The sequence below is a fragment of the Hyla sarda genome, chromosome 1, assembly GCF_029499605.1.
Source record: "Hyla sarda isolate aHylSar1 chromosome 1, aHylSar1.hap1, whole genome shotgun sequence".
Lineage (NCBI taxonomy): Eukaryota > Metazoa > Chordata > Amphibia > Anura > Hylidae > Hyla > Hyla sarda.
Window position 1 is genome coordinate 569,094,343 of NC_079189.1, and position 72,089 is coordinate 569,166,431.

The 72,089-nt window shown below is 42.6% G+C and overlaps 1 protein-coding gene across 1 annotated transcript; it reads left to right on the top strand.

Annotated features, from left to right (window-relative positions):
- Window positions 1–26,956: 26,956 nt before the first annotated feature.
- SIGLEC15 (sialic acid binding Ig like lectin 15) lies at window positions 26,957–45,265 on the top strand. The gene is made up of 6 exons (XM_056524201.1): window positions 26,957–27,101; window positions 28,177–28,281; window positions 31,362–31,745; window positions 32,880–33,251; window positions 38,590–38,623; window positions 45,076–45,265. Exons 1-6 carry the CDS (start codon window positions 26,957–26,959, stop codon window positions 45,122–45,124), a joined length of 1,089 nt encoding a protein of 362 aa, XP_056380176.1. The 3' UTR covers window positions 45,125–45,265.
- The last annotated feature ends 26,824 nt before the right edge of the window (window positions 45,266–72,089 follow it).

The following is a 72,089-nucleotide window of genomic DNA, read 5'->3' on the forward strand; positions in this document are numbered from 1 at the left end:
ACTATGTCACCTATAGTGTCACCCATATTGTCACCGCTAGTGTCACCCATATTGTGCTGAGGCTCGGGCTGTGTCACTGCTGACCCTGACACCTCCAGGTCCTCTGCCCCCTCCAGCAGGTCCTCATCAGGGAAGTCCTTACATATGTTATACCAGGCGTCAAGACAGTCCCTGTGGGAGTGGCCGGTCTTACCACAGAGGTTGCAGCAGATATTCTGGCAGGTGGCGCTGACATGGCCGATTTCCCCACATAAATTACACTTCACCAGAGTGCACACACTCGCGATATGACCGGTCTTCCCACACTTAAAACATTTTCTGGGCTGACCTGCATAGAAACAAACCCCTTTCTCCCGGCCAATAAAGAAAGAATTGGGCAGATGTTGGGTTATGTTGTTTATTTGCCGTAACTTCACCAAAACCTTCCACCCACCCGTCCATATGCCATCCTCATCCCTGGTCTTAGTCAGGTCTGACATTAGGTCACAGTGCCTTTTTAACCATACGACAATATCCTGGGGGGGGGGGGACAGACTCGTTCCAGAATATAATGGTGAAGTTTGCGGTGACTGGTCTGGAGATGGGGATGAAGCTGAACTTATTCCAGCCATCAGCATCTCTCACCCGGGTGACATGGGCCCAGAAGCGGTCCAGGTCAGACATGAGTTTGAAGCTGACGTCATAGCCCTGCCTGTCAGGAAGGTTTATCACTGCCAGGATGTTAGATGGCAGGAAGCCCATTTGGTGGCACAGAAGTTCACGGACCACAAACCTCCTGTCAGGCAGCTCCTCCTTGGCCCCTCTATGTCTGAACCTGACCACGTTCCTCCTCTTGAAAGCCTGACCTGTATAATTCACATTGGACATAAATGGTGACCCACGGCTCCAGGCGTTACCAGAGGAGACGCCACTACTTCTACCCTCCTGCTGTACTTGGGGGCGCTGTGGTGGCTGCTGACCGCCTGCACTAGGGGGGTCTGACACATGTGACTAAAGGGGGGGAAGTGTTGTGCACCAGACTGTACAGCCCCCTCCCCACCATCAACCTCTATACTCTGGGGGTCACAAGCCTCTGAAGGCTGAACTAATGGTGGACCTGACCCCAGATCCCACACAGACTGTGAAGCGCTCCCCTCTGCAGACACATTATCAATAATATCACATACAGTCATTTCAGTGCAGTCACTGGCAGCATGATCCTGCACTACAGAGCCCAGCAAGCCCTGCAGAGCCATGTCCTGTGAACTCTCTGCTGCACTGCTGCCTTCAGGTAAAAGTCCACAGCCCTGCTGCTCTCTACTGCTCCCCAGGGCTTGTGGTGACTGCACTGCTGTTACAGAGTTACCTTCAGGTATGTGTCCATAGTCCTGCTTCACCGTGCTGACTGCTGGGACTTGTGGTACCTCTGGAGGAGTCTCTGCAGATTTCTGTTGTTGCTGAACGCTTGCTTCTGCTTGTCTGTACAAATCTCCTTTTTCAAAAGGGAAGCTGGCTGGTCTGAGGAGTGGCCTTGCACAGGACTGCTGGATGTCCTCTTGTCTTGTACATGACTGCTGGGTGTCCCCTGGTGAGGCTGAAGACTTGGGTTCAGCAGTAGATGGAGAGGACTTTGGCGCTGGTCTTTCCTTATATCTCTCAAATCTTTGCTGATTCCTGAAGGTTTCAGCGACTGGTCCCATCCGCTCCAATACGTCCTCCATGTCCTGCACAGTGTCAGCGAGCTGCACAGCGAGGGAGCTCAGCTTCTTGTCATGTACAGCCTGGTTATTGGGGTTTGCTGCCTTTAGCTTGTATATACAGTCTATTTGTTTCTGCAGCTGTAACTTAGTCTTTTTTAAAGTCTCAAGTCTCTTTACCAGAGCTGGGATCTGCTCGGCCAAACACAGTTCAGGTGCCCGCTGAGTATTGGGGGGCCGTGCTGGTGGGGTACTCACAGGACTCTTCTTCTGAGGTGGCATCTGACTCGGTGTTGCTGTGGTCACTGCTGCAGGGTCACAATCTCCAGATTGGGGACTGGGCACCTGGTTCTTTCCAGTGACCGCACTTGTGGCCCCCTGAAGCCTTCCTGGTGTATTCCCTCTGGTCCCCTCTGGCGTGCTTGTAACTTTTGCGCTGCTCCCGCTCCCGTATCTTGTGCGGTCAGACCGTATCAGGACAGGCTGCTGCAGATTTTCCTGCATGGTCTGTTTCTCCAGGGATGTTCTCCTCTGTCTGACTGCAGGAGGGGTGGATTGTACCTGCAGCCATTGCCTTACTTGATGATTCCTTCTTAGCTTCCAAGACTTTCTTCTCATCTGTGCTTCTTGCTGCACCAGAACTGACAACATTCTGGACATTTCTTACATCCATAGAAACTTTTGGATTTTCATCCATGGATTGTGGTGTCTGGGGATTAATTCCCAGAATAGGCCGAGAAGCCTGGGCCTTGCTTGGAGAGCTTCCCCACCCAGGGCGGCCCCGCCCTGGGCTTTCTCCAGACATCAGGAGAGCTACACACACACACAACCTCTCAGCTAGGAGGCAGTATTATAGTAGTTATATTCTTGTATATAGGAGGAAGTATTACAGTAGTTATATTCTTGTATATAGGAGGCAGTATTACAGTAGTTACATTCTTGTATATAGGAGCAGTATTATAGTAGTTATATTCTTGTATATAGGAGGAGTATTATAGTAGCTATATGCTTGTATATAGGGGGCGGTATTATAGTAGTTATATTCTTGTACATAGGAGCAGTATTATAGTAGTTATATTCTTGTGTATAGGAGCAGTATTATAGTAGTTATATTCTTGTACATAGGCGCAGTATTATAGTAGTTATATTCTTGTACATAGGTGCAGTATTATAGTAGTTATATTCTTGTACATGCGAGCAGTATTATAGTAGTTATATTCTTGTACATGGGGGCAGAATTATAGTAGTTATATTCTTGTACATGGGGGCAGTATTATAGTAGTTATATTCTTGTATATGGGGGCAGTATTATAGTAGTTATATTCTTGTACATAGGAGCAGTATTATGTTAGTTATATTCTTGTATATAGGAGCAGTATTATAGTAGTTATATTCTTGTATATAGGAGGCAGTATTATAGTAGTTATTATATTCTTGTATATAGGAGGCAGTATTATAGTAGTTATATTCTTGTATATAGGAGGCAGTATTATAGCAGTTATATTCTTGTACATAGGAGCAGTATTATAGTAGTTATATTCTTGTACATAGGAGACAGTATTTTAGTGTTTATATTCTTGTACATGCGAGCAGTATTATAGTAGTTATATTCTTGTACATAGGAGGTAGTATTCTAATAGTAGTTATATTCCTGTGCATGAGGACAGTATTACAGTCGATTTTTAGTTCTTATCCATAGGGGACAGTATAATAATAGGAGCAGTATGTTTTTGCATAACACAATAAAATTAGACCGCCTTCAGACTTGAAATTATTTCAAGGAAAGTATATTAAATTCCCTTAAGGTGATATTGGAAATTCTGCTGAGCTGTAGGAAATGAGAGCTTTCAATCGCTGTTCATGAAACTTACTACAGGTTCCTTCCCCGTTGACATCTAAAAGCTTTTGTGTTGTGCCAAAAAACAAAGGTATAATTTTGCATAGTTTTAGCATTTCATGAAAGTTGCGATGAAATAGTAGCAATAATTGTTATGGGCTTTATTCTTAAAGACATTGAGTCCTGGGTTTGAAGTAATCCCACTTAGTTACTTAAATATAAGTAAATTAATTAATAATACATACAATATTACATATACATATAATACATATTAATTTATTTTGGGACATTTTATGTAAACCCCAATAAAATCCACTGTTGAAGTGGCGACAGTCAATTTAATAATTGTAGAAAAACAACATTTGTGATTTAGAATGGCAAAGGGTCTTTCTGACCTTAACCATATTGAGATGTAGTGGCATGACCTAAAGAGGGTGCTGCACACAAGATTTCATAGAAATAATATCAAACAAACTTATTTGCCAAAAGGGAGGGCTGAAAATTCCTCCTCAATGTTATACGAGTCTTATTTACAGCTTCATAAAAAGTTTGGCCGAGAATATACACACTATTAAATCCAACAGATTACTCTTTTTTTCTCCCTGCACTGTGGATGTTTACTCAGTGTGTTGAATAAAAGACATGAACAGTACAGCTGTCTTAGTGTTCTAGATAACAATCCGACCATATTTTATTAGTCATCAATGCAGAAATCCAGGTTATTTCAAAGGACTCGCAAGCTTTTTTTTGCAACTACATATTGTTGGAATGAAGATCATACAAAACAAAAACATTACATGGGGCTTACATACTGTTTCACTTGAATATGTAAATAGATTCTCTGGCAACCCATGGGTGTATGGGGGGACGACGGGTGTAGCGGTGTGATGGTATTAACCCTGGGGCAAGATGTTGTTAACCCCTAGTATTCATGACGCCAGTGTGCTTTTAGGGTTCCGGAACACCACACGGCCGGTTTCTCCGCTATCCCAGTTGCTAGTAGTGAAATGAGAGTCCACAACCTCTTACGGTCAAACAGAGTCTTTACTGAGTATAAGACAGGTATAATTATCTTCACAGCTAAGGCCAGATTTCCTAATAGGTGGCCAGGACCGAAAAAGGACCTCGCAGCTTGCTGGACCAATATACTTGTAATTAACTTGACTTGAGATTGAACTTGAATTGACTATATGCAGGACTTTACTAGTTTCAGTGACAACAGACATAGACTTGAGACTTACTGGAATGACTGTAGCTTTTGGGGTCTTCCAGATGCTGATCACTTGCACTGAGATCTCTGGTGTTAATTGTTCCTTAGCAAAGAAAAGAGAGTGAATTGTAATGGCCACCCCTTTATATAGTGGGGGGCTGGACTAAAGCCCGTTGGTCAAGCTGCAGGTCATTGGTTAAGTTGGTGCTCTCTCCGAGAACATGTGACAACAAATTGTGGTGGCGGATGAGAGGACGCTGTCTTGGGGTAGTGTAGGGTATTTAGGGTGTTGCTGTTCAGAATAGTTAAGGGCGCTCTTAACCCTTGTCACTCGTGATGCCAGGGTGAGAGTTAAATGCTGTGTTTCGTGGTAGGCCTATTGCTACCCTTCCCAAGAGCAATAGGTGATGCAAAAATAAAAGATTGTCCACAACTGCTGTTAACTGAAAACTTGCAGGAACTTTTACGGAGGAGTTTCTCTGCAGGAAATAATAGTAACAGTTGAGATAACAGAGCCTCTTTACATATAGCTTGGTAGCGATTGACAGTCGGTTGGGATCTGAAAAGCCCAGTTTGGCTTCTAAATGATGGTATTGCAGAGATCCGCTGGATTTAGGGGAGTAATTAGGTCCAGTGATCTTGCGATGAGTAGCAGGGAATTGCTTAAGATATCCGCTATGCTATAGGCTTAGGCCGCAAGGCTTTGGCCTAGTAAATTGTCTTGCAAGCCGCGGAGGTCCTACCTCTTCCAGAGTCAGCAACCCAAGAGAGAGATCAAGATGGCACAGCTCCCTTATATGGGCAGGGGCTGGCCGTTTTGGATTGATCCATAACAACTGTCACTCACGGTTACAGTGCATTGTGGGTGCATACGTCACGGGAACCTCCAAAGGTCCTGTAGCAAAACCATAGAGTTTCAACCAGATCACGTGACCCGAAGGTCCCGCTACGCTCCAAACAGGTAGATAACAAAATATATATACATCTATATTCCTATACCTATATTTTATAGAACTACGATATAGTCATTAACGAGGTATGAGGTGACAAGGGGAAAGCTACAAAAGAGGGACCCCGACATCCTAGGGACTCTGACTATGGGGACCTCTATACAGGTAACGTATAAAATACAGTACCGGGACACCACACAATCATGTGACAACATAACAGAACATGTGACAACAACCTAACATGTGACAATCTCACAGGTCCTTGAGACCTCTCGCAGATCCTGTAGGCTATCTATACATTAAGATACTGTCTAGGCATTAAAGTGATGTACACAACATTCTAGAAACAACAGGAGGAGACCATGTAAGGGAGCCCCCAGATCACTGAGGGTCTCAAGCTGACAGGACCTGAGGGCAGTGCAGGACCATGTCCTCTACTGGGACATTACAATTCCATCCTGTTTTTGTGGATTCAGGCCAATGTGGGCTCTTTATGATCCAGTTTTACACCTCACCTATTCTTCCATGATTCTCACTTGTGTTCTCTTTTGGTGCCATCAACCATTCAGCTGTCATCATACATTATCGTGACTTCTGGATGCACATCCTAATAAGTTGTAGGGTACATAACTTGTATTTGAACCTGAATCAAGTCTTAGATTATGAAAATATCCTTGTCTCATAGAAGTCATATAGTTATACATAGTGCAGAATTTTGGCTTTGTGCTGCCTAGACCAACCGACCCCGATTCCCAGGACTTATCTTATTACTTATTATTACGAATAAGCAAACATTTCAAAATGTGTGATGATCCGGATGAATGGTTAACCCCTTAAGGACCAGGCCCATTTTGGCCTTAAGGACCAGAGCGTTTTTTGCACATCTGACCACTGTCACTTTAAACATTAATAACTCTGGAATGCTTTTAGTTATTCTGATTCCGAGATTGTTTTTTCGTGACATATTCTACTTTAACATAGTGGTAAATTTTTGGGGTAACTTGCATCCTTTCTTGGTGAAAAATCCCAAAATTTGATGAAAAATTCAAAAATTTAGCATTTTTCGAACTTTGAAGCTCTCTGCTTGTAAGGAAAATTTTTATTACAAATAATTTTTTTTTCATTCACATATACAATATGTCTACTTTATGTTTGCATCATAAAATTGACGAGTTTTTACTTTTGGAAGACACCAGAGGGCTTCAAAGTTTAGCAGCAATTTTCAAATTTTTTTACAAAATTTTCAAACTCACTATTTTTCAGGGACCAGTTCAGGTTTGAAGTGGATTTGAAGGGTCTTCATATTAGAAATATCCCACAACTGACCCCATTATAAAAACTTCACCCCCCAAAGTATTCAAAATGACATTCATTCAGCATTTTAACCCTTTAGGTGTTTCACAGGAATAGCAGCAAAGTGTTACACTCGCATGTTCTTGTAGACCCAATTTTTGAATTTTTACAAGGGGTAAAAGGAAAAAAATTATACTTATATTTGTAGCCCAATTTCTCTCGAGTAAGCACATACCTCATATGTCTATGTAAAGTGTTCGGCGGGCGCAGTAGAGGCCTCAGAAGCGAAGGAGCGACAAGGGGATTTTGGAGAGTACGTTTTCTGAAAGGGTTTTTGGGGGTTATGTTGCATTTTGGAAGCCCATATGGTGCCAGAACAGCAAAAAAAAAAAAAAAAAAACACATAGCATACCATTTTGGAAACTAGACCCCTTGTGGAACATAACAAGGAATTAAGTGAGCCTTAATACCCCACAGGTGTTTCCCGACTTTCGCATATGTAAAAAATAAAAATTCACAAAAATGTGTGTTTCCCCCCAAGTTTCACATTTTTGCAAGGGTTAATAGCAGAAAATACCCCCAAAAAAATTGTAACCCCATCTCTTCTGAGTATGGAGGTACCCCATAAGTTGACCTGAAGTGCACTATGGGCGAACTACAATGGTCAGAAGAGAAGGAGTCATATTTGGCTTTTTGAGAGCAAATTTTGCTCGGGGGGCATGTCGCATTTAGGAAGCCCCTATGGTGCCAGGACATCAAAAAAAAAAAAAAACACATAGCATACCATTTTGGAAACTAGACCCCTTGTGGAACATAACAAGGAATTAAGTGAGCCTTAATACCCCACAGGTGTTTCACGACTTTTGCATATGTAAAAAAAAAAAAAAAAAAAAAAAAAAATGTCACTAAAATGTGTGTTTCCCCCCAAAATTTAACATTTTTGCAAGGGTTAATAGAAGAAAATACCCCCCAAAATTTGTAACCCCATCTCTTCTGAGTATGGAGGTATCCCATAAGTTGACCTAAAGTGCACTATGGGCGACCTACAATGCTCAGAAGAGAAGGAGTCATATTTGGCTTTTTGAGAGCACCCAGGACAGCAAAAAAAAAAAAAAAAAAAAAAAAAAAAAAAAAACACATGACATACTATCTTGGAAACTAGACCCCTTGAGGGGGTACAGTGAGCATTTACCCCCCCACTGGTGTCCGACAGATCTTTAGAACAGTGGGCTGTACAAAAGTTTTCATTTTCACGGGCCACTGTTCCAAAGATCTGTCAGACACCTGTGGGAGGTAAATTCTCACTGCACCCATCATTACATTCTGTGAGGGGTTTAGGTTACGAAATGGGGTCACATGTGGGTTTTTTTTTTTTGCGTTTGTCAAAACCGCTGTACAAATCAGCCACCCCTGTGCAAATCACCTCAAATGTACATGGTGCACTCTCCCTTCTGGGCCTTGTTGTGCGCCCCCAGAGCACTTTGTGCCCACATATGGGGCTTTTTTTCCCCCTTTTACCTCTTGTGAAAATGTAAAGTATGGGGCAACATCAGCATGTTAGTGTAAAAAAATTTACATTTTTTACACTAACATTCTGGTGTAGACCCCAACATTTCCTTTTCATGAAGGGTTAAAGGAGAAATTGCCCCCCCAAACCTTGTAACGCAATTTCTTCCGAGTACGGTGATACCACATATGTGGCCCTAAACTGTTGAATTGAAATACGACAGGGCTCCAAAGTGAGAGAGCGCCATGCGCATTTGAGGCCTAAATTAGGGACTTGCATAGGGGTGGACATAGGGGTATTCTACGCCAGTGATTCCCAAACAGGGTGCCTCCAGCTGTTGCAAAACTCCCAGCATGCTTGGACAGTCAATGGCTGTCCGGCAATACTGGGAGTTGCTGTTTTGCAACAGCTGGAGGCTCTGCTTTGGAAACAGTGGCGTACCGGATGTTCTTATGGGGGGGGGGGGGGGTACTTTGTAGGGGTATGTGTATATGTAGTGTTTTTAACTTTTTATTTTATTTTGTGGTAGTGTAGTGTTTTTAGGGTACAGTCACACGGGCGGGGGATTACAGAGAGTTTCCCAGCGCAAAATTTGCTGCATCTCAAACTTGCAGCGAGAAACCCACTGTAAAACCCTCGCCCATGTGAATGTACCCTGTACATTCACAGGGGGGGTGCACCAGCTGTTGCAAAACCACAACTCCCAGCATGCATGGTCTGTTAGTTTTGCAACAGCTGGAGGCACACAGGTTAGGAAACATTGAGTTAGAAACAGACAATGTTTCCCAACCAGTGTGTCTCTAGTTGTTGCAAAACTACAACTCTCAACAAGCACTGACTGTCCAGGCATGCTGGGAGTTGTAGTTCAGCAACATCTGAAGGGCCAGATGTTGCTGAACTAAAACTCCCAGCATGCCTGGACAGTCAGTGCATGCTGGGAGTTGTAGTTTTGCAACAGCTGGAAGAGCACAGATTGGAGACCATTATACAATGGTCTCCAAACTGGGGCCCTCCAGAAGTTGCAAAACTACAACTCCAAGCATGCCCAGACAGCCAAAGGATGTCTGGGCATGCTGGGAGTTGCAGTTTTCAGACTCCTAGAAGCAGCAGTGAAGATCTTCACTGCTGCCTCTGAGGACCATGTACTTACCTGCCGGTCCCGTCGCTGCTCCTCCACGTGGCCGGTCCCGCGCTGCTCCTCGGTCCCGCCGCTGCTCCAGGTAAGGCCGCCGGTCCCCGCGTGTTCCCCCCATATGCCGCAGGTCCCCGCGAGCCCCCGCAGCCATCTTCCCCCGTTCTGCCCGACTTCCAGGGGCGGGCAGTACGGGGGATCTGAACTTTCACCCCAGGTCACTGTGATTGGTCCACAGGGACCAATCACAGTGATCGCTGACCAGGACCATCAATGGATGGTCCTGGGGGGGTGAAGCAGAAGTTGTCTCCTGCTGGAAACAGCGGGACTTCTGCTAGTTCACCCGTGCGATGCTGCGCAGCGCCGGGTTAACTGTATGCCTTTTATAAACGCACTGCACAACCCGCCGTCTATAAACACCAGTCTGCGGGAAGGGGTTAAAAAGGGGTATTCCATGCCCAAAATTTTTTTTTATATATCAACTGGCTCCGGAAAGTTAAACAGATTTGTAAATTACTTCTATTAAAAAATCTTAATCCTTCCAATAGTTATTAGCTTCTGAAGTTGAGTTGTTGTTTTCTGTCTAACTGCTCTCTGATGACTCACGTCCCGGGAGCTGTGCAGTTCCTATGGGGATATTCTCCCATCATGCACAGCTCCTGGAACGTAACATCATCATTGAGCAGTTAGACAGAAAACTTCAGGAGCTAATAACTATTGGAAGGATTAAGATTTTTTAATAAAAGTAATTTACAAATCTGTGAATTCGGGTAGAAGAAACAGGCATGGTCGCACGTCTCCAATCTTGTATAATGATCTGATTGCTTCTCAGCATAATATCAAAAACTAACAGGTTGTTAGTATACATTTTTGATCAAAAATTACAAGCCCACTCGCCACGTCAAGGCCACCTATTTAGAGTCGGTCCCTAACATCCCTAGCATAAAATGGCGTAGCACTGGGCGGCGACCACCACCGCCGCGACACCAGTGCCCACGGGGGGAAACGACCCACCGGCAGAGCGGCCCCAATGCCACTCAAACCAGTCTATGGGTCGCACCTCCCCACAGACACTGCGCCACGGCAGCAACGGACACCGTATAGCACCACACCAGTGTGAACAAGGTGTAATAGCTCACTTACCATGCTCTCCCAGTCAGACTGGGAGGCTGCTAGGAAAGAAATGGCCCTTGTGTAGCAACTACTACTTATATAGGGTTGGGCTGAGGGGGTGGGGAAGAGTGCAATGTATACAATCAATAATGTATACTAACAACCTGTTAGTTTTTGATATTATGCTGAGAAGCAATCAGATCATTATACAAGATTGTAGATGTGCGACCATGTCTGTTTTTCTTCTAACCGAATTCACACTGTGTTTTCTATCCCCTCCTTTTTTATTTTTTTTTAAACATGTGCTGCACTCTTCCCCACCCCCTCAGCCCAACCCTATATAAGTAGTAGTTAGCTACACAAGGGCCATTTCTTTCCTAGCAGCCTCCCAGTCTGACTGGGAGAACATGGTAAGTGAGCTATTACACCTTGTTCACACAGGTGTGGTGCTGTGCGGCGTCCGTTGCTGCCGTGGCGCCGTGTCTGCGGGGAGGTGCGACCCATGGACTGGTTTGAGTGGCATTGGGGCCACTCTGCCAGTGGCTCGTTCCCCCTGTGGGCACTGGTGTCGCGGAGGTGGTGGTCGCCGCCCAGTGCTACGCCATTTTATGCTAGGGACGTTAGGGACCCACTCCAAATAGGTGGCCTTGACGTGGCGAGTGGGCTTGTAATTTTTGATCAAAATGTATACTAACAACCTGTTAGTTTTTCATATTATGCTGAGAAGCAATCAGATCATTATACAAGATTGTAGATGTGCACCATGTCTGTTTTTCTTCTAACCGAATTCATAATTTACAAATCTGTTTAACTTTCCGGAGCCAGTTGATATATATAAAAAAGGTTTTGCCTGGAATACCCCTTTAAGTTTGACATAAATGATCATCCGATGAAGTACTATACGTAGTCGTCCTTCTTTGTCTTGACCTTCTCACCCCAGGATTACAAATTCTTCTAATTGTATGAAAATCATAAAAAGAATGAACGTTTGCTCTTTCAGCTAAATTCTGCGTAGACTGCATTGCCGTCAATGGTCATGGCACGGTCCAAATGCTGATGGGTTTTGATGGCAGAATCTCTGTCCGGAATAGCGCAAGGCTGAGATTCCATAGTGTGAATGGGCCCTTTTTGTGGTTTGTCTGCTACAACTTGACATCATACTGTTGGCCTGTTTGTTGCAGGGTTTGAGATGAGAATTTGTAGTAGACCCAGGTGTTTGGAGAAAGAAGGGGAAATCCAGGATTTTTTTATTTTTTTTTATTGTTTACATAGTGGAGCATAGGCTATTATTAGAGAATAATGTAGAGGTTCTCGTGCTTGTCTTGTGTTTGCCTTTTTTGTTTATGTGGCAGGCATGGTTTAGGCTCCATTTTTTATGTAAATCCATTACTGAAATGGTTCTGTATTGCAGCCTACATTTCCCATGAATCCTCTGGCTGAAGGTCAGGTGTTTGATCACTGCACCTGTTCATCCAATTAGGCGGCTGGTGCTAACATTTACTCAGGTAAACTTGTGGTGACCAGAGGCAGCTTAACCCCTTAAAGAGACCCGTGGCTAATACCGGACATCACCGAAAGCGGTATTAACCCTTTAGACGCAGCGATCAAAGTTGATCGCCGCGTCGAAAGTGAAAGTAAAAGCGTTCCCAGCAGCTTAGTTGGGCTGATTGGGACCACCACGGTGAAACCAAGGTGTCTCGATCAGCTGTACGGACACGAGAAGGGTACCTACCGGCCTCCTCTTTGTCAGATTGCCAAATGACTGCTCTGTGCCTGAGATCAAGACAGGAGCAGTCAGGCGCCGAAAACACTGATAAATGCTATGCTATAGCATTGATCAGTGTCTGCAATCAATGTACTGCATGGGAGCTATAACATTGCAAAAAAAAGTGAAGAAAAAAAAGTTAATAAACATGATTTAACCCCCTCCCTGATAAAAGTTTGGATCATCCCCCAACCCCCTTTTCCCATTTAAAAAAAAACTGTATAAATAAAAGTAAATATAAACATATGTGGTATTGTCATGTGTGTAATTGTCCAAACTCTAAAAATATATCTTTAATTAAATCCAACATTCAATGGCGTACACATAAAAAAATAGTGTATTTTTTGGCCACTTTTTATATCATAAAAAAATAAATAAAAAGCGATCAAAAAAGTCAGATCAAAACAAAAATGGTACAGATAAAAACTTCAGATCACGTCACAAAAAATTTGCCTCATAAGCAGAAATATAAAAAAGTTATAGGGGTCAGAAGATGACATTTTTAAACGTATACATTTTCCTGCATGTAGTTATGATTTTTTACAGAAGTCCGACAAAATCAAACCTATATAAGTAGGGTATCATTTTAATCGTATGGACCTACAGAATAAATATCAGGTATCATTTTGACTGAAAAATGTACTGCGTTGAAACAGAAGTTGAAAACAAAATTGACAAAAGGGCGTGCTTTTTTGTTTCGCCGTAGATTTTTGGGTAAAATGACTGATGTCATTACTAAAAAGCAATCATATGAGTCTGTAGGTGCAAAAATTGAAAGCGTTATGATTTATAAAAGGTGAGGAGGAAAAAACTAAAGGGCAAAAACTTAAAAAAAAAACCGAGTCCTTAGAGGGTTAAGAAAAAGGTCATACCTTAAAACAATAAATGAGGTGTCTTTACCCCCAATGAATGATGTTGCGATGCATTCATATAAACTGTGCCAATATGACATCCCCCTCACCATTTGAACTGTGCCACTATGCCCCCATACAAACTGGGCCACTATGACCCCCTCATATGAATGGTCATGGATCATTAAAGGGGTACTCCACGGGAAAACTATTCTTTTCAAATCAACTGGTGCCAGAAAGTTAAACAGATTTGTAACTTACTTCTATTTAAAAAAATCTTAATCTTTCTCGTACTTATCAGCTGCTGTATACTACAGAGAAAGTTGAGTTGTTCTTTTTCTGTTTGAACACAGTGCTCTCTGCTGACACCTCTGTCTGTGTAAGAAACTGTCCAGAGTAGGACCAAATCCCCATAACAAACCTCTCCTGCTCTGGACAGTTCCTGACATGGAAAGAGGTGTCAGCAGAGAGCACTGTGGTCAGACTGGAAAGAACAACACAACTTCAGGGGAATTCCGGGCAAAAACATTTTGTCCCCTATCCAAAGGATAAGGGATAAGATGTCTGATCGTGGGGGGGGCCCGCTGCTGAGACCCCCCGCAATCTCCCTGCAGCACTCGCTTTCTATGCGGATGCTGAATCTCCAGTTTCGGAAACATACAGGTTTCCGGCACTGGGGACGTGACGTCACGCCATGCCCCCTCTATTCATGTCTATGCCCCTTCCCATAGACACACCCCTCCCATAGACATGAATGGAGGGGGCGTGGAGTGACGTCACGTCCCCAGTCCCGGAAACCCGGAGGTTTCCGAAACTGGAGATTCAGCACCCGCATAGATAGCGGGTCCTGCAGGGAGATCTCGGTGGGTCTCAGCAATGGGCCCCCCGCGATCAGACATCTTATCCCCTATCCTTTGGATAGGGGATACAATGTTTTTGCCTGGAATACCCCTTTAAGATTTTTTAACAGAACTCATTTACAAATCTGTTTTACTTTCTGGCATCAGTTGATATGGAAAAAAAATAGTCTTCCACTGGAGTACCCCTTTAAATCATTGTTTCCCAACCATTGACTCTTTAGATGTTGCAAACTACAACTTCTATCATACACAGACAGGAAAGCATGATGGGAACTCTAGTTTTACAAAGCTAAAGAGCTAAATGTTGGGGGACACTTTAAAATACTCCCCTGTCCTAGATCCCTACGCTGCTCTGGCCTCTTCTAGTCAGGTCTGGCCAGGACAGAATGAGGCAGGCAGTGCGCTATTTGTGCCATCTCCATCATAGGAACAAGCACCGGGCAGGGAGGAGAGTATTTCCTCTCTTCGGCAGCATTGGCTATTAATTTGTCTTTAACCCTTAACGATGCTGGACGTAAATGTACGTCCTGGTGAGCTGGTACTTAACGCACCAGGACGTACATTTACGTCCTATGCATAACCGCGAGCATCAGAGCGATGCTTGGGTCATGTACAGAAGGTTCCGGCTGCTGATAGCAGCCAGGGACCCGCCGGTAATTGCGGACATCTGCGATCGTGCGGATGTCCGCCATTAACCCCTCAGATGCCGTGATCAATACAGATCACGCCATCTTCAGCATCGCGGTCATTAAAATGGATGATCGGATCGCCCGCAGCACTGCCGTGGCGATCCGATCATCCAGCATGACAGCCGGAGGTCCCCTCACCTGCCTCCGCTGCCTTCCCGGCGTCTTCTGCTCTGATCTGAGATCGAGCAGACCAGAGCAGAAGATGACCGATAATACTGAGCAGTGCTATGTCCTATACATAGCACTGAACAGTATTAGCACTTGAATGAAAAATCGAGTAAAAAATAAAAGTAAAAAAAATGTGAAAACCCCCTCCCTCAATAAAAACGTAAATTGTCCCATTTTCCCTATTTCACCCCCAAAAATATAAGAGTTATGATTTTTTGAAGGCGAGGAGGAAAAAATGAAGTCCTTAAGGCCCAAATGGGGGCTTAAGGGGTTAAGACACTGATACAAAAAAAAAAATGCATTGTTTTCATATCAGAAAAAATTTGATTTTTTGTGATATCTGGAAAATAAAAAAATAAAAAAAAATGTGCCTGTCTTTTATTTTTGTTAAACAGAGGAAGCGGAATAATAAAAAATAAATAAATAAATAAATAAAAAAGTGCTTTTGTTGTTTCTCCACAAAAAATAAAAAAATAAAAAAAAACAACTAAACAAAAAACACAGAAAATAACAGTTTTCAGGAGGAATGCAGTTAGTTTAAAGGGGTACTCCCGTGGAAATTATTTCTTTATTTTTTAAAATCAATTGGTGCCAGAAAGTTAAACAAATTTGTTAATTACTTCTATTAAAAAAATCTTAATCCTTCCAGTACTTATAAGCTGCTGAATACTACAGCGGAAATTGTTTTCTTTTTGGAACACAGAGCTCTCTGCTGACATCATGACCACATTGCTCTCTGCTGACATCTCTGTCAATTTAAAGAACTGTCCAGAGTAGGAGAAAATCCCCATAGCAAACATATGCTGCTCTGGACAGTTCCTAAAATGGACAGAGATGTCAGCAGAGAGCACTGTGGTCATGATGTCAGCAGAGAGCTCTGTGTTCCAAAAAGAAAAGAATTTCCTCTGAAGTATACAGACCCTAAAAAGTACTGGAAAGATTAAGATTTTTTTTTATAGAAGTAATTTACAAATCTATTTAACTTTCTGGCACCAGTTGATTTAAAAAAATAAAAAAAGTTTTCCACGGGAGTACCCCTTTAAAGTTTTTTCTTCAGAATTGTTATTTTCCACGATAATACAAATGTTATATAATACAGAGATGTCACGGGAGCCAACAGATCCGCTATAAATCAGGGTCATATGATTGAACTTCTTTATACATAAACTTATCATTTCTGTGACCCTGAGAAAAACAACCAACATGAACAAAATGTTCACATTCTGCCCCGTAATAATTTCGTCAGATGCCTTATCTCCAATTATTTCAGTCTCGCTAATAATTCTATAATTCAATATTATGTCAACAAGAAGCAAAGAGAACATGTTAAAGATTTACAGTCATAGATCAGCAGGGAAGGAAGACAAATATCCAGCTCCGAGAAAAAAATACGCCTTGTTTATGATTCACTGAAAGCAAGCAGACACACTCATGATTCACTGAAAGCAAGCAGACACACTCATGATTCACTGAAAGCAAGCAGACACACTCATGATTCACTGAAAGCCAGCAGACACACTCATGATTCACTGAAAGCCAGCAGACACACTCATGATTCACTGAAAGCAAGCAGACACACTCATGATTCACTGAAAGCAAGCAGACACACATGATTCACTGAAAGCAAGCAGACACACTCATGATTCACTGAAAGCAAGGAGACACACTCATGATTCACTGAAAGCAAGCAGACACACTCATGATTCACTGAAAGCAAGCAGACACACTCATGATTCACTGAAAGCAAGCAGACACACTCATGATTCACTGAAAGCAAGCAGACACACTCATGATTCACTGAAAGCAAGCAGACACACTCATGATTCACTGAAAGCAAGCAGACACACATGATTCACTGAAAGCAAGCAGACACACTCATGATTCACTGAAAGCAAGGAGACACACTCATGATTCACTGAAAGCAAGCAGACACACTCATGATTCACTGAAAGCAAGCAGACACACTCATGATTCACTGAAAGCAAGCAGACACACTCATGATTCACTGAAAGCAAGCAGACACACTCATGATTCACTGAAAGCAAGCAGACACACATGATTCACTGAAAGCAAGCAGACACACTCATGATTCACTGAAAGCAAGCAGACACACTCATGATTCACTGAAAGCAAGCAGACACACTCATGATTCACTGAAAGCAAGCAGACACACTCATGATTCACTGAAAGCAAGCAGACACACTCATGATTCACTGAAAGCAAGCAGACGCACTCAAATGCTTTATGAGTAGGATTGTATGGCCTGTATACCATTGGTTTCCAACCTGCGGACCTCCAGATGTTGCAAAACTTCAACTCCCAGCATGCCCGGACAGCCGTTGGCTGTCCGGGCATGCTGGGAGTTGTAGTTTTGCAACATCTGGAGGACCGCAAGTTGGAGACCACTGCTGTATACAATTGTAACAAACCTTCAATCGTGTGAAATATTAAAGTCAAGGTTTCTGAACTCAAACAAGAACATTTCTTTTCACTGACAGCAAGCGGCAATCCTAAATTGAAAGAAAATTGAAAGCTTCTTTATATATTAAATTTTTAAAAGATAAAAAGACTTACAAATGTCCACGTAAGAATGCAGCGATCGGCACAAAGTGCTCAGTGTATCATTTAGCGAGAGAATGGAGTCACCCCCCTAAATCCACGGTGCTCTGTGTCCACAGAATACAAAGTTTATTGCTCTTCAGCTCCTACGATGGGAGACAATGAGTTAAAGGGGTACTCTGGTGGAAAACTTTATTTATTTATTTATTTTTAAATCAACTGGTGCCGGAAAGTTAAACAGATTTGTAAATTACTTCTATTAAAAATTCTTAATCCTTCCATTACTTATTAGCGGCTGTATACTACAGAGGAAATTCTTTTTTTTTTTTTCTGTCACAACCACAGTGCTCTCTGCTGACACCTCTGTCCATTTTAGGAACTGTCCAGCAGCATATGTTTGCTGTAGGGATTTTCTACTGCTCTGGACAGTTCCTGACATGGACAGAGGTGTCAGCAGAGAGCACTGTGGTCAGACAGAAAAGAAATCCAAAAAGAAAATAATTTATTCTTTAGTATACAGCCACTGATAAGTATTGGAAGGATTTAGATTTTTTTTTTTTATAGAAGTTATTTACAAATCTGTTTAACTTTCTGGCATCAGTTGATTTTAAATAAAAAGGTTTTCCACCGGAGTACCCCTTTAAAAGGGTTACACTGAGTGCATGCCATGTATAGTGGCTGCTAGAGATGAGCGAACTTACAATAAATTCGATTTGTCACGAACTTCTCGGCTCGGCAGTTGATGTCTTTTCCTGCATAAATGAGTTCAGCTTTCAGGTGCTCCGGTGGGCTGGAAAAGGTGGATACAGTCCTAGGAAAGAGTCTCCTAGGACTGTATCCACCTTTTCCAGCCCACCGGAGCACCGGAAAGCTGAACTAATTTATGCAGGAAAATTCAACTGCCGAGTCGAGAAGTTCGTGACGAATCGAATTTACTGTAAGTTCGCTCATCTCTAGTGGCTGCATCACGAACATGCATTTGTATAATAGAAATAATAGTGTATAGATGTAGCATAGGCCTATTGTATGGTGGTGGCCCAATATTACATATAAAGCTGCTGGTGTTCTGAGGCGGGAAGCAATGCAAACAGTGCAGGAGCAGTGACGCATATTGTAGTGTATGCATTGTCACTGACCGTGTACATGTGGTGCCCACGAGTAGGTTGGGAGTAGTAGCGCAATGTCTTTGGTGTTCGCCGTAGCTTTTTGTTTTAAGCTGGACCCTGAATGTTCTCCTGTGGTCCTTGACAACAAGGTTGTAAGGCAAAAAGTTTATCACTTGTATCCAGGGCCATCAGTACCCCAGTAAGGGGCCCGTGCCCTGTGACTAATGCCACTCGATGCCTACCGCCAGACTCGGGAAAACATACCTCCACTTGGGTCACTGCCACTTAAAGAGAGCAGTGGCCGTCGGGAGGTCCTGCACACAGGCACATCTGCTAAAATCATCATCACGCCCTGGGCTTGGTAACTAGCACCCTGTGCTTCACTGCTCCTCCAGTAATAGGTCAGGGCCTACAGCTATGAGCCTTAGTAGTAAGTCCCAACCCCAGACCAGAGGAGCAGTGGAGCTATGGAACACAGAAATGTAAATGGCTGAAGTTCAGGGCAGTAAAGTCTGGGGGTTATGGCCCTACTATAACTATGGGGGGGCCACAAGCACAGAGGGGGCCCTCCAACTCTATAATGGGTAAAGTTAGCACAGAGGGGGCCCGACAACTATATATCATGTACCATCTGTGTTCTCTTATATAGTTGAAGGCCCCCCTCTGTGCCAGTTTGCCCCATACAGTTGTAGGGCCCCCTTTATGCCAGCTTGCCCCATATATACTGTAGTTGTAGGATTCACTCTGTGCCAGCTTGCCCCATAAATAATATATGTGCAAGCTGGCACAGAGGGGGGCCTACAACTTTAAGGGGCACAAAATGAGCCTAAATGTTTGTCTGGCAGGTTCCGGAGACGAGTTGTGGATGGAAGAAATCATCGGGATCTTTCTCCTTGAATAATTGTATTATTGATAAAATTGGTCTCAGTATAAAGGATTTGTATGATGACTAATTTGTATAATAATAATATTCCCTCCTTATTTACCAGTATAATAATTTTGGGGAAGACTTGGCGCAGGCCATGAGGGGGTTCAGGCCTTGAGCTGTGAAAGGGGCCCCACGATTTCAGAAGGCAGTCCTGCTTCTAGCCTAGTAGCACTGACTTTAGCTGGAGTTTAGTAATGGCTGAAAAGCGCTTGTACAGCTTCTATCTTTCTATCTCTCCTGACAATTCTGCATAGTCAAGAAGAGATACCCTCTCAGTACCTACTAAATGCCACACTGTGCCGTGGTTCACCCAGAGCGAGAAGTAAGCCCTACGCTTTCCCTAAGAACCACTCTCCCGGCCTACTTGCTCATCCGCCCTAGACGGCAGATCGACAACTTGGAGCCGGTTCAGTGATTATGTGATCATGTACACTATGATCAGTGCATGTACTGAAAACACTAAGGATCTGTAATCATTAACACATTAGACTCCCCACTCCAAACATGGAGGGCTATCAATACCAAAGCCAAATAGACTCATAGCCAGCAGGATATCTTACCGAGATATCAGAATGCTGGCCTAGAAGAAAACAGAAATACTAAATACAAACAAATGTTGGTACAAACAAGACTAACTCATTCACTCCTAGATAGATGGAATAGCACAAGGCTCAGGAATTCTATCCTAGGAGTAGTAGGAACTAACAAGGTCAAAACAGGACTGACAAAATGCACAGTGTGAACACGGACTAAGATATAACACGGAAAATGCAGAGCGAACATACACAATACTAAAACCTGACAAATGTACTAAAACTAAGCAGGATAAAAACTACATATAAACAGGACTCATAACTATGATTAAAACTCAGAAAAATACTAAAACAGACAAAAGAAAGGTGCAAGATAAACCAGACATGGTCAGAGTAGAACTCAATTACCAGCAGCAAGTTACAGCAGAGCTCGGGTTTAAATAACCTCACCCGAGCTGCCATAGACTAAGAGCATTAACTCATCCCAAGCCAGGGAGAGTAGCACAGAAAACAGTTCAGACACAAACCTAGTGTCTGAACAGCCCCCAAAACTGAAAAATACTAAAACACAGAAATGGATATTACAAATCTTGGGCAGAGCCAGGGCTAGGACCTCCTATGGCCTATTCAGCAGCAGCAAAGCTATGAGACACCTTTTTATTTCTCTGACCTGGGACGGACTGGCTAGTTTAGACTGGTCCCAGAACTTTGGGGAGAGAGGAGTGGACTTGGAGACTCATCCCTCAGAACATTCTAGAGGCTTTTAAAGCTGGCTCCTTCACATACTTCTACCAGTAGTAGCAGTTCAGAAACATTTAAGTGCACAACATTAACCCTTGCTTAACTCCTTAGTGCATGCACATGTGTAGCAGTGTAAAGACAATGGGCCTCATTTACGAAAGCTTTTCCTAGCAGATTTTGTAGAGTTTTTTGGGTCGCATGTGTTGTGCACCAGAATTTCCAACAAAAAATGCAAAAAAACCTTACTAAATCTCCACTTTACTCAGAAAACCCTACAAAGGGGTGTGACCATTAGGAAAAAAGGGCATGTCTCCCAAAAAAAAAAAATCACCAAATAAGAAAAATCACCAAATACTGTACAAGATATAGTAGTAAATACCATGGAAAATACTTGCTACAGCTACACAACAAAATTAAAGGGGTATTCCAGGAAAAAAAAACTTTTTTTTTTTTTTTTGTAATATTTCAAATGGCTCCAGAAAGTCAAACAAATTTGTAAATTACACGACTCAGCGAAGATATGAGACGTGTATTTCTGTTACTTTTGTGAAGCACCACAGACACTCACAGTATACAGCGGGACTGCATGCTGCCTGTTTTGCCAACAGGTGAGCCCTCTAAAAGGATAGAGAATCAGAACAGTGCCAGGTCACTATTTTACATGTTGGACAGATTTGTAAATTACTCCTATTAAAAAAATCTTAACCCTTCCAATAATTATCAGCTGCTAAAGTTGAGTTGTTGTTTTCTGTCTGGCAACAGTGCTCTCTGCTGACATCTCTGCTTACCTTGGAAACTGCACAGAGTAGAAGAGGTTTTCTATGGGGATTTGCTTCTACTCTGGACACTTCCTGAGACAGGTGTCATCAGAGAACACTTAGACAGAAAAGAACAACTCAACTTCAGCAGCTCATAAATACTGAAAGGATTAAGATTTTTTTAATAAAAGTAATTTACAAATCTTTTTATCTTTCTGGAACCAGTTGATATATAAAAGTTTTTTTTTCCTGGAGAACCCCTTTAAAATAAACATCCTGCTCTACCACTAGTGACCACCAGATGTCGCACAAGGATCAAATATTTGATATGTAACCTTTACAAAACGCTGAAAAGCAAAAACAAAAGATAACCTAGAAAAGTACCAGCACCTATGTGTTACAATCCAAATAAGCAGAAGTGTTTAGTGATCACAGCAGACAATATCTTCACGTAAGATAGTCATGAAGAAGAATTTACAGCACTCACTTCTATAAAAAGTTTTTTTTATAGAAAACATCACAGAGAGAAGATGGCCGATTTAGAGAAGGTGTGCCTCACCCCGGCCTTGATTTTATCATATTAACACAGGTTATAAGGGGAGATTTATCAAAACCTGTCCAGAGGAAAAGTTGCTGAGTTGCCCATAGCAACCAATCAGATCGTTTCTTTTATTTTTGAAAAGGCCTCTGAAAAATTAAAGATGCGATCTGATTGGTTGCTATCGGCAACTCAGCAACTTTTCCTCTGGACAGGTTTTGATAAATCTCCCCTAATCACTACTAAATTGGCTATACATATTACAAGAGATGCATAAAAATATGAACGATCTGTCTGTTCTTGAAGTTGATGTTGGAAGCAGGAAGAATGTTTAAAAGTGTAAATATATAAGCAACTTAAAGTTTAACCCCTTAAGGACTCAGCCCATTTGGGGCTTAAGGACTCAGACAATTTTATTTTTATGTTTTCGTTTTTTCCTCCTCGCCTTCTAAATATCATAACTCATTTATATTTTCATCCACAGACTAGTATGAGGGCTTGTTTTTTGCGCGACCAGTTGTCCGTTGTAATGCCATCACTCACTTTACCATAAAATGTATGGCGCAACCAAAAAAATACTATTTGTGTGGGGAAATTAAAAAGAAAACCGCAATTTAGCAAATTTTGGAAAGTTTCGTTTTCACACCGTACAATTTATGGTAAAAATAACATGTGTTCTTTATTCTTTGGGTCAATACGATTAAAATGATACCCATGATAACATACTTTTCTATTACTGTTGCACTTAAAAAAAATCGCAAACTGTTTAACCAAATTAGTACGTTTAAAATCCCCCTATTTTGAAGACCTATAACTTTTAAATTTTTCCGTATATTCAGTGGTATGAGGGCTAATTTTTTGCACCATGATCTGTACTTTTTATTGCTTCCATATTTGCATATATAAAACTTTTAATACTTTTTTTATAAATTTTTTTGGGGAATAAAATGTTCTAAAAAAGCAGCTATTTTGGACTTTATTATATATTTTTTTACGTTCACGCTGTTCACCGTACGCACGTGGCGATACCAAATATGTATATAAAACTATTTTTTTTACACTTTTTGGGGGTGAAATAGAAAAAATGGGACAATTTACATTTTTATTGGGGGAGGGGGGGTTTTCAAATTTTTTTACTTAGATTTATTTTATTTTTTTACTTTTATTTTTACACTTTAATAGTCCCCACAGGGGACTATTTATAGCAATCATTCGATTGCTAATACTGTTCAGTGCTATGCATAGGACATAGCACTGATCAGTATTATCAGTGATCTTCTGCTCTGGTCTGCTTGATCGCAGACCAGAGCAGAAGACCCGTGGAAGGCAGCAGAGGCAGGTGAGGGGACCTCCATCTGCCATGCTGGATGATCGGATCGCCGCGCCAGCGCTGCGGGCGATCCGATCATCCATTCAAAGTACCGCAATGCTGCAGATGCCGTGATCTGTATTGATCACGGCATCTGAGGGGTTAGTGGCGGGCATCCACACGATCGCAGATGGCCGCCATTACGGCGGGTCCCTGGCTGCTATTAGCAGCCGAGACCTGCTGCGCATGACGCAAGCATTACTCCAATGCTCGCGGTTATGCATAGGACGTAAATGTACGTCCTGGTGTGTTAAGTACCAGCTCACCAGGATATACATTTGCGTCCTGCGTCGTCAGGGGGTTAAAGGGATACTCCGGCGCTAAGACATCTTATCCCCTATCCAAAGGATAGGGGATAAGATGCCTGATCGCAGGGGTCCCGCCACTGGGGACCCCCGTGATCTTTGACTCAGCACCCTGTTACCATCAGCTGTCATGTCCCTTCCCATAGGCTTGCACAGCACAGCACAGGTTCTCTAAGCCATACACTTGTCCAACATTGAAAGTGTCTACAATGGGCACGAAAGCATATGAACTGAATAATAAAGCAATGGAAGAAGATGGCCTGGTCTGTGAATAGATTTTTCTTTACATCATGTGGACAGCTGGGTGCGTGTGTGTCACTTACCTGTGGGGAAAGATGGGTTCAGAATGCATTATGGAAAGGGAACAAGCTGGTTGGGGTAGTTAGATAGGTAATGTTCTGCTGGTGACTGTCATGCCAAGCCTGATCAGAGGCCTGCATGTTTTATTCATTTTTGATTTTATGTTTTATTGTATCTCAGGCCCCATGTTTTGTTGTGTTTGATTTTGTGCCCATGTGTCCCTCTGTTTTACCATAGTAATATTAATTTGTCAGTTGCTTCCCCTCAGTGACATCTCATTCCCCTGTCTTTGAAGTCAAGTGTCAGTCTATTCCTCCCCTTTAAAACACAGTACACACCTCCTGTAGACATACAGGCTGAGAGCCATAGGGGACACCTCTGCCCAAATGGTGATATATAGTCCCATAGAAATCTCATTTGCAAGAAGTGAATAGCATCCAACATCTGGATTATGCCATATCTGGATACCTACTGCAGGGGGGGGGATCAGTCCAAAACCATATTCAGAATCAGCGGGGTTCAAGCATCTTGGGGAGATCAAAAATGATGAGTGTGACATGGCGGGAAGAGGAGATATCGACTTGGATCAATATCTGATCTCTAACCCACCGTCTAATATCCAGGAATATGATGTGTGGCGGGCGGGATATCTCGTAAAAATATGGGGAAAATTTTAGAAATATATGGGATTTATGGAAGTGCATGTAAAACAATTGTAAATTATGCTTAGTGGCCATACTGTGGTCTCCAGTGGACATTAATGTGTTGGGACAATCCTGTGATGGCCCCTGGACTCTGTGTACATAAGTATGTACAGATGTAGATATAGTGTAACATAAAGGACAGTGCCATTATGAAGGATATTTATCATCAGACATTCAATACATGACTTTATTGGAGCATCTTCCTCAGGAACATATGACCAAATGGGAAATTCCTGTATTTTCTTTCCGGAGTGGAGTCACATGGTCTCCTCCATCATTCTGACTTCTCTTTTCCAAATACTTCTTAACTCTGAAGAAGACTGAATAGAAGTCGGATCAGTGAAAAGAATGAGAGTATTACTCCTTTTCCTTGCCAGCTGTGCTTGTCTTCTCTATAATGGTGAGTCTCTATTACTATATGTAAAGTCAATAATATCTGAGCACCTACTCCTAAACTTGCTCACACAATTTGAAAGATGAACAGAAGTTCCATAAAGCCCTCAAAACTGCTGAAATGTCAATATTGAAGACGGGAGAAAGAATTAAAAATATACGGTACTTAAAGTTCTGGTCATATGTAAACACCTTATAGGGCCTCTGACACTATTATGAGTGCCCAGGAGGCGGAGCCTCCAGATTTGGTGCCAGAGCTCTGTGTACTGAGTGCTCTCCTGGCCCCTCTTAGCTCTGAGTTATCAGTCTCCTGATTATTGTTTCTCTTTATTTCACAATGTTTTATGTTTTTAATGTTTTTACTCAACTTTTAAAAGAATTATGGTGTAATTTATTTAACCTGATAACAATTATTTTTTGAATGACTACATTCTAGAAGTGTAGTTACTTATAGGGTAATTCAGAATCCATACCTTCTTGTTCAAAACCATAGTTTTGTAACCATAGTATTATAGTAGTTATATTCCTATACATAGGAGGCAGTATTATAGTAGTTTTATTCTTGTACATAGGAGACAGTATTATAGTAGTTATATTCTTGTCTGTAGGAGGCAGTATTATAGTAGTTATATTCTTGTACATAGGAGCAGTATTATAGTAGTTATATTCTTGTACATAGGAGGCAGTATTATAGTATTTATATTACTATACATAGGAGGCAGTATTATAGTAGTTATATTCTTGTACATAGGAGACAGTATTATAGTAGTTATATTCTTATATATAGGAGGCAGTATTATAGCAGTTATTTTCTTGTACATAGGAGCAGTATTATAGTAGTTATATTCTTGTACATAGGAGCAGTATTATAGTAGTTATATTCTTGTACATAGAAGCAGTATTATAGTAGTTATATTCTTGTATGTAGGAGGCAGTATTATAGTAGTTATATTCTTGTATATAGGAGCAGTATTATAGTAGTTATATTCTTGTATATAGGAGCAGTATTATAATAGTTATTGTATATCGGAGGCAGTATTATAGTAGTTATATTCTTGTATATAGGAGCAGTATTATAGTAGTTATATTCTTGTACATAGGAGCAGTATTTTAGTAGTTATATTCTTGTATATAGGAGGCAGTATTATAGTAGTTATATTCTTGTATATAGGAGCAGTATTATAGTAGTTATATTCTTGTATATAGGAGGCAGTATTATAGTAGTTATATTCTTGTATATAGGAGCAATATTATAGTAGTTATATTCTTGTACATAGGAGCAGTATTTTAGTAGTTATATTCTACGCACAGACGCTTGTAGGTAGGACTAGCTCATCAGTGGAAAACTGGTTGCGCGTGCGTATCACGCTTCTTCCGACCCTACCTGTTCCGTAGTGCATCACCCTTAAGAACACACCTCCGGGTGACGTACACGGAACAGGTGCGGACAACCTCGAGTCCCTGAAAGAGTAAATCATTACATACGCCTCTATGCTCACTGTTCATGTGTTCAATAAAACGCGGTGCACCTTTTTTAGTTTTTACGGAATACACATGTTCCCTAAATCTTGTGTTTAAGGTGCGTTTTGTGCTGCCGATGTAGAATCTCCCACATGAACAGATCATGGCATACACAACCCACTGGGTTCTACAAGTGATCAGAGTGTTGACATGTATGATTTCACCACCAATAAGGGTACTTTTGCCAACTTTCATATTGGGACACCAAATACATGTACCACACTTGTGGTTCCCTGTGGGGCCCGATCTTGTGAGCCAGTCGATAGTTTTAGGGTTAGAACAGAAGTTACTACTGGTGACTATGTCTCTAAGATTTTTACAACGCTTGAACGTGATGAGAGGTCTATCATGTACTAGTTTTCCTAGTTCGGTGTCGTTTTTTATCAAGGACCAGTTATTGTGTACTGCACTTTTTAGGATTTTCTCAAGGGGACTGAATTTAAAGGGGCACTCCGGTGCTTAAACATCTTATCCCCTATCCAAAGGATAGGGGATAAGATGCCTGATCGCGGGAGTCCCGCAGCTGGGACCCCCAGGATCATGCACGCGGCACCCCGTTTGTAATCAGTCCCCGGAGCGTGTTCGCTCCGGGTCTGATTATGGTCGACCGCAGGGCAGGCGGCGTGTGACGTCACGCCTCCGCCCCCGTGTGATGTCACGCTCCGCCCCTCAATGCAAGCCTACTATCTCGCCCCCTCCCGTCGGCTTGCATTGAGGGGCGGAGCGTGACGTCACATGGGGCGGAGGCGTGACGTCACACGCCACCGGCCCTGCGGTCGCCGGTAATCAGTCCCGGAGCGAACACGCTCCGGGGACTGATTACAAAGGGGGAGCCGCGTGCATGATCCCGGTGGTCCCCAGCTGCGGGACTCCCGCGATCAGGCATCTTATCCCCTATCCTTTGGATAGGGGATAAGATGTTTAAGCACCGGAGAACCCCTTTAAAGGAAAAGGAAAACCTAGGTACTATGTTAACTGAGGATTTTTCTTTTGCTTTTTTTCTCCTGTTAGATACGAGAAGGTTATTTCTATCCTGTGCTGTGGCTCTGTTTAGAGCTGTATTTATAATATCTACAGGATAGCCCTGTGCCAATAATCTCTGCTTCAGTTCTTCAGCCTGTACAAAAAACTTTTCATCTGTGTCATTGATGCGTCTAAGACGCAGGAATTGCCCGTATGGTAAAGCGTTTTGTGTGTGTTGGGGATGATAGCTTGAGAACTGAAACAAAGAATTGGAGGCTGTCGGCTTTCTATAACCTGATGTGCGGAGTTCACCTCCTTCTGCCTCAATGAGTACATCTAAGAATTCCATTTTTTTGGCATCAACTTTGTGGGTAAATCTGAGGCTCATTTTGTTTTTTTCGTTAAAGAATTCCACAAACTCCCTGAAGCTCGCCGCGGTGCCATCACAAGCGATGAACATGTCATCGACGAATCTGAGATAGCACTGGACAAACTTCAGGAAGGGATTGGCCGTGAACACATATTTTTGTTCGAATGAAGCGACATACAGATTTGCAAATGTGCAAGCCATGGGGGTGCCCATAGCCACCCCCCCCCCCGATTTGCCTGTACCACACTTCATCGAATAGGAATGCATTGTTCTTTAGCACAAATGCCAGGGACTCTCAGATCAACTGAATCACATTTTCTGATTTACCGGAGTGTGTCAAAATTTCCCTGATGCAATCCACACCTTTTTCTTGTGGAATGCTCGTATACAAATTTTCTATGTCTATGGAGCTGAGGCCGGCAGGTTTTTGAGGCCTAGCGTGTCTTTGAAAGTCGCGTAGCACCGTCCTGTTAGTCCGGCATCCATGAGAGCAGCAACCCAAGAGCGATAATTGGATGCAGTTCCCTTATATGGGCAGGGGCTGGACTACTGCTAATTGGTCCAAACGGATGTCAATCACCATTACAGAGATTTGTGGGTAACACGTGACCAAAGGACCTCCAAAGGTCCTGCATCATACAATAGAGGTTACTAGCATGGTCACATGACCGAAGGTCCTGCGACGCTAAACAAGGTAAGCACTATACATTACTATAGAATATATCTAATTATTAAATATATACATATATATTATTATTAGAGATAGACTTGAGGAGAGGCGACTAGGGGCTGTCCCACCTGAGGAACCCTACCTGAACGCAGTCACTCTGACTTTGGGGGCCTCTACACTAGATACGGTATGCAATACTGTACCGGGACACCACATTGCAACACTTGCAATTTTTACATGGGCTATTCCCTTTTGGAGTAGACAAAGTAAGCCAATTCTCTTTTTTCTTTTGAGCTTGACGCTTTACATTTTTAATCGTGTCACCTATGGTTTTTGTTTGCCAAAAGGTGATAATTGTTTTTTCTTTTACAAACTCATGTAATTCAGGATCATGTTCAAAGATGAACCAATTATTAAAAAATACCTTTTTTTTATTATATCATTCATACACATGCAAAAGAAAAAACACATCTTTTATTTTCTCGTTTTCTATATGTTTTTCTCAACAACTCATTTCTGGGTTTTTTCTCTATTTTTGTTAGTGCTTTGTTAATACATTTCTAAGGATAGCCACGTTCGGATAGTCTACTACACAGATCTTGCAGTTGATGTTTAAATATTTCAGATTTGCTATTGACTCGTTTTAGTCTTAACATCTGGCTATAAGGGATGTTATCCTTCACATATTTTAAATGGGAGCTCTCATAATGTAATAATGAGTGGCTCAGGTAGTGCCGCTCATCCAGGATGGCACATCAATGCGAGCTATGGCAAGAAGGTTTGCTGCGTCTGTCAGCGTAGTGTCCAGAGCATGGAGGCGCTACCAGGAGACAGGTCCGTACATCAGGAGTAGTGTTGCTCGCGAATATTCGCAATTCGAATTTTATTCGCGAATATCGCATATTCGCGAATATTCGCGAATATAGCGCTATATATTCGTAATTACGAATATTTTTTTTTCACAGTACACATCACAGTGATCATCCCTCTCTGCTTCCAGCTTATGTGGTGTAAGAAGGCTCTAATACTACTGTGTGAGACTGGTGTGCGAATTTTCGCATATGCGAAAATTTGCATATGCTACTTTTCGCATATTCGAATTTGCACTTATGCTATTTTTTGTATATGCGAATTTTCATATATGCAAATTTTCGCACACGCGAATATACGCATATGCGAAAATAAAACGAGAATATTACGAATATGCGAATATTCGCGAATATGACGAATATTCGTCCATATATTTGCGAATATTCGCGAATTCGAATATGGCCTATGCCGCTCAACACTAATCAGGAGGCTGTAGGAGACAACAACCCAGCAGCAGGACCGCTACCTCCGCCTTTGTGAAAGGAGGAGCACTGCCAGAGCCCTGCAAAATGACCTCCAGCAGGCCACAAATGTTCATGTGTCCACTGAAATGGTCAGAAACAGACTCCATGAGGGTGGTATGAGGGCCCGATATCCACAGGTGGGGGTTGTGCTTACAACCCGACACCGTTCAGGACGTTTGGCATTGTCAGAGTACACCAACATTGTCAAATTCGCCACTGGAGCCTTGTGCTCTTCACAGATGAAAGCAGGTTCACACTGAGCACATGTGACAGATGTGACAGAGTCTGGAGATGCTGCAGAGAACGTTCTGCTGCCTGCAACATCCTCCAGCATGACCGGTTTGGTGGTGGGTCAGTAATGGTGTGGGGTGGCATTTCTTTGGGGGGCCGCACAGCCCTCCATGTGCTTGCCAGAGGTAGCCTGACTGCCATTAGGTACCGAGATGAGATCCTCAGACCACTTGTGAGACCATATGCTATATGCAGTTGGCCCTAGGTTCCTCCTAATGCAAGACAATGCTAGACCTCATGTGGCTGGAGTGTGTCAGCAGTTCCTGACAAGAGGAAGGCATTGATGCTATGGACTGGCCCGTCCGTTCCCCAGACCTGAATCCGATTGAGGACATCTGGGACATCATGTCTCACTCAATCCACCAACGCCACGTTGCACCACAGACTTTCCAGGAGTTGGCGGATGCTTTAGTCCAGGTCTGGGAGGACATTCCTCAGGAGACCATCCGCCACCTCATCAGGAGCATGCCCAGGCATTGTAGGGAGGTCATACCGGCACATGGAGGCCACATATACTACTGAGCCTCATTTTGACTTATTTTAAGGACATTACATCAAAGTTGGATCAGCCTGTAGTGTGTTTTTCCACTTTTGAGTGTGACTCCATATCCAGACCTCCATGGGGTGATAAATTTGATTTCCATTGATAATGTTTGTGTGATTCTGTTGTCAGCACATTCAACTATGTAAAGACGAAAGTATTTCATACGATTAGTTCATTCATTCAGATCTAGGATGTGTTATCTTAGTGTTCCCCTTATTTTTTTGAGCAGTGTATATAGGAGGTAGTATTATAGTAGTTATATTTTAGTACCCCTTTCAGGACCTCTCTTTCTTAGCAAAGACATAACAAAGGCCTGCTAGAGAGGTCTACAATCTGAAATGAGTTTTGTTTTTGTACTTTTAATTTTTTTTGCTTTATTACAGGTGTGGGTGAAAATACTTGGTCTCTACAAGTCTCAAAAGATGTTACAGGCGAGATAGGTAAAGCGGTCTCTTTGCCTTGTTTGTTCAGTCACCCTCACAAGAGCCATGACAGTGGGCTGACAGTCATATGGAGAATCAAACATCCTTACAATGGCACAGTGGTTTTCAAGTGTGTCAGTGAAAGCAGCAGCGACCCTTGTAAAACTACCATCAACTACATGAGCAAGTTCCACCTAATCGGGAACCTTCGTAACAACAACATTTCCATCAGCATCGAGAACCTAACATGGGAGGATAGTAATAGATATTACTGCAGGGTGGAGCTATCCAGAGATAGACATGACAAATACGAAACAAAATCTGGGACGTGGCTGCATTTGTCCGGTAAGATGTTCTCATTCTCCAATGACACTTTCTCATGAATTTTAAAAGGAGTACTCCAGTGTAAAAAAAAAAAAATTCCAAATCAACTGGTGTCAGAAAATTATACAGATTTGTAAATTACTTCTATTTAAAAAACGTAATCCTTCCAGTACTTTTCAGCTGCTGTATACTACAGAGGAAGTTGTGTAGTTATTTCCAGTGTTCTTTGCTGACACCTCTGCCCGTGTCAGGAACTAATCCTCATAGCAAACCTCTACTTCTCTGGACAGTTCCTCACACGGACAGAGGTGTCAGCAGAGAGCACTGTGGTCAGACTGGAAATAACTACACAACTTCCTCTGGAGCATACAGCAGCTGATAAGTACTGTAATGATTAAGATTTTTATATAGAAGTAATTTACAAATCTGTATTACTTTCTGACATCAGTTGATTTAAAAACATTTGTTTTGCACCGGAGTACCCCTTTAAGTATTATGTATTTCAAGTATTAAGGGTATTATGGCTTGATATATTGGAGACACTACAGTGGTAGTACCTGTAAAACTTTGACTTGTAAACAGCAGTAACGATTGTTTCACAAAGTAAGGCATCACAGTAAATACAATGCTTGAGAAGATAAATTAATGGGGGTCTGTCAGCAATTTGGAGCCATCAAGACTTTTGGCAGCCCTATATAGAGGTTGGGGAGGGGAGTGCAATGATACCAGAACGAGACAGACGCTATATAATCTACAGGCTACTGTCCTTTTAAGTGTCCAGAAGGCAGGCTCTCCTGTTAAGGTGCCCCTCACTCTGTATCTGGAGTTCCATGACCCCTCCTCTCAACAACAAAGTCACAGCTTCAGTAATGTCCTGACTGGATACGAAAACTGTCGTCAATCATTGCTGAGAGGAGGGGCCAGAGAACTCTGTGCACTGAACAAGGAAAGCCCACCCACAGGACACTTCCCATGGTGGCCACAAGGACATTAAACAAGATTTGTCTTGGTCTTACAACTTGCATGACGACAGGAGCAGATACAATTCCAATAACCCTGTATAGGGTTGTCTCCTGTCTAGAAGGTTTAATGTTGACTGTCTTTAAGCTTATTGCTGTTGATCATAAATTAAATAAATAATATATCTATTTCCAGCCCCTCCAAGGATTGTTAATCTCTCAGTTGCATTTGACAACGCTCGGGGATACCACGCGTTTTGCACAGCTGAAGGAGAGCCAGTACCGTCACTGATCTGGACCGACCCTCTGAACAATCATGAGTATCCAATTCTTCCCAGTCCAATCCTGAAGCATCAGCGGACCTCAGAACTACACCACCTGAGATATGATGGGAAGTACACGTGTGTCGCCACAAACAGTCATGGAAAAGTGGAAGGAGCGGTGTATTTCTTTAAATTTACAGCAGGGGGCAGCAGCAAAATGGGATACATTATACTATGTGCTGCACTGGGAGCTAAAATTCTACTTCTGTTCCTGATGTTTGCAGTGGTCACCTATTACAGCAGAGGTAAGTGTCTGGGGTCAAAATCAGGAATCTGGAGGAGATTTGGGAAATTTGGGCTGGGCTACAACATCAGGGATCTCATTTGAGGTCTTAATTTATTTGGGTCTGGTCTGAGATCTGAGTTTTGGGGTCTGGGTTCTGAATTTTGAGGTTTGGGTTTAAAATTGGTATTATTGAGATGGAAACACAGACTCTGCATTAAAGTTTTTTTTTTTTTTTATAAACAGATTTGTAAATTACTTCTATTTATAAATCTTAATCCTTCCAGTACTTATCAGCTGCTCTATACTACTGAGGAAGTTCTATTCTTTTTGCATTTCTTTTCTGTCTCACCACAGTGCTCTCTGCTGACACCTCTGTCCAAGTCAGGAACTGTCCAGAGCAGGATAGGTTTGCTATGGGGATTTGCTCCTGCTGTGGACAGTTCCTGACATGGACAGACGTGTCAGCAGAGAGCACTGTGGTCAGACTGAAAAGAAATTCAAAAAGAAAAGAACTTCCTCTTGAGCATACAGCAGCTGATAAATACTGGAAGGATTGAGATTTTTTTTTTTTTTTTATAGAAGTAATTTGCAAACCTGTTTAACTTTCTGGCACCAGTTGATTTATAAAAATGTTTTCCACTGCAGTACCCCCTTTAAATTCTAAACAGATTATCTGATCCCACATGAAACTGAGCTGGATTATGGTGTCTTTATTAATTTATGCAGTGTGGTCTGGGGTCTGTATTAGAAATGGTGGTCTTGTCAGATGTCTGTGTTAGTATAGGCGGCCTGGTCTGGTGTCTGTATTAGTTTAAGGGGTCTGGTCCGGGGTCTGTATTAGTCATAGGGATTTTGTCTGATGTTTGTGTTAGTATAGCCAGTCTGGTCTGGTGTCTGTTTTAGTTTAGGGGGTCTGGTCTGTGGTCTGCATTAGTTATGGGGGTTATATCTATTCCTTTCTTAGTATAGCCAGTCTGTTTTGTGGTCTGTGTATGTTTAGGGGGTCTGGTCTGGGGTCTGCATTAGTTATGGGGGTTCATATCTGTGCCTGTGTTAGTATAGCCAGTCTGGTCTGGTGTCTGTTTTAGTTTAGGGGGTCTGGTCTGTGGTCTGCATTAGTTATGGGGGTTATATCTATGCCTGTGTTAGTATAGCCAGTCTGGTTTGTGGTCTGTATATGTTTAGGGGGTTTCTATTAGTTACAGGGATCTTGGCTGGTGCATGTGTTAGAAAAAGTGATCTGGTCTGGGGTCTGTATTTATTTAGAGGGTCTGTATTTGTTTCTTGAGTCTGGTCTAAGAGTCTTATCTACTATTGAGCAGCATTATTTGTCTGCAGAATCTCAGTATTCTAGATGCAGTATTCCAGTTCTGCTTTATTTCACCATAAAGCAGACAGAGCATTTCTGCAAGGAAACTTTCCGCACCATTTCCTTAGTGTGATCATACCCAATTGTATGATGTTGAATAAAAGCTAAAACAAGTGGTTTATATAGCTCCTAAAATGAGAGTTGGGGGTTAGAAGAGGGCTTTATCCATTTTATCTTGTTATATACAGTATGTATTGTTTCACGGTTGCTCCAGAACAGTGTTTTCCAAACAGTGTGCCTCTAGCTGTTGCAAGACTACAACTTCCAGCATGCCCGGACAGCCGTTGGCTGTCCGAGCATGTTGGAAGTTGTAGTCTTGCAACAGCTGGAGGAACATTGTTGGACCTCTTGGACCTGTCTGCAGCTTTTGACACTGTGGATCACCAACTCCTCCTCAGTAGTCTCTGCTCCATCGGTCTCAAGGACTCTGCTCTCGCCTGGTTTTCCTCCTATCTCTCTGGCCGCTTCTTTACCGTCTCGTTTTCTGGCTCTACTTCTTCTCCTCTTCCCCTTGCTTTCGGGGGTTCCCCAGGGATCAGTCCTAGGTCCTCTACTCTTTTCACTCTACACATCCCCCATTGGAAAAACAATCAGTAGATTTGGTTTCCAGTACCACCTCTATGCTGATGACACCCAACTCTATACCTCTTCCTCCAACATCACCCCTGCACACCTACAGAATACCAGTGACTGTCTCTCTGCCGTCTCAGACAGCACCCCTGCACTCCTACAGAATACCAGTGACTGTCTCTCTGCCGTCTCAGACATCATGTCCTCCTTATATCTGAAACTAAATCTTTCTAAAACAGAATTTCTTGTTTTTTCTCCATCAACTGATACTGTACCTAACCCTGACATTTCCATATCGGTATGTGGTACTACCATAACTCCTGGGCAGCAGGCTCGCTGTCTTGGAGTTATACTTGACTCTGATCTGTCTTTCACTCCCCATATTCAGTCTCTTTCACGTTCTTGTCCCCTGCATCTCAAAAACATTTCCAGAATCTGCCCGTTTCTCACTACTGAAACTGCTAAAACTCTCATTATTGCTTTGATTCACTCCCGCCTCGACTACTGTAACTCTTTACTAATAGGCCTTCCTTTCTCCAAACTCTCTCCTCTTCAGTCCATCCTTAATGCCGCAGCCAGACTCCTCTTCCTCTCCAGCCGCTACATCGACGCCTCCTCCCTGTGCCAGTCACTACACTGGTTACCAATTCAGTCCAGAATACAGTACAAAATCCTCAGTCTCACACACAAAGCTCTCCACAATGCTGCACCTCCCTACATCTCCTCTCACATCTCCGTCTACCATCCTACACGTTCTCTCCGATCTGCTAATGACCTCACACTAACATCTTCTATAATCCAAACTTCTCACTCCCGTCTCCAAGACTTCACACGTGCTGCACCGGTTCTCTGGAATGCTATCCCTCAATCCCTCAGACTCAACAACAACATCCATAGTTTCAAACGTGGCCTAAAAACACATCTCTTCAGACAGGCCTAGAACAGTCTCTAATTGGCCTCAACATATCCCCAACATAACCTCAACATATACTCAACATATCCTCAACATATCCCCAACATATGCCCAAAATATGCCCAACATATACTCAACATATCCTCAACATAACCCCAACATATCCCCAACATATCCTCAACATATACTCAACATATCCCCAACATATCCCCAACATATGCCCAAAATATGCCCAACATATGCCCAACATATGCCCAACATATGCCCAACATATCCCCAACATATCCTCAACATATCCTCAACATATCCTCAACATATCCCCAACATATCCTCAACATATCCCCAACATATGCCCAACATATCCCCAACATATCCTCAACATATCCTCAACATATCCCCAACATATCCCCAACATATGCCCAACATATCCTCAACATATGCCCAACACATCCTCAACATATCCTCAATATATCCCCAACATATGCCCAACACATCCTCAACATATCCCCAACATATCCCCAACATATCCCCAACATATTCCCAACATATCCTTAATATATCCCCAACATATCCTCAATATATCCCCATACCTCTTGTTTGAATAGTTATTGTGTAATTTTATGTCTGATACTTGTCTTGGTTTGTACCCCATAATTGTAAGCGCTGCGGAATCTGTAGGCGCTATATAAATAAATTAATAAAAAATTGTTTGGAAACCATGCTTTAGACTGAAGGCAAGCTTATCACACTGGTTGTCTGTTGTTGCTGACATCTAGTGGCCAGTATGAGAAATGCATTCAGAAAACAAATGGTATTTTCATTCTCCCCCCTTTCTGGGGTATTAGTCTATCGTTCCTGTGTTTTGGTTGTGCCCATTGTGACATAATGCCTTTCAGTGCCTGTAGACTGCCCATTGGAGACAGTGTTTTTTCGGCATTTTTTCACTACTAATGTAAGTTCACTAAGGCCTACTCCGATCCCGAACACTGGATAACACAGAGTTCAGTGGATTTCTGCTGACTGTTCAAATCTGCAATTCAATCTGTATTTACTTATCTTCATATGGAGTTGAGTGTGGACTACCAGAATCCATACCATACTACCAGAATCCATACCATACTACCAGAATCCATACCATACTACCAGAATCCATACCATACTACCAGAATCCATACCATACTATCAGAATCTATACCATACTACATATACTCACCTCTCCTTATTCCTGCAGCCTTGTCCTCCCCAGCTTTGCTGCACAATGTCCTGAGGCTGCAGGGACAAGGGGAGGCCAGTATCTGCAGGGACTTGTCTTGGGTCTGTATTAGTTTAGGCATTGTGGTCAGGGGTCTGTATCAGTTATCGGGGTCTTACCTGGTGCTTGTGTAAGCATAGGCAGTCCAGTATTGGGTCTGTATGAGTTATAGAGGACTTGTATGGTGCCTGTGTTAGTATAGATGGTCTGGGGTCTGTATTTATGGGAGTCTTGTCTGGTGCCTGTGTTAAAGTAAAGGAGGTCTGGTGTCTTTATTTGTTCAAGGGTCTAGTCTGGGCTCTATATTAATTATAGGGGTCTTGTCTAGTGCCTGTATTAGTATAGATAGTCTGATCTGGAGTCTGTATTTATTTTCCAGGGTCTGTCTGGTCTGGGGTCTGTATTAGTTGAGGCAGTATAGTCAGGGGTCTGTAATAGATATGGGGATCTTCCCTGGTATCTCTGTTAGTATAGCCGTTTTGGGGTCTGCATTAGTTATGTGGGTCTTGTCTGGTGCCTGTGTTAGTATTTTGGGTCTGGTCGGGGATCGGTATTCGTTATGGGGGTCCCTTTTGGTGCCTGTTTTTGTACAGGCGGTCTGGTCTGGAGTCTGTATTTGCTTCTGGAGTCTGGTGCCTATGTTAGTATAGGGGGCATGGTCTAGGGTCTGTGTTAGTTATAGGGGTCTCGTCTGGTGCCTGTATTAGTATAGATGGTCTGCTCTGGGGTCTGTATTTATTTAGAGGGTCTGGTCTGGGGTCAGTATTAGTTGAAGCAGTGTAGTCAAGGGTCTGTAATAGTTAGGAGGATCTTTTCTGGTGTCTCTGTTAGTATAGGCATTTTGGGGTCCGTATTAGTTATAGGGGTCTTGTCTGGTGCCTGTGTTAGTATAGGGGGTCTGGTCTGGGGTCTGTATTAGTAATGGGGGTCTTGTCTGGTGCCTGTGTTAGTATAGGGGGTCTGGTCTGGGGTCTGTATTAGTTATGGGGGTCTTGTCTGGGGTCTATATTTGCTTTGTGAGTCTGGTAACTGATCTACTATTGAGCTGCATTAGTTGTCTGTAGAATCTCTGTATTTCAGTTGTAGCAGAAATGGGTTTGTCATTTGGTTCATTTTATGACTTTGTGGTTTTTCATACAACTGCAGGTTATTCTATAGCGTCATCTTCTACACTACAAATGAATCTCTGCTACATTTGCACATCAGGACTCAAAATACTGAACCTTTCTCTTCTAATTTTTTCCCTCCTAAAGCCGATAACACAAAGTCTTTTACGGACCTTTCTCGGTAAGTCACATTTTTTAAAGAATTATTTAAAGAAAATTAATTCCTGAACTAAGCACAAAAGTCATAATACAATCCATATAACAACCAGTGTAGCCAAATACTGTGATTGTACAAAGGTGGAGCTGAGTATGTCACTAGTTTAGCAGTATGCTGGAGTGGCATGAAAATTCACTGAAAATGGAGAAAACAGGCTTTTCTTCTCTAAGGGTACGTTCACACGCGCGGATTTTCGCAGCGTATTTAGCTGCGGATCCGCTGGTGAAGGCCCCGCTCTATGCTGGCTTTACATGTGCCTGCTCGTAGTGGCAATACACCGCTACCAGCAGACACAGTGCAGCGATGTGTGTGGCGTACTCGCACATCACGGCCGCTCTCCCTACTCTGGGCTAGGCAGAGAGCCCCCGCGATGTGCGAGTATACTGCAACTCGCACATCGCAGTGTGCCTGCTGGTAGTGGCATATTGCCGCTACGAGCAGGCACATGTAAAGCCAGCATAGAGCGGGCCTTCACCAGCGGATCTGCAGCGTAAAATATGCAGAAAATCCGCACGTGTGAACGTACCCTAAAGCCCAAAAATAGGAGTAGGATGTTGAAGGTGGAAAGGGAACCTTCCATGCTAAATACATTCCTTCCCACTAAGGGTAGGTTCACACTGCAGAATTTCCGCCTGCAATTCCACTTACTAAAATGTACTGTATAGTGTATGGGTTTCCGTTCACAAATTCACAATTTGAAATTTGTGAAGTGGAATTTGTGAACGGAAAATCCACTTGAACATTTCCTCCTGAAGAATGGCATTGCGCATTCTTCAGGCGGAAATACTCGGGGAACACATTGCAGTCTATTGGATACTGCAGTGTCCGTGCGGTCCTAGCACCAACTGATTCAGTCTGAGCACTGGCCGAACTCTGAATCTCCAGGCACAAAGTTTCTGCCCGGAGATTCGGCAGTGTGAACCTAGACTAACAGCTGGTTAGGCTACTTAGAAGCCCCTGATTTACGTTTGTGAGGAGAAGGCTTGGTCTCCTGAGAAAGGGCTTCCAGTGTAAGACAAGGGCTAGGCCGGGGCTGCAGATATGAGGGAGTAACCTCTAAGGTTGTCACACTTCAAACAACTTATCATTATGTCGCCATGTGTTTTTACATGTGACTGTATACATTAGTGAAAGAACGCCTGTTCAGTTCTGTCCTCCTTAAATACAGGATCATGTGCATCGATGCCTCCTTTGGTGCTGTAATAGACGTAATTTACAAATCTGTTTAACTTTCTGGCACCAGTTGATTTTTTTCCAATCAACTGGTGCCAGAAAGTTAAACAGATTTGTAAATTACGACTATTAAAAAATCTTAATCCTTCCAGTACTTATCAGCTGCTGTATACTACAAAGGAAGTTGTATAGTTCTTTCCAGTCTGATCAGAGTGCTCTCTGCTGACATGGGCAGAGGTGCCAGTAGAGAGCACTGTAGTCAGACAGAAAGAACAACGTAACTTCCTGTGGAGCATACAGCAGCTGATAAGTACTTTCTGGAGCCAGTTGATGTGAAAAAAAAATTGTTTTCCACCAGAGTACCCCTTTAAAGTGTACCTGTTGTCAACAAAAACTTTTTATATAATGTAGATACTACCATTACATGTATATTTGTAATATACATTGATTAGAAAATATGTATATTTTTGTCCCTGCAGCTATTGTCTGTGTGTCTCTATGAGGAGTCAAAATACAAGAAGTTAGGGTGGACAAGCAGGGCTCTGTGCAGTGAGGACAAGTAGGGCTCTATACACTGAGGACAAGCAGGGCTCTGTACACTGAGGACAAGCAGGGCTCTGTGCACTGATAACAAGCAGTGCTCTGTGCAGTGAGGACAAGCAGGGCTCTGTACACTGAGGACAAGCAGGGCTCTGTACACTGAGGACAAGCAGGGCTCTGCACACTGAGGACAAGCCAGGCTCTGTGCACTGAGGACAAGCAGGGCTCTGTACAGTGAGGACAAGCAGGGCTCTGTGCAGTGAGGACAAGCAGGGCTCTGTACACTGAGGACAAGCAGGGCTCTGTACACTGAGGAAAAGCAGGGCTCTGTGCACTGAGGACAAGCAGGGCTCTGTACACTGAGGACAAGCAGGGCTCTGTACACTGAAGACAAGCAGGGCTCTGTGCACTGAGGACAAGCAGGGCTCTGTGCACTGAGGACAAGCAGGGCTCTGTACACTGAGGACAAGCGGGGCTCTGTACTCTGAGGACAAGCGGGGCTCTGTACTCTGAGGACAAGCGGGGCTCTGGACACTGAGGACAAGCAGGGCTCTGTACACAGAGGACAAGCAGGGCTCTGGACACTGAGGACAAGCAGGGCTCTGTACACTGAGGACAAGCAGGGCCCTGAACACTGAGGACAAGCAGGGCTCTGTACACTGAGGACAAGCAGGGCTCTGTACACTGAGGACAAGAAGGGCTCTGTACACTGAGGACAAGCAGGGCTCTGTACACTGAGGACAAGCAGGGCTCTTTACTTTGAGGGCAAGCGGGGCTCTGTACACTGAGGACAAGCAGGGCTCTGTACAGTGAGGCAAGCAGCACTCTGTACACTGAGGACAAGCAGGGCTCTGTAAACTGAGGACAAGCAGGGCTCTGTACACTGAGGACAAGCAGGGCTCTGTACACTGAGGACAAGCGGGGCTCTGTACACTGAGGACAAGCAGGGCTCTGTACACTGAGGACAAGCGGGGCTCTGTGCACTGAGGACAAGCGGGGCTCTGTACACTGAGGACAAGCAGGGCTCTGTACACTGAGGACGGGCAGGACTCTGTACACTGAGGACAAGCAGGGCTCTGTATACTGAGGACGGGCAGGACTCTGTACACTGAGGACAAGCAGGGCTCTGTACACTGAGGACAAGCAGGGCACTATACATTGAGGACAAGCAGGGCACTGTACACTGAGGACAAACAGGGCTCTGTACACTGAGGACAAGCAGGGCTCTGTACACTGAGGACAAGCGGGGCTCTGTACACTGAGGACAAGCAGGGCTCTGTACACTGAGGACAAGCGGGGCTCTGTACACTGAGGACAAACAGGGCTCTGTACACTGAGGACAAGCAGGGCTTTGTGCAGTGAGGCTCTGTGACATGCTCCTGGCTCAAACTCGAGGATGATTGACAAGCCAGGAGCCTGCACAGAGCCCTGCTTGTACTGCCCTCACTTCCTGTATTTGGACTCCTCACATAGACATACACATGCAATAGCTGCATTTTGTCACCCAAAAATATACACATTTTTTCATTTTCATATTTATTTGCAAATATACATTCATGTATAATGTTATCTAAATTATATAAAAAGTTTTTGTTGGCAACAGGTGCACTTTAAAGGAAAACTGTCACTAAACTTTTCCTCCCCATGTGCATTACCTTACATTTATCAGTGTTGAACCTCATCTGCCACTTCCCAGCCCAAACCTCCAACCTATCCAGATCCATTTGTAACAGTGCACTGTCCTCTATAGTGTTTACCGCTTTACAGAGTTTAGTATCTTCTGCAAAGATTGCTACTTTACTATTCAACCCCTCTACAAGGTCATTAATAAATATATTAAGTAGAATAGGACCGAAGACTGACCCCTGTGGTACCCCACTAGTAACAGTCACCCAATCAGAATAAGTACCATTAATAACCACCCTCTGTTTCCTATCACTGAGCCAGTTACTTACCCACTTACTTTATGTGGCACCATATCAAATGCTTTGGAAAAATCCAGACATACGACATCCAGCGATTGCCCGCTGATCAATATGCTGCCTAAGTCCAGCTGTTCGCCCGTTATCTTTATTATTCCTGGTATGCAAATGATCTTCTAACTGGCACGGGCGAGGTCACTGCCTTCATCTGGCACTGTGACGTCAGCGCTGCTCATTCGCAGCCCGGCTTAAGAATATTTGTCCCCTCCCTCCGCCCCCTCTCCTCCCCGCTCTGTACAGGACTCCATTGTGCTGAGGCCGCTTCCGGGTGTACACAGAAAGTGGCACATGCGCAGTGGAGTCCTGTACAGAGCGGGGAGAAGAGGGAGAGGCGATGGGAGGGCACATCACAGTGCCAGATGGAGGCATGTAACCCTGCCTGTGCCAGTTAGAAGATCATTTGCCTATCAGGTATAATGAAGATAACGGGCGAACGGCTGGACAGTATATGGTATGCAGCATATTGATCAGCGTCCCCCGCACTACCAGCCAGTACCTCTGGTTAGTTTGGGGGGAGTTTAGTGACAGTTACTATCCATTAACACCCCTAAGTCTCTTTAGTGACATTCTTACTCGCTCTTTATTATATGTTGCTAAAAATGAAAAATTTCTACTAAATTTGCACCCTTACCCATCCTGTCCTAAACTTCAGTCATGGTGCTAGCTCTGGCATTATATATGAATGTTATTAAGGCACTGTTCACTAGATGGCAATGTCATGTGTATACCCTATGGCAGTATTATTTCACTGTACTGTATGGAGGCATTTTTTCACTGTACTGTATGGCGGTATTATTTTGCTGTGCTGAATGGAAGTATTATTAAGCTGTATTGTCTGTCAGTAATTAGCTGTACTATATATCAGTAATTAGCTGTTCTGTATGGTGGTAGGATTTAGCTGTACTAGATTACTTTATTATTTAGCTGTGCTCTATGGAGGTATTACTTTATTGCACTGTATGGCTGTATTTGGCTGTACTGTATGGAAGTATTTAGCTTCTACTGTATGGCAGTATTATTTAGCTGTGCTGTATGGTAGTATTATTCGTCTGTACTGTATGGTAGTATTATTCGGCTGTTCTATATGGTGGTATTATTACCTGTACTGTATGGCAGTATTATTTAGCTATAATGTATGTCAGTATTATTTAGCTGCAATGTATGGTAGTATTATTCAACAGCACTGCATGGAGACATTATTAAGCTGTATTGTATGGCAGTATTATAGTATTATTAAGCTGTACTGTGTGGTGGTATTCTTTAGCTCTACTGTATGCCAGTATTATTTAGCTGGTATGGTGGTATTATTTAACTCTACTGGATTACTTTACTATATAGCAGTGCTGTATAGAGGTATTACTTTGTTGTACTGTATGGCAGTATGTAGCTGTACTGTATGGTAGTATCATTAAGCTGTACTGTATGGCAGATTCATTTTGCTGTACTTTATGGTTGTATTATATAGCTGTCCTTTATGGCAATATTATTTAGCTTTACTGTATGTCAGTATTATTTAGCTGTATTGCATGACAGTATTATTTAACAGTACTGCATGGAGCTATTATTTATCTGTATTTTATAGCAGCATGATTTAGCTGTACTGTATGGCAGTAATATTTAACTGTACTGTATGGCAGTATTATTTAGCGGGTATGACTGTATTTAGCTGTACTGTATGGCTGTATTATTTAGCTGGTATGGCTGTATTTAGCTGTACTGTATGGCAGTAATATTTAGCTATACTGTATGGCAGTATTATTTAGCTGGTATGGCTGTATTTAGCTGTACTGTATGGCTGTATTATTTAGCTGCACTGTATGGCAGTATTATTTACCCTAATTGCATGGCAGCATTATTCAGCTGTACTGTATGGCAGCATTATTTTGCTATACTCTATGGTGACATTAATTGGCTGTATTGTATGGCAGTATTATTTAATTTTGCTGTATGGCGGCATTATTTGGCTGCATTGTATGGCAGTATTATTTAACATTACTGCATGGCGTCATTATTTAGCTGTATTTTATGACAGTATTATTTAGCTGTACTGTATGGCAGTATTATTTAGCTGGTATGGCTGTATTTAGCTGTTCTGTATTGCAGTATTATTTAGCTGGTATGGCTGTATTAAGCTGTACTGTATGGCAGTATTATTTAGCTGGTATGGCTGTATTTAGCTGTACTGTATTGCAGTATTTTGCTATACTGTATGCTGGTATTATTTAGCTGTACTGTATGGCAGTATTATTTAGTTTTGCTGTATGACAGCATTTTTTAACTGCACTGTATGGCAGTATTATTTAGCTATACTGCATGGCAGTAATATTTAGCTGCACTGTATGGAAGTATTATTTATCTGTACTGAGTGGCAGTATTATTTAGCTATACTGCATGGCAGTAATATTTATCTGTACTGTATGGAAGTATTATTTATCTGTACTGAGTGGCAGTATTATTTAGCTATACTGCATGGCAGTAATATTTAGCTGTACTGTATGGAAGTATTATTTAGCTGAACTGAGTGGCAGTATTATGTAGCTGTACTGTATGTCAGTATTATTTAGCTGTAAAGAAAAGTAGAATATTTTCTGAGGGGTCTCTATGAAATGTATTTGTTCATGACATTGGAGATACAATATACAGACAAATAAATGTTACATTATAACAGATGCTGTTCCTGCTCATAGGACAATATTACAAGTAATGCTACTTGTCTTGTAGGAATACACAGGAATCCACATACGAAAATTATAACCAGGGATCTGGGTGACGTCTATCAATCAAGAGTACTAGGAGTAAGAACTCCGACTGCCCGGGTCTGGACACAGATTACAGTATTTTATATAAAGTCGACAACTTTCCCTCAATCCAATTTTTTTTCCTAACACTTCCAATTTAATGTTATTTTCCTCTGTTCATTGATAAAATAAAAAATATTAACATAAAAAAAAAACGTCATGAGAAAAATATGTATTATTTATGTTAAAGTTGCAGTATGGTGCACAAACACCACAAACCCTTACCATAACGCACTTGATCCATAGGTAACATATCTCTATCTGAGCCACTTTGTATATAAAAATCACTATATGACCTGTCCCATAAACAACAAGAACATATTGAACACTAATACACATAATAAAGATGCAATATGATCTATAATACTGTATATACCAGTGTTTTCCAACCAGTGTGCCTCCAGCTGTTGCAAAACTACAACTCCCAGCATGCCCGGACAGCCAAAGGCTGTCCGGGCATGCTGGGAATTGTAGTTTTGCAACAGCAGGAGGCACCCTGGTTGGGAAACACTGGTATATACTATAATTATAAGAACTATACTAAGATTAAAAGTTAATCCCTATCAACAGGATAGGTGATAACTATCTGGTAGGTGTGGGTCTGACATCTGGGACAGCCGCCCCTCCCCCAACACCAATTAGATTTTTTTGTCACCTATCTTGGTCATATCTTTTAACTATGGCATAAACCTTTTGAACCATTTTCGACCAATTTGAACTTACAAATGCCACATCTCATTTGTCCACTAGATGGCAGCAGAGATTAATTAATAAAAATAAAGAATAAAATTACATCTTGTAAAATTAATTAGTGAAAACAATACAACATATATATTTTTTTATTGGACTAACAGAATTCTTTTAGTCCAATAAAAAAGGCATTACAAGAAACTGCAACATATTTTGATTTGCATCTGCATCACTGGAATAATATGACTACTCAAATTGACTACATTATATATATATATATATATATATATATATATATATATATATATATATATATATATAGGGTTAAAGAAGGTTTAACAAGCAAGATTTTAATTTATTAAATTTATTAAGGATCCAGCTAGTTTTGGCCTTAAAGAGGAAGTGTACATAATTAAACAGTGTACTTCCCCTTTAAGCCTTAATTACTAAAATAAAGTCACACGGGAACTTGTGACATCATAGGGGAAGTGATGACATCCATTCTGTCATTTTTTTTTTTTTTTTTACCTTTCACACTTTTGTTTTTTCCTCCTCCCCTTCTAAAAATCCTACCCCTTTCAATTTTCCACCTACAGACCTAAATGAGGGCTTGTTTTTTGCGCCACCAATCGTACTTTATAAGGACATCACTTATTTTATCTCATAATCTACAGTGAAACAAAAAAAAAAATTATTTGTGGGGAAAAATAAAAAAAAACACAATTTTGTAACTTTTGGGGGCTTCTGTTATTCCGCAGTGCAATTGTTGGTAAAAATGAGACATATTCTTTATTCTGAGGTCCATACTATTATAACGATACCCAAATTATATAGGTTTTGTGTTATTTTACTACTTTAAAAAAATTTTTTACTTTTTTTAACCAAAATGAGTATGCTTAAAATTGCCCTCTTGACCCCAACAACTCTTTTATTTGTCCGTATATGGGGATGTGTGAGGGCTCATTTTTTGCACAGTGATCTGTAGTTTTTCTCGGTAACATTTTTTTTGTTGTAATGGGACATACAGCAAATACATATGCTGATAAAAAAAAAAAGTCCCATCAAAACAACAATAGTATCAATAAAAACTACAGATCTTGGCACAAAAAAAGGCCCCTAAACAGCTCGGAATGTGAAAAAAGTTAGTTAGTGGTCAAAAATGTATAATTTTTTAAAAGTACCATTGAATAAACTATATATACTGGGTATCATTGTCATCATATGGACTTACAATAAAGATAATGGGGAAGATTTATCAAAACCTGTGTAGAGGAAGAGTGGTGCAGTTGCCCATAGCAACCAATCAGATCGCTTCTTTCCTTTTTTAAAGAGGCCTGTGTAAAATGAAAGAAGCAATCTGATTGGTTATTATGGGTAATTGCACCACTCTTCCTTTACACAGGTTTCGATAAGTCTCCCCCAAGGTGTCATTTTTACCGAGAAGTGTACAGTACTGTTAGTAAAAAAAAGAGTAATGTCATTACAAAGTACAATAGGTGGCGCAAAAGCAAGCCTCATATGGGTTTGTAGGTGGAAACTTGAAAGGGTCATGGCTATTAGAAGGCAAGGAGCGAAAAACGAAAGTGCAAAAACAAAACAATCCTGATATCCTACAACAATGGACGTAAATGTACGTCCTGATGCGCTGGTACTGCGCGTACTAAGACGGACATTTATGTCCTGTACTGACCCGAGCACCGGAGCTATCAGCAGCCAGGGACCCTCTGGTAATGGCGGACATCAGCGATCACGCTGATGTTCACTATTAACACCTCAAATGTCATGATCAATACAGCAGACCAGAGCAGAAGATCTCCGATAATACTGATCAGTGCTACTCCCTATGCAGAGCACTGAACAGGATTAGCAATCTAATGATTGCTATAGATAGTCCCCTATAGGGAGATAAAGAGTTAAAAATAAAAGTAAAGAATGAAAAAAAAATTAAAAAGCCCCTCCCCCAATAAAAATTTAACCCCTTAAGGACAATGGACGTACTCCTACGCCCCCGTTTCCGAGTCCTTAAGGACCGAGGACGTAGAAGTACGTCCTGTCCCTTCCCGGCCCCCCGCCGCTAGCCGAATGGGAGCCGATGCCCGATGCCTGCTGAAATCATTCAGCAGGCATCGCGGCATATCGTCCAGGGGGGTCATGATGACCCCCCATGTCAGCGATGGCCGCAGATCGCTGGACAATTCAGGCCAGCGATCTGCGGCGGATTCCGGGTCAACCGGGTCTCCAGTGACCCTGGGACCCAGAATTACTGGCTGATCGGGGCCGTCTCTGACAGCCCCGAACAGCCATAGCCAGCAGGGGTGAGGTGGCACTGCTGCCACCTCACGATTGCCCTGATTCGTCAGCCGGTTTACCTGCCGACCAATCAGGGCACCTGCTGCGGGTGTCTCTCCCGCAACCCGCTCCGCCCCTCTTCCGGAGGACGTGGGCGGGTGCGGGAAGAAGACCCCGGGAGCTGGGGACCCCGATCCCCGTCGTCAATGTTGGGATCGGGGCCCCAGGAGCAGCGGCGGCGGCGAGGGACTGAACTGCAGCGGAGCAGCAGTTGGGTGAGTGACAGCCTCCTGCTGTTGCTTAGCAACAGCTCCCAGCATGCCCTTTTTGCAGGAGGCAGACCACCACAACTCCCAGCATTCCCTTATGGGCATGCTGGGACTTATAGTTTTGCAACAGCTGGAGGCACATTTTTTCTATGGAAAAATGTACCTTCAGCTGTTGTATAACTACAACTCCCAGCTTGCATCAGCTAAAGTGCATGCTGGGAGTTGTAGTGGTGCATCTGCTGGTTGCATAACTACAACTCCCAGCATGCCCGTTGTCTGTCGGTGACTGCTGAGAGTTGTAGTTTTGCAACAGCTGAAGGCCCACTGGTTGTGAAACACTGAGTTAAGTAGCAAACCGGTGTGTCTCCAGCTGTTGCATAACTACAATCCCCAGCCAAAGTAGTATGCCTCCAGCTGTTGCATAACTACCCTTCCGCTGTCCGTACATGCTGGGGGTTGTAGCTTTTGCAACAGCTGAAGGCACACTGGTTGCAAAACACTGAGTTTGTTACCAAACTCGGTGTTTCACAACCAGTGTGCCTCCAGCTGTTGCAAAACTACAACTCCAAGCATGCACTGATAGACCGTACATGCTGGGAGTTGTAGTTTTGCAACAGCTGAAGATATTCCCCCCCCCCCTGATGTGAGTGTACAGGGTACACTCACATGGGCGGAGGTTTACAGTAAGTATCCGGCTGCAAGTTTGAGCTGCGGCAAATTTTCTGCCGCAGCTCAAGCTGCCAGCGAGAAACTACTGTGAACCCCCGCCCGTGCGACTGTACCCTAAAAACACTACACTACACTAACACAAAATAAAATAAAAAGTAAAAAACACTACATATAAACATACCCCTACACAGCCCCCCACCCCTCCCCAATAAAAATTAAAAACGTCTGGTACTCCACTGTTTCCAAAACGGAGCCTCCAGCTGTTGAAAAACAACTACTCCCAGTATTGCCAGATAGCCACTGACTGTCCAGGCATGCTGGGAGTTTAGCAACAGCTGGAGGCACCCTGTTTGAGAATCACTGGCGTAGAATACCCCTATGTCCACCCCTATGCAAATCCCTAATTTAGGCCTCAAATGCGCATGGCGATCTCTCACTTTGGAGCCCTGTCGTATTTCAGGGCAACAGTTTTGGGACACATATGGGGTATCGCCGTACTCGGGAGAAATTATGTTACAAATTCTGGGGGGTATTTTCTGCTATTACCCTTTTTAAAAATGTCACATTTTTGGGAAACCAAGCATTTTAGGTAAAAAAAATATATATTTTTTTTTCATATGCAAAAGTGGTGAAACACCTGTGGGGTATAAAGGTTCACATTACCCCTTGTTACGTTCCCCGAGGGGTCTAGTTTCCAAAATGGTATGCCATGTGTTTTTTTTTTTTTGCTGTCCTGGCACCATAGGGGCTTCCTAAATGCGGCATGCCCCCAGAGCAAAATTTGCTTTCAAAAAGCCAAATGTGACTCCTTCTCTTCTGAGACCTGTAGTGCGCCAGCAGAGCGCTTTTCACACCCTTATGGGGTGTTTTCTGAATTGGGAGAAATTGGGCTTCAAATTTTGGGGGGTATTTTCTGCTATTACCCTTTTAAAAAATGTAAAATTTTTGGGAAACCAAGCATTTTAAGTAAAAAAAAAAAATTTTTTACATATGCAAAAGTCGTGAAACACCTGTAGGGTATTAAGGTTCACATTACCCCTTGTTACATTCCCCGAGGGGTCTAGTTTCCAAAATGGTATGCTATGTGTTTTTTTTTTTTTGCTGTCCTGGCACCATAGGGGCTTCCTAAATGCGGCATGCCCCCAGAGCAAAATTTGCTTTCAAAATGCCAAATGTGACTCCTTCTCTTCTGAGACCTGTAGTGCGCCAACAGAGCACTTTTCACCCCCATATGGGGTGTTTTCTGAATCGGGAGAAATTGGGCTTCAAATTTTGGGGGGTATTTTCTGCTATTACCCTTTTTAAAAATGTAAAATTTTTGGGAAACCGATAAGTAATGATAAGTAAAAGCATTCCAGAGTTATTAATGTTTAAAGTGACAGTGGTCAGATTTGCAAAAAACGCTCTGGTCCTTAAGGTGTAAAATGGCCTGGTCCTAAAGAGGTTAAAGGAGTAGTCCAGGAAAAAACTTTTTTTTTATATCGACAGATTTGTTAAACAGATTTGTAAATTACTTCTATTAAAAAATCTTAATCCTTTCAATAATTATTAGCTGATGAAGTTGAGTTGTTGTTTTCTGTCTGGCAACAGTGCTCTCTGCTGGCATCTCTGCTTGTCTCGGGAACTGCACAGAGTAGTAGGGGGTTTGCTATGTGGATTTGCTTCTAAACTGGGCGGTTCCCGAGACACGTGTCATCAGAGAGCACTTAGACAGAAAAGAACAACTCAACTTCATTAGCTCATAAGTACTGAAAGGATTAAGATTTTTTAATAGAAGTAATTTACAAATCTGTTTAACTTTCTGGAGTCAGTTGATCTATAAAAAGATTTTTTTTCCTGGATAACCCATTTAAATCACCCTTTTTACCTATTTTACTCAAAAAAGAGTAAAAATAATAATAATTATTAAACATATCTCCCTCTAACCATTCCTCATCTGTCTTGTGATCCTTTCTATTTATCATATTTTCTGACTATACATGTCGAACATTCTCGACTGTTTTCCAAGGTCTCACTTTGATCTCACCTGATGGTTTGCTTTATAATCCCCAAAACCATCAAAAGCAACTACTTTCAATGGTGATGATATCACTCGATTTATGTAATTTACAATTGCCTCCTTATTTTTGCCTTTCATTACTGTTCTTAATTCAGAATAATCTTTTCCATGCCGCTTGACTTATTTATAAACCTGAGACCTCCTTTTTACTGAGATTTGACGGTTGGACACGTGATGATGAGGCCCCCCTGTGGTCTACTACTCAATACCTCTTATTCTTTCCCCTCAATACTCTTCCGTCTCCTTTTTTATTTATTGTCCTTATTTTTTACTATTATTTTCCTGTCGATATGATTTTTGTATAACTGTTTCCCTTTGTTATGGAAATTTTCAAAATTGTGAAAATAAACAATTATAAAAAAAAAAAAAGAATTATTAAACATATTTGGTATCACTGCATGCGTAATTGTCTTATCTATCAAAACATAATGTTAATGATCCCGTACGGTGAACAGCGTAAACGTAGAAACAAAAAGTCCAAAATTGCTGCTTTTTGGACACATCACATTCCCCAAGTTTTTTTTAAAAAGCGATACAACATATACACAAAAGTGGTAATAAAAAAAAAACAATACACGTCATGGCACACAAAAAAAGAGCCCTCATACAGCCCCTTGTATGGAAAAATAGAAAAGTTAGAGGTGATCAAAATAGGTCGATTTTAAACATTATTTATTTTGTTAAAAAAAAGAGAGATTTTTTAAAATCAGTACAATAATGTAATCATGGGAATCATTTTAATCGAATTGACCCACAGAATAAAGAAAACATGTCATTTTTACCTTAAAGTGTACAGCGTGAAAATGAAACCCTACAAAATTTGCTAAATTGCGGTTTTCATTTAAATTTCCAAACACAAATAACATTTTTTGGTGTTTGCCGTACATTTTATGTTAAAATGAGTGTCGTCATTACAAAGAACAAATGGTCCTGCAAAAAACAATCCCTCATACTGGTCTGTGGATGAAAATATAAGAGCTCCATTCACTTCAATGGAACTGCCTTGCAATACCACACACAGCCAGGTGGTGGCACTATTTTTGGAGGAAAAAAAGCTCTGTTTTTCTAATCCTGTATAACCCTTTGGACCCCAAAATAAAATAAATGATAAACTTTTTTGTCGTCGCATTCCAAGAACTATAACATTTTTCTTTTCCCATGAATGGAGCTGTATGATGGATTTTTTAAATTTATTTTTTCCTTACAAAACTTTGCAGTTTTTATTGCTACTATTTTGCACTTTGTGGGACAAGGAGCCATGATAAGGATTGCGGCGATAATTCTATGACATACGTTTTTTCTTAAAGCTTTCGCGAAGATGTTTCCAGGTCCCGGCGCTCCCCTTATGTTTTTCTATGCAAAGAAAAAATGTAACAAATGTTAAAAAATATACATATATCTCTTTCCAACCACTACTTGAGCTGAACATACCCCATTATGTGTTGATCTGTAACAGTGTTTGCCAACCAGAGTGCCTCCAGCTGTTGCACAACTACAACTCCCAGCATGCCCGGACAGCCGAAGGCTGTCCGAGCATGCTGGGAGTTGTAGTTTTGCAACAGTTGAAGTCACCCTGGTTTGAGAACACTCATCTCTAAGCTAAGAAGGATGTAAACATATGTTTATCCAGCAGAGGGCACTATGTATGTATAGATTTTATACCAAGCTTCCCGCGATGAAGTGCAATTTAGGTCAACCTTTTAACTACTTCATTTCTTGACATAAAGGGGGAGATTTATCAAAACCTGTCCAGAGGAAATGTGACCGAGTTGCCCATAGCAACCAATCAGACTGCTTCTTTCATTTTTCAGACGCCTTTTCAAAAATAAAAATAAGCAATCTGATTGGTTGCTATGGGCTACTCAGCAACTTTTCATATGGACAGGTTCTGATAAATCTGCCCCAAAGTACTTACTATATACTGTATACACACACATATATATATATATATATATATATATACAGCGATCCCTCAACTTACAATGGCCTCAACATACAATAGTTTCAACATGCAATGGTCTTTTCTGGACCATCGTAAGTTGAAACCAGACTCAACATACAATGTACAGACAGTCCAGATCTGCGAAACATGTCAATGGCTGAAAGATCTGACCAATCAGAATGGTAATTCACTGGTAAAACCCCTGTATTACTGAAGCGTATGCACTGACTGGTGTCTGATAGCGCCCCCTACAGTACAGAGAGGTATTGCATGTTCTGTACTCTTTTATATGTAAGGATTTGCTTTATCTATATTAGTTATCTACTTACTTTTCTTTAATCCTCACTTTTTCCTATTTTTGGATGACATTTTGGTGCCTTTAGAACCAATTACCAGATTTCCATAGAGTTCTGGTCTCAACATACAATGGTTTCAACATACAATGGTCGTCCTGGAACCGATTAATGTTGTAACTTGAGGGACCACTGTATATATATATATATATATATATATATATATATATATATATATATATGTATATATACACACACGCACACAGCTATTGCATGTGTATGGGGAGATTGGGAGAGATAGCGGACAGCCTACACCTATAGCATTGTGGAAAGTCAGGCTAAGATGTCATATGGAAAAATAGAAGAGGAGTGCAGCTCACTCAGCAGCAATCCCGAGGTTAACTGGGAAGTCTAAATCCCACAAGACTTTGACAATTGGGCAGCAATACAATACAAAGGATGTATACCAGTCCTCTAGGGATAGCAAAAAAGAGGAAAATGGGAAAGGAAAAAAGGCAAGAAAGGGGAAAGAAAGTGATAGAAAGAGGAGGAAAAAAAAGAGAAGGAAGAGGAGGACAAAAAGAGAAGGAAAAAGAAAAGAAATGATGTGTAAAGGATATGATGATATCTGCCCGGGTATACTTTACTATTGTCTAATAAATTTTATTTATTTTTACTGTTTATTCCCAGGTTTTTTATTTTTATTCTTATATTATTTATGACATATATTTCATCTGTGGATGGTCGCTCCGTACGCATACCTGCTGGTCCACGCGTCTGTCCATGTGGTCTATGTGTGGGTGGGTGGGTAGGTTGCTGTGCGCATAGACTGACACATCCAACTTGTATACATTCTTGTTATTTTTATTTATTTTCTATTAATTTTCTATAACACTTATATTTTCTTCATCATATCCTTTACACATCATTTATTTTCCTTTTCCTTCTCTTTATGTCCTCCTCTTTTTTTTTCTCCTCTTTCTACCACTTTCTTTCCCCTTTCTTGCCTTTTTTCCTTTCCCATTTTCCTCTTGTCTTCTTTTCTGCTATCCCTAGAGGACTGGTATACATCCTTTGTATTCTTTTGCTGCCTAAGATGTCATATGGTAGTACGTGCGTGGCAGTACAATGACAACTTACAGTTCGTGATGCCAGGGTATTGTTGACTCCACACTCCAAGGGTAGTAGTTTCCTGGGCCAAGCGTTGGGGTAAAAATGACCACAGATGCAGGGTTGCGGAAACTACTCATTTGTACTCAGGAACTTGCAAAAATATACAGGAACAGTCCAAACAGTAGGGTAACATTCCCTGGAGTTAGCTGCAGGGATCACAGTTGCCTTAGGGCACTATGGGACTGGTAGTCCATGCTGATTAACTAGCTTCTTGTTTGCCAGGTGGAAACTATAAATTTATAGAGTTGCTCGAAGCTTTCTTTTTCCTATAATCCTCTTCTTTGCTAATGGGGTCTGTTGGCTTTCTTGGCTCTTCTCCCCACTGCAGACTTGTTTCTGACTGGAATAAATGTCCTGGTCGGTGGGTTCCTGTGAAGGGTGCTGTAGCTCTGGAATAATTTAGTGCAGCAACTGGAATTTTCTTAGGCCTTTCCTCATGTGGTGAGGTACAGGTCCACAGCAGAGGTCAAGAGGTGACCTCCACTAAACTCTTCTCAACTCTCTCCCTGAATTATCTCCGCCCTATCAAGCAGACTTGGGGGAGGCAGGGCAGCAGCAAAAAACAAAAGTGTGATCCCCTTAGCATCCTCCTGCACAAACAGGTTAACCCCTTATGACACAGTAGCATATAAGTGCATAGACAATATAATACAAGGCAATTTGCCCTTGTGTAGTTCTTTCTATTCAGACATGGTGCTCTCTGCTGCCTCCTCTGTCCGTGTCAGGAACTGTGCAGAGCAGGAGAAGTTTGCTATGAGGATTTGCTCCTACTCTAGACAGTTCCTGACAAGGACAAAGGTGTCAGTAGAGAGCACTGAGAGGGAGGCGGTCCTCTGAGTTCTCTCTAGGACTAGGAATAGCATCTTGGTTCCCCCTGCGGGGGCGGAGCAAAGTGTTTCACAGGCTTTTTCCACACACTTTTTGCAGACTGGATTAACCCCTGCTAGGGCAGAGCAGTCTCTGTGGCACAGGGTAAACTCACTTTGCTGCTTGCACATGATGAAAGCATTAGATAACAGTCTCTGGTCACAGTTAAGCACAAATGATGCATACACAGGCACACCGCAGGTGCTTTATTTTCTCTGAAAGTCAATATTCAAACTAGGGGGTTTTCTAAGGCACATACCCATTTCCTTTTTGTGCACACCAAATTTTGTGGTAGTCATGGGGTGTAAGGTGTAATTGTCAGTTTGTGACGCCAGGGCCCCGAGGTTTAGATAGCTTCTCCTGGGCCAGGCGCAGGGTAATGAATACACCAATGCAAGGTTACAGATAACTATGTTTTCTTTGTTTTTTGCTGGAGGTAGCAGATCTTAAACAGTACAGTCTTTTGTGCAGAGGGATGGACAGAGTGGAACCCGAGGAGCCTGTCGCCTTGCTTGAAGTTGCAGTTGCTGTTGAACACAGCTTTAGGATAATTAGCAGCACACGCTGACCTGAAAGTCTCAACTTGACTGACTGACTGTAGTAGAGCTTTGCTTACCACCAGGTTTTGACAACTCACCAGAGCCCTGGGATCTTTTCCTGTGGAATTTAGTAGACTTCTTCTCCCTAGGCTTCTCCTTAGTTTGCTAGCTAAAACTCACTCCCCTTCTCCTCACTGTAGCTCACACTAAACAACTGAACAGGTCCAGACTCAGACCAAGACTAGACTATACTTGCTCCTCCCCCTACACTACATAAGGGCTAGGTTTAGGGGTCCCCCATTGGGGAATCAGGATCACCTGGTCACTGATATGTTGTAAAACGTGTAAAACCAATAGGTTTTGCAATTGCTTTCATTAGAAAATTTTCAGTATTTCATACCGAAAAAGCCAGTCAAAGAACTGCCCCCCTGCCTGCTTGGACACGTACTAGTCCAGCTGTGTCCATGCATCATCACCTATGTCATGGACACACTTCCTTGATTGACAGGTGTGAGCACAGGGCTCACACCTAGAGGAAAAATCCTCCCACTGTCAGCTTGTGTCCTGCTACTGTCAGTGAGGACAAGCTGGGAGTTGTAGTTTTGCTAATGCTAGGGGAGATGTGAGCAGATAGCATACTGAGGGAGGGGACAGAGACCTGCACAGTGAGGCCACGCCCCCTCCCTTTGAGAGGAATTCAGACTAGTGAGCTAAATTAAAAGAGTAGTAAAATAAATAAAGGTGCTAGACACATAAAAATAAGATGTACATGGTCAGGATTAGGTACTGAGTAATATATTTAAAAAAAAAATGGGTTGGATCTGACAGGTATGCTTTAAAGGTACAGTGCATAAGTTAACACATAACATACCATAACAATATATCACATTATAACAGGTCAGACAATGGAGCAGTGGGCCCAACATATAAACTGCAGAGATGCCCGAGGCAATCTTTAGCCCACAGGACAGCCTTTGGTACTGGGACACCACACTACAGATTTAGCATGTGAATGGGGAGATCAGGAGATACAGTGGGGATCAAAAGTTTGGGCACCCCAGGTAAAAATTTGCATTAATGTGCAAAAAGAAGCCAAGGAAAGATGGAAAAATCTCCAAAAGGCATCAAATTACAGATTAGACATTCTTATAATATGTCAACAAAAGTTAGATTTTATTTCCATCATTTACACTTTCAAAATAACAGAAAACAAAAAAATAGCGTCTGCAAAAATTTGGGCACCCTGCAGAGTTAATATCTTGTATTGCCCCCTTTGGCAAGTATCACAGCTTGTAAACGCTTTTTGTAGCCAGCCAAGAGTCTTTCAATTCTTGTTTGAGGTATCTTTGCCCATTCTTCCATACAAAAGTCTTCCAGTTCTTTGAGATTTCTGGGCTGTCTGTCACGCACTGCTCTTTTAAGGTCTATCCATAGATTTTCAATTATGTTGAGGTCAGGAGATTGTAAAGGCCATGGCAAAACCTTCAGTTTACGCCGCTTGATGTAATCCCACGTGGATTTCGAGGTGTGTTTAGGATCATTATCCATTTGTAGAAGACATCCTCTCTTTAACTTCAGCTTTTTCACAGATGGCATCAAGTTAGCATCCAAACTTTGCTAAAATTTTATTGAATCCATTATTCCTTCTACTCGTCAGATGTTCCCTGAGCCACTGGCTGCAATACAACCCCAAAGCATGATTGATCCACCCCCATGCTTAGCAGTTGGACAGAGGTTCTTTTCATTAAATTCTGTTCCCCTTCTTCTTCAAACGTACCTTTGCTCATTACGGACAAAAAGTTCAATTTTAACCTCATCGGTCCACAGAACCTGTTTCCAAAATGCATCAGGCTTGTCTATATGTTCATTTGCAAAGTTCAAACGCTGATTTTTGTGCTGAGGACGTAGAAGAGGCTTTCTTCTGATGACTCTTCCATGAAGACCATATTTGTACAAGTATCTCTTTATAGTGGAATAGTGTACCACAACTCCAGTGTCTGCCAGATCTTTCTGAAGGGATTGTGAAGTCAAACGTGGGTTTTGAATTGTTTTTCTCACAATCCTGTGAGCTGTTCTGTCTGATATTTTTCTTGGTCTTCCAGATCTTGCTTTAACTTCCACTGTTCCTGATGACTGCCATTTCTTAATTACATTCCCAACAGAGGATATTGACATCTGAAAATGTTTTGCTAACTTCTTATAGCCTTTGTAACGCATCCTCCCTTTAACAGCGCTCCGGTCACTGCTCCTGACCGAGAGCGCTGTCCCTCTGTCAGCGGCGGGGAGGTGATCCGCATGGCGGGACGTCCCCGCTCACGGATCGCATCCCAAGTCATTCGCCGTCCTCCTGCTGCTGCTTCCTCCCGGCGCGCGGCCCCGCCCCTTAGGGCGCGCGCGTGCCAACTTGCTGAGATTTAAAGGGCCAGTGCGCCATTAATTGGTGCCTGGCCCAATCAGTCCAAAAACGTATAAAAATCCACTTCCCCTTCCTGTCCTTGCCGGATCTTGTTGCCCTAGTGCCCTGAGAAAGAGTTTTGTGTGTTCCCTAGCCTGTGTATCCAGACCCTTGCTGTTGCCCCTGACTACGAATCTTTGCCGCCTGCCTTGACCTTCTGCTACGTCTGACCTCGCTTTGCCTTGTCCTAGTGTACCGCGCCTGTCTCAGCTGTCACTGAGGTTGAGTCGCTATCGGGTGGAACGACCTGGGGGTTACCTGCCGCAGCAAGTCTATCCCGCTTTGCGGCAGGCTCTGGTGAATACCAGTAACCCCTTAGATTCCTTTCCCCTGGTACGGCCCACGCCATCGCCTCACTGATACAGAGGATCCACTCCCGTGTCCTCCCCGCATACCAGTCCGGACCCTGACAGCTTTCTCCAGCTTTGTGAGCGTCAACTATTTTCAGTTTCAGATTTCTAGATAGCTGCTCAGAAGAACCCATGGTGCTGATTGTTGGGGCAAGGTCAGATGAGTCTGGATATTTAAAACCTTTGAGATTGACATCACCGGGTCTTCCCAGATGATGATTGAGAACAATCCATGACACTGGCAGGTCTCAGCTTTGCAAAGGGGGCAGTGCATGCTATAAATTCTGCAGGGTGCCCAAACTTTTGCAGATGCCATTTTTTTGTTTTCTGTTATTTTGAAAGTGTAAATGATGGAAATAAAATCTAACTTTTGTTGACATATTATAAGAATGTCTAATCTGTAATTTGATGCCTTTTGGAGATTATTCCATCTCTCCTTGGCTCTTTATGCACATTAATACAAATTTTTACCTTGGGTGCCCAAACTTTTGATCCCTATAGTAGGTGTTTTTTGTCCTAGAGGTAGAACATGCACCTGTAATAGTGCCAAGCTAGGGTAGGGAGTTAACCCTTGTCAAGGTGAAGGGTAGAGAATAGAAGTAACCAGAGAGTATTTAGTAGACTGGAGGGGGTCCAAGAACTGAACCCTCACTGATGTACATGTGGTGACTGGGGTGTTGCAACGGTGTGGCAGGGTCTGGTGGTATTAACCCTGTGGGGTAAGGTGTTATTAACCCCTGATTTGTCGTGACGCCAGGGTGAGGTTGTTTTCTGTCGAAGGCCCTGCCGACAACCGGCCCAAAAACGGCAGGAAATAATGGAATGTCCACAGCAGGAATTATGAGATAACTGGAACTTTTACTTAAACTTCTTATGGAACAGTCTTTACAGTTATGCAGTTTCTCTAGAGGAAACCGGGACGCAGGATACCTGGCAGGTTTGCTGGGACTTGTAGTACTGAGATTTATGCAGGCCACTGTGCTACTAATTATATGCTTGAGTTGAATAGTGGTTACTAGGAATTTTAGATAGAGCTTGGTAACTCATTTTTAGTGGCTGCAGGTTCCTTAGGCTTTGGCCTAGTTGCAATTGTGCAGTATATGCTGTAGTGTACAGGATGAGGAGCAGGAACCAAGAGAGAAGAGAGAGAATTTAGAGACTACAGACCCTTATATACTATGGAGGCTGGACTACAGCCCATTGGTTGCCAAGCCTGTGGGTCCTGAACCCAGGGAACTCTGGGTACATCTCATGACAGTATCACATAACCCAGGAAGGTCCTATACATTTGTACAACTTTATATAGAATAGATAATGGCCCTTATTTACTAAGAGTGTTGTGTAGGTTTCTTTGTGGGTTTTAATTCACTACAATTTATTTTCCACGGTATTTACTAAGTTTTCCCTACATTTTCCTCTTTTCCCTACACTTTGCTTTTTTTTACACATGTTCTGATCTGTAGGGTTTTGTCAGCTCAAATTCACCACATTTTATGTGAAAACCTTAGTAAATATGTTGGGTTTTTGTGAATATGTCGGGAACACGCCCCTATTTGGAGGCCATGCCCTCTTTCCCAAGCGGCCACGCCCCTTTTCAGGTTTTCTTAGCAAAATGGAGAGTTAGTCGGGTTTTTTTTTTATTCTGGCGCATAATCTGGCGCAGACAGAATTTCTGGCGCAGACAGAATTTCTGGCGCAATGCAACAGAATCTGCTGCAATGTGACAGAATCTGGCGCACAACCCGACAAAACATGAGGGCCAGTAAATGAGGGCCAGTAAACAGTAAATGAGGGCCAATATGTACAATACATTTACAATGCATTTATATAAGGTGTAGCTGATAAGAAAGGGGGGGGGGGAAGTCCTGCAGTAGAGCCCTACGGACTGCAGAGACTCTTCCTGAGCAGGGCTTGTCCTCGGTGTACAGAGCCCTGCTTGTCCTCGGTGTACAGAGCCCTGCTTGTCCTCGGTGTACAGAGCCCTGCTTGTCCTCGGTATACAGGGCCCTGCTTGTCCTCGGTGTACGGGGCCCTGCTTGTCCTCGGTGTACAGGGCCCTGCTTGTCCTCAGTGTACAGAGCCCTGCTTGTCCTCAGTGTACAGAGCCCTGCTTGTCCTCAGTGTACAGAGCCCTGCTTGTCCTCAGTGTACAGGGCCCTGCTTGTCCTCAGTGTACAGGGCCCTGCTTGTCCTCAGTGTACAGAGCCCTGCTTGTCCTCAGTGTACAGAGCCCTGCTTGTCCTCAGTGTACGGAGCCCTGCTTGTCCTCAGTGTACAGAGCCCTGCTTGTCCTCAGTGTACAGAGCCCTGCTTGTCCTCAGTGTACAGAGCCCTGCTTGTCCTCAGTGTACAGAGCCCTGCTTGTCCTCAATGTACAGGGCCCTGCTTGTCATAAGGTACAGAGCCCTGCTTGTCCTCAGTGTACAGAACCCTGCTTGTCCTCAGTGTACAGGGCCCTGCTTGTCGTCAGGTACAGAACCCTGCTTGTCCTCAGTGTAGAGGGCCTTGCTTGTCCTCAGTGTACAGGGCCTTGCTTGTCCTCAGTCTAAAGAGCCCTGCTTGTCCTCAGTGTACAGGCCCTGCTTGTCCTCAGTGTACAGAGCCTTGCTTGTCCTCAGTGTACAGAGCCCCGCTTGTCCTCAGTGTACAGAGCCCTGCTTGTCCTGAGGGGGCAAAAAAGGTAAAGTGTGTGGCTTATAAATGGACCAGTCGCTATTTTTTAGCTGCCTTTCACTGCTCACTATATGATGACACAGTCAGAAAGGAGTTATATATCTGACTGTGCCATCATGTAGTGAGCGGTGAAAGGCAGGTACTCCTGTGAAAAACTTTTTTTTTCTTTTTTTAAATCAACTGGTGCCAGAAAGTTAAACAGATTTTTAAATTACTTCTATAAAAAAAATCTTAATCCTTCCAGTACTCATTAGCGGTTGTATACTACAGAGGAAATTCTTTTCTTTTTGCATTTCTCTTCTATCACGACCACAGTGCTCTCTGCTAACACCTCTGTCTATGTCAGGAACTGTCCAAAGCAGGAGAAATTCCCCATAGCAAACATATGCTGCTCTGGACATTTCCTAAAATGGAGAGAAGTGTCAGCAGAGAGCACTGTGGTCGTAACAGAAAAGAAATCCAAAAAGAAAAAAATTTCCTCTGTAATATACAGCCAATAATAAGCTGTGAATAGCGAGGTTATGATATATACACAGGGTATTGTGGAGACACGCACGAGATTGCGAATGCGCTATATCCCGTATTGAAGTGTTTGACAGACGGCGGAAGTAATGTGATCTGCGCATGAATGAAGATGGCGGGGACTGACATGGAGTGAGTCAACGCAGCCGCAGAGGATTTGTTTACAAACAGAAGACGTGAGAAGAGAGGAGGAATACAGCATTGCAGCGCAGACGGGTAATGATGTTTTGTACTATGTGGACTCCCCATTCTCTTCTGTACCGATTGGCCAATGCTAATCACAATATACTTGAGTGTATTATATAGTTTTGGTATATGTTTATAATGTTTGACAGTTCTTCAGCCTATTACAGTGGGAGGGCTGGTCCTTTTAATAATGAATGTTGAATGCCATCTATTTGTGCACCAATCATGTGTAATCTATGTATATATAAGTTTGATATGCGGATGTATTTGTTATGCTTGAAAAGGCTCTTTAGCCGAAACGTTGCGTGTGTGTTCCTGTACACAGTAAAGACCAAAGCCTGCATTATACCGGACCTTGTCACTGGTGCTGTATCCTTCGGTGGAAGTTGTTAGGAGTATAGCTGTGGCGAGCTATTGGATAGTGCTGCACAGGACCTGAGGTCATCCAGTGCTGATTCTTCCTTTGGATACTTATATAAGGGACCTTTATACTGGGGTTTGATTCTGGGATATATATTATATAAGTGTCCTTTATTTTAGGGTTTACCTTTGGGATATATATTATATTTGGGACCTTTAGGAATGGATGCTGCAAAAAATCAGTGAGTAAATTGATTTTTCTCTGCGCACGGAATTTGTGCAGAATATGCACGGAATTCACTCGGAATTCGTGCTGAATTTTCACATGAAATACAAGCGGAAATTAGAGGAGGAAGAAGAGGGGAGGGGAAAAATCGGTGGGAGGGACAAATCGGCCATTTTGAGACTCTGCAAAGCTCAAGTAAAGACACCTGTGAGAGAAAGCTTCCTGTATATAGGTGCAAATAGGTGCAAAATGTCAAAAAAGAAGACATCCAAGAAAATGCAAGGGGATCTTGATGTCCTGATTACTAAGGTAAATTTAGGAAATGGCTGTTATTAACTTTTGGTAATCAGACATGTGCTCTGGTGTAGTTTTTAACCCCTTAAGGACCCGGGCTTTTTCCGTTTTTTCATTTTCAATTTTTCCTCCTTAACTTTAAAAAATCCTAACTCTTAAAAATTTCACCTAAAATTATATATAATGGCTTAATTTTTGCGTCACTAATTCTACTTTGTAATGACATTAGTCATTTTACCCAAAAATCTACGGTGAAACGGGAAAAAAAAATCAATGTGCGACAAAATTGATGAAAAAACACTATTTTGTAAGTTTTGGGGGCTTCTATTTTTACGCAGTACATTTTTTGTCAAAAATGATACCTTATATTTATTCTGTAGGTCCATACGGTTAAAATGATACCCTACTTGTATAGGTTTGAATTTGTATCACTTCCGAAAAAAATCATGAATACATGCAGGAAAATTTATACGTTTAAAATTGTCATCTTTTGACCCCTATAACTTTTTTATTTTTCTGTGTTCAGGGCGCTTTGAGGACTCATTTTTTGCGCCGTCATCTGAAGTTTTTAGCGGTATCATTTTTGTTATGATCAGACTTTTTGATCACTTTTTATTCACTTTTTTGTGGTATAAAAAGTGATCAAAAATGCGCTATTTTGGACTTTGTAATTTTTTTGCGCGTACGCCATTGAACGAGCGGTTTAAAAAGCGGTATATTTTTATAAATCGGACATTTCCGCACACGGCGATACCACATATGTTTATTTTTATTATTATTTACATAATGTTTTTTTTATTTTTGGAAATGCCGGGTGATTCAAACTTTTATTAGGGGAAGGGATAATTGAAAGGGTTAATGATTTTTTTACACTTTTCTTATGCAACATTATAGCTCCCATAAGGGGCTATAACATTGCATTAACTGATCTTTTACACTGATTGATCCATCTCCATAGGAATGGATCAATCAGTGTTTTCGGCGATTGAATGCTCAAGCCTGGATCTCAGGCTTGAAGCATTCATTCGGCGATCGGACAGCACAGGAGAAGGTAAGAAGACCTCCTCCTGTGCTACAGCTGTTTGGGATGCCGCGATTATACCACGGCGATCCCGAACAGCTCCCTGAGCTAGCCGGGCACTTTTACTTTCGTTTTTAGCCGCGATCAGTGCCGCGCGCTATTAGAGGCGGGTCCCGGCTTCACTATGACGCCGGGCCCGCCGCGATATGATGCGGGGTCACTGTGTGACCCCGCATTATATCGCAGGACCGGGACTCATGACGTATGCATACGTCATGGGTCCTTAAGAGGTTAAACTTTAGTCCAACATGGTGGGAGTTGTACTTTTGCTTTAACTGGAGAAAACTCTTTGGAAACACTGACCTATACTATATACTACATTACATTCCTTTATCTACACCAAAAAACTTGAGACCATAACAAATAAGATTCACGGAAAAAATATCCCATTAGGTGAGGAGATGGAGATCTATGGAGATCGTTGACAAACTGCTTCAGGTCCTTAGCCATCAATTCCAGAGAACATTTGTACAGTACAGCACGGTTAGGATAGACGACCTGAGCCCCAGTTGATTGGCTGATCATTCAAATCCTCGTGTGTGTCCTCTTCTATCATAGTCATGGACATAGTTGTGACTGCATCAGCTGTGGCCTTGTCCAACTGCATTGCACAGGTGAAGATCCTCCACTTCCTACTCATGATCCCGAGGGTGCACTCAACAAAGCGTCGTGCCCGGCTCAGCCTTTGGTTGAAATCTCCCTTTTGGGGCATCCAGTCCCCTTTGTGGGTATGGGCACAGCAGGTTATTCATCACAGAAAAAGCCTTATCCGATACCATGACAAAGGGGAATGGATGCGTGGCACCCGGAAGAGGTTTGGGTGGAGGCAGAGTCACCTGATCTTGCAAAACTTGCTGCCTAAATTCAGATGTCCTCAGCACCCGCGAGCCAACGTTGATGATAATGTACTCATAATTGGCATCAGCCACCACCATCAGGACCACAGAAAAGTACTTCTTGTAATTGAAGTACTGTGATCCTGATCGCGGTGGCTTCTGCACTTGCTTCCCGTCGACGGCGCCTATGTAGTTTGGGAATTATGCTATAGACTGAAAGCCTGCTGCTGCCTGTAGCCACGTCTCCTGGGTTGGACTGGGCATTGAAATGGGCTGCAAGTGTTGCCAGATCACGTGGCATATTGACTTCACAATTCCAGAGATGGTAGATTTATCAACCCGGAATTGTCGGTGCAACGATGCAAAACTCTCCCCTGTTGCAAGAAATCTGAAAGAGGAAAAAAAAATTATAATAATAATTAGTACAATATCAATAAAACATGTGAAAAAAACAGAGATTTACAGCTTACACCCAAAGTAAAACTCAAAGTATGTTGCGCCATTACATTTAATATAATATTATATGGTGCAACATGCTGGGAGTTGTAGTTTAGGGTCAGCTGCAGAGGTGTAGGTTACATCTGGGCATGCTGAGTGTTGCATGTACCACAAATCTTTGAAACAGCCTATGGCTTTGCAGCTGTCCCAAAACTACAACACCATGCATGGAGCACCATCCCCTTTTTGTAACGTAAAATACAATCATTTTCCATGAAATAAAAAAAAAAATTAAAAAATACCGCAATGTGATCATCAAACGTTCAGTGGGACTGATGGCTTGATGCATTCTTGTATCCTGATGCTGGAGGTGAGGATCAAGAATGTCCAGCAGTTTGTCAAAGGCCTCCATAGGCATCCTCACAAAGTTTAGGAAATTGAGAAGGAGGGGAAAACGGATTTTGGCGGCAGACGCCAATTGAAATCTACACCTGCAGAATTCTGCAAGTGGGATTTTAGATTAAATCATTAACCTGTCTAGGACCAAGGGTGTACCTGTATGCCTTCAGCGTTTCCGTTCACCACTGGTAACCGGGCGGTGAACGGAACAGGATGCCTCCTGAGCCCCCCCATGTTGATTAATTCAAACCGGAGATTTGCAGCGATTCCAGGTTATATGGGTCAGCTTTGATCACCCTGAAGTAATAGGAGTGAGGTGGCAGGGGTGCCACCCCTCCTATCTCTGCTATTGGTCGGTCAGAACCGACCGACCAATAGCAGATTGGGGAGGTGGCGCAAAGGTTAAAGTTAATTTCCCCCGCTCTGCCCACCCACAATAGTCCGGGGGGGGGGGGGGGGACTGTGATGTGAGCAGCAGTAGAGGTCCCTTACCGATTCCGGGCGGTGATCCTCCTCTAGGTGTGGCGGGCAGCACTCGTGCTGTTGATGGGAGCCAGGAGGTGAGTAGTTGCCTAGCAACATCTGGAGGTCCACAGTTTGGAGATCACTGTGCAGTGGTCTCTAAATTGTGGCCATCCAGATCTTGCTTAACTACAACTCCAAGCATGCACGAACAGCAAATGGCTGTCTGGCCATGCTGAGAGTTGTATTGTGTTCCTCCAGCTGTTGCATATCTACAACTCCCAGCATGACCTTTGGCTATCAGTTCATGCTGGGAGTTGTAGTTTTGCCACAGCTGGAGGCCCACTGGTGAGGAAACACCCAGTTAGGTAACAGAACCTAACTCAGTGCTTCCCCACCAGTGTGCCTCCAGCTGTTGCAAAACTACAACTCCCAGCATGTATGGTCTGTCAGTGATGTTCATGTCCTGTACAAACCCCATGCATTTCTATGTCCTCTTTATGGGGCTAATGAACACCCCATGAAAAAGCAGAAACCAGCCCGTGCAGTTCGTCCTCCCCCTTGCAGCCCCAGGAAACCTGTGTTATACACAGCAAACTAATATAACTCTGCCCTGGTTGGGATACACTGGCACACACACAGAAAAGGGACTACAACTCCCAGCATGTGTCATTCAGGAGTCTTCAGTCTGTGGTATAACACCTGCATGCTGCCTCTGTAGTCTCCTGGGCGTTGCAATTCACAACACCTCTATTGTCTCTCAATAGTCTCCTGGGGGTTGTAGTTCACCACACCTCTACAGGGCATACACCAGTGTTTCCCAAACAGGGTGCCTCCAGGTGTTCCAGAACTACAACTCCCAGCATTCTCTGGTTGGTAAACACTAGCATACACACATGATAGGGACTACAGAATTTGGAATTTTTAACAGCCATAACTTTTTTATTTTTTGTCCAACACCATGGTGTGATGGCTTACTTTTTGCGGGATGAGTTTACCTTTTAATTAGTACCATTTTTGCAAAACATACTGTCTTTTGATCTTTTTTATGCCACCTTTTGGACCAAATTTTTTATTTATTTTTTGCAATGATTTGTTGTTTTTACTGCATTCAATGTGTGGAATAGACAACATTATCGTTTTATTGTAAGTCATTACAGATGTATTCTGTGTAGGTAGGTTATGTGAAACCAATATCACCAATAATACCAGTATACAAGGAGGAATATTATCACCATACATATTACCGCCATACTGTTACTGACCAAATCCTGTATGCTGAGACCAATATGACCAATAATACCAGTATACAAGGAGAAATAATATCAACATACATATTAACACCATACTGTAACATAGTAACATAGTTCATAAGGTCGAAAAAAGACCAGAGTCCATCAAGTTCAACCTTCAACTGTTACTGACCAAATCCTGTATACTGAGACCAATATTACCAATAATACAAGTACACAAGTAGGAATATAATCACGATACATATCACCAGCATACTGTTACTGGATAAATCCTGTATACTGAGACCAATATTACCAATGATACCAGTACATAAAGAAGAATATCACCACACATATTACCATCATATTGTTACCTTCCAATTCCTATATACTGAGACCAATATTACTAGTAATATCAGTATATAAGGAGGAAATATTATTATCTTTCATATTACCATGATACTCTTCTGGTATGTTTTTTGGCATGCCCTATGTAGTGGAATGCCAACAGAAAGTATAGCAAAGTGCATCATCCAACATACAGGTGAAACTCGAAAAAAGTTGAATATCTTGCAATTGTATTTTATTAATGCAACTTCAAAGAAAAGGAAGTATGAAGTGCTCCAAAATCTGCAGGTAGGTGGTTGCGTTGACCCTGGACTTAATGAAGCACAATGGACCAACACCAGCAGATAACATGGCTCCCCAAATCATAGTAATTGGGGGGGGGGGGGGGAAGCTTTGGGGTTTTCATGAGCTGTAAGCCATAATCATTACAATTATGACAAAACACGGCTTGAACTACAGTATCTTGCTTTGCATGTAATGAGTCTCTCTCATATATTGGTTTCACCTTTTAAGTTGCATTACTGAAATAAATTTAAGGGGTATTCTAGGCAAAAAATATTTTATCCCCTATCCAAAGGATAGGGGATAAGATGTCTGATCGCGGGGGGCCCGCTGCTGGGACCCCCCGCGATCTCCCTGCAGCACCTGCATTCTATGCGGGAGCTGCGTCTCTAGTTTTGGAAACCTCCCATACACATGAATGGAGGGGGCGTGGCATGACGTCCCCATTCCTGGAAACCCGTAGGTTTCCGAAACTAGAGAAGCAGCTCCCGCATAGAATGCGGGTGCTGCAGGGAGATCTCGGGGGAGGGGGCGCGATCAGACATCTTATCCCCTATCCATTGGAAAGGGGATACAATATTTTTTCCCAGAATACCCCTTTAACTTTGCCCAATATTCTAATTTTTTGAGTTTCACCTGTATGGTTCTCCCTGGTCATGCTGTCAACAAACATTCTCTTTTGCATTGAATGGGTTAAACATGATTCCTGGATTAGCACAAAGTATATAAGAATAGTCCAGGAGTGCACATATTGGCCAAAGGCAAAACATCGACCTGGAGAGAAGTATTGAAGTTGATTCTTTCTACTGTACAGAATGATGGCGGAGGGAGATCAGCTTCATTGTCTCCTTCAGATCAATATAAGAAACCATAGCCAGATCTCAGCTGTCATCACATCGACATGATGAAACATACAAAAAACTGATTTAGTTATTATTACTGCGCCCACCGGAGATAAGACCTTGCACCCTCTCCCGGTTCTGAGCTCTATATTCATGAGATGGAAGCATTGAACATAAAGCATGCTATACATAAATGATAAGGTAAAGGAAAAAGCATTGCTATGTAAAAACAATAGATATTCCACATGGACCAACAAATTCACAACTATGGAAGTTGCAGCTGATTACTAGGAAAGATCTTGCTGAACTACTTAAAGGGGAACTCTCGTAGAAAACAAATGTTTTCAAATCAACTGGTGCCAAAAAGTTATACATTCTTGTAAATTACTTCTATTTAAAAATCTTAATCCTTCCAGTACTTATAAGCTGCTGTATGCTCCAGAGGAAGTTGTGTAGCTCTTTCCAGTTTGACCACAGTGCTCTCTGCTGCCATCTCTGTCCATATCATCTCTGCTCTTGACAGTTCCTGACACGGACAGAGATGTCAGCAGAGTCATTACTTTCTGGCATCAATTGCTTTAAAAAAAAAAAGAAAGAAAAAAAAAGAAAAAAAAATAAGCTTCTCAGTGGAGTACCCCTTTAAGAGGAATTATTCAATCACTGGTAAGATATGCTGGTGAAATGCAAGTCTCATACAGAGCTCCAAATCCACTGCATGTGGCTGCCTTGTCTGTAAAGTTAAATGGTCTCATTTTTGCTCCCTGGAAAAGTTTGGTGTTGGACAGGCATGTTTATGGTCAGTGACTGGTCCCTTTTTCGTGTCCACTAAATGCGGGTGGCCAGTGCAGGGAGAGCAGTTGCTCATCAGGCTTGATTATAGTTGCAATAATAGGATACTTCTATGTCATTGCCAGTTTAATATGCTAATGAGGTTGGATATATTAACAGGAGGAACCTATGGTACTAAGACTCGTGTATTTACAGGGTACTAACTTATGACTCCAATGTTGCTGATATGACAAGTCTAGTGGTCCAGACCCCAACCATTGTATTTTAGGTTGGTCATACTCATTAGTTATTAATTAGTAATTAATGTGCACTGATTTTGGCAGGGCTGGCTCTGGAGATACTCCCCCCAAATCAGATACAGTGACCCCTGACCTACAATGGCCCCGACATACGATAATTTCAACATGCGATGGCCTCTCACGATGCTTTTGTATGTCGTGGCCATCGCATAAATGGCTATCCGGCAGCGCAGACTGCTTCCCCCGGATAGCCGTTTACGGTGCCCCGTGTGGTCCGCTGACGATCACTTACCTGTCCTCGGGGCTCCGACGTGTCCTCTTTGGGATCCCCTCCATCGTCGGCGCTCTCCATCATCGTCATGACGTATGCCCTCCCGTCATCCAATAGCAGCGGCGTGCGTAGCGACGTGATGGTGGCGACGGAGAGCGCGGATGCCGGGGAAGCAGAGGCCTTGCCGGAGCGTCGGGGACACCCTGGGAACGCGGCGACAGCGATGGACGGCGACATCCAGGGCAGCGGTGACGAGCGGTGACGGTCCGGAGCGGTGGGGACAGGTGTGTACAACGTCCTATGCCAGTGGTCTTCAACCTGCGGACCTCCAGATGGTGCAAAACTACAACTCCCAGCTTGCTGGGTGTTGTAGTTTTGCATCATCTGGAGGTCCGCAGGTTGTAGACCACTGTCCCATACTTTACATTGCACGGATCCCTCAACATACGATGGTTTCAACAAACGATGGTCCATTTGGAACGGATTACCATCGCATGTTGAGGGACCACTGTATTAGTGGAGAGAATGGTCCAGCATAAGAGGTGTCAGGCAGCATTTTTCTCCCCTCTTCCCATTCAGAGTACATGTACACTGGGCCTAGTGTCCATGGGGGACATGTATGAAAGATTTTACCCCTGTTTTGTGTGTATTTTTTGCGCAATCCCTTTTTTTGCGCATTTTTTGCGCACGTTTTGGTAGAGCATGTCCTCCATATGTGGCTGAATTGGGGTACCTTGGAGTACCTTGAAGTGACATCTATATTGGATTTATATATGGATTTATTGACTGAGTACTTTTCCTTTGCACCAAAAATTTTGCCGCAAGAGCTGTTTTTTTTTTGCACAAATATAAGCCATCTTGGACTTAACGTAGCAAGATGCTCTAAATCATTGATTCTATTTTCCAAAGAGTGGATTGAGGAGATTACTATATTTACCCCCAATTTATGAAGCTCATTGGCTTGATTGATAAATTTAGCGCTTCTACGCATAATTTAGAATTCGGGAAAAGGGGTAAACTGCTTCTACCATACACAAATAATGATACATGTCCCCCCATGTGTATAGAGGAACAGGAGAGAGCTAGCTATCAGCCAAACACATGATCATACAACTGTAGAGAGTAGAGTATGGAAAGCTTAGCTTTTTCCTGGGACCTTATTCCTGGTCACTGGTTGTTTGCTGACTCTCTTCTTGCTATCCAGTGTTTTCACAACCTAATATCAATGGTTTTCTGTCCTACACACCATTGTTCAAACACTCCACTAAAATACTGTAAACTACATGTAACACGGTTTTAGAAGTGTCCCTCTCTATTGCTGTGGTCCCTTACCCTTGCTAGCTCTTTGCACTTGGTAGGCTGATCCTGTGGCTCTGTTACCAGGGTGCTGGGGTGCATATCTGCGGCAGTGCATCCACCCAATGGATAATCAAGAGAAGGCATATGGGGGCCCATTAGGAACATCTGTGAGAGATTAATGGAGCTAACTAGAAATTAAGCACTCTTTGAACTAGAATCCCTTTCACGCTGTCCCTCTGTGTCTTCTCTCTCTACTTGCTCTGTTGAAACTGAAAAATCCAAGATGGCTACGAACACATCTCCACAAAAACTTTTCCTTCCCCAGCTTTAGTCACTGCTCAGTTCATTTGCTTGTGATGGCCACCATCTACTGGATACTTTATGTATTTGCAGGATAATACATAACAATAATCCCAGGGGGTTACATACATGTTGTTGATCGGTGAGTATATTGTATGAATGGGTTGATCTGATGAGGTTAGTAGTCCCTGATATGCCACATGACAAAGTGGTGCAATGCGGAGTCACTCTGTATATCCCACAATGGATTAAGGAACCCCCAC

Excerpts from the sequence above, each read along its gene's own strand:
- SIGLEC15 (XM_056524201.1), top strand. The coding sequence starts at position 26,957 with ATGTATGATTTCACCACCAATAAGGGTACTTTTGCCAACTTTCATATT. Across the intron at positions 33,252-38,589 it reads GGTCACCTATTACAGCAGAG|CCGATAACACAAAGTCTTTT; the intron begins GTAAGTGTCTGG and ends TCCCTCCTAAAG. Across the intron at positions 38,624-45,075 it reads TCTTTTACGGACCTTTCTCG|GAATACACAGGAATCCACAT; the intron begins GTAAGTCACATT and ends CTTGTCTTGTAG.